The sequence below is a fragment of the Pelobates fuscus genome, chromosome 12 (genome assembly GCF_036172605.1).
Source record: "Pelobates fuscus isolate aPelFus1 chromosome 12, aPelFus1.pri, whole genome shotgun sequence".
Lineage (NCBI taxonomy): Eukaryota > Metazoa > Chordata > Amphibia > Anura > Pelobatidae > Pelobates > Pelobates fuscus.
Window position 1 is genome coordinate 10,008,999 of NC_086328.1, and position 52,217 is coordinate 10,061,215.

General features: G+C 41.7%; 1 protein-coding gene across 1 annotated transcript; it reads left to right on the forward strand.

Moving 5' to 3' along the window:
• Positions 1-21,300: 21,300 nt before the first annotated feature.
• Positions 21,301-44,316, forward strand: LOC134578330 (hepatocyte nuclear factor 4-beta-like). The gene is made up of 10 exons (XM_063437315.1): positions 21,301-21,649; positions 32,455-32,626; positions 33,370-33,464; positions 37,822-37,928; positions 39,502-39,657; positions 40,076-40,163; positions 40,534-40,686; positions 41,247-41,483; positions 42,545-42,664; positions 43,052-44,316. The coding sequence occupies exons 1-10, from the start codon at positions 21,535-21,537 to the stop codon at positions 43,180-43,182; spliced, it is 1,374 nt and encodes a 457-aa protein (XP_063293385.1). The 5' UTR covers positions 21,301-21,534; the 3' UTR covers positions 43,183-44,316.
• Positions 44,317-52,217: the final 7,901 nt, after the last annotated feature.

The following is a 52,217-nucleotide window of genomic DNA, read 5'->3' on the forward strand; positions in this document are numbered from 1 at the left end:
TAAAGGTAATTCATGTGTTCAGCATCCCCTGGTGAACATACTGTCTCTTAAAACACATCACACACATTCGGAATACCAGACAGACCTTTTAACAGGCATTCCTGGATATTTCATGGCAGGATGGTTAACTCTGCTCTGTTACTATGCTGCCATGGATATATACAGAAAAAGAAAATTATGGCTAAAATATTTCTAGTATAAGCAAGTATAACTGAACTTCAGGCAAACTGATAGCAGCTGCAGCATGACTGCTATCTGTTTTTTAAACAGTTCAAAACATCCTACATGATGATTGGATCTGTTATTTGTGGATTAACTGCTTACCCCATAACCATCGGCTGGTCAAGGTTTTAGGTGATAAAAAATACCCCAATGACCAGAATAAGATGCTCCTTATTGGAGTGACTCAAACCGTTGCGGGCTGGGTCTGGCTGCAAGTAGATCCATTAGACAGTGATTCTCCAGCGAGTTTTGAAAGGTTTTATCTTTTGAGGGTTTATATTATGTATTTTAATGCATTAGCAATTTAAAATGAAGGAGTCAGGGAAACCATTTTTCCTTGTGAGTGCAAGATACAAAAGACTTGACATGCCTGATAGTAACAATAAGAAATCAGACTGATTTATAACGACCATGTCGAAAGTGCATATAAAACATTTTACAGTCACATTTTTTAGTTCAACATTGTAACAAAGAAAACAAAACAGAAATCTGTCCAGCCTAACCACGTCACGAGTAATACTCAGTCTGTATAGCACAACAGTGTCCGTCTGGTATTATAAAAGTAAAAGCTATTTCCCTCTGTGGGTATTTAAAAAAAAATAAATAAAAAAAATTTAACTGACGTTTTGGTTTTGGTCCGTAAACAGCAAAAATAGAATCTGCCCTGATGGCTACCAAGCACAGCTATTGGGGTACTTATAAAAGGGTGGAGAGTGATTCCCCAATATAATAGGTGTTAGGTGCAAGTTGTCCATCCCTAAGACATCTGAGTAGCATGCCGTATAATAATCTATTGTCAAAATAAGCAAAGCAATGTAGTAATGTAACTCACTGTGTCGGCGTGGGCACTGCCAAGGCGACAGACTGGTGGTATGGCACCACAACCATGACCTTGTATAACAGTCTCCTGTTACAATAAAGGGTATGCTGGTATTGCACTGAGAAATAAGGAGTACAAAGTGTTGGAGATTTGGACATTAGTAAGTTGATAAGAGAGAGCAAACCGCACTGTGAGTTAGTTGATCATCCAAGAGTGTAAGAAGCCACAATTATAATGGATGAAATGAGAGACTGAATAAAATAACAGAACTAAACTGGTCTGAAACATTTGCTGGTTCGCTGCTTAACCCTGCCACCCTCCAACCGACATCAATGAGTTGCCTGGAATTATAAACACTTGACATCTAACAAGGAATGTTTCTTAAGGGGTCACGACCTGCTACCACCTCCCCTGAGAACTATGCTGTTCTCACCTTGGATCGAAAAGAATGATCCAGAGTAAAAAATATGTGGTCTCCAAGTCAGAAGAAATTTCCTGGCAAGGAGAAGGGAGTCGGTTTTATCACATTGTTTCTCATAAAATTATTTTCAAATAGATGTAAGAGGAGTATAATATCAGACTTTATTAAAATTAGTGTTTTGAGGGCCGGGCCGGAGATTCATGGCGGCTGGATGCACATTGTGTGAGCTCCAAGCTTGATTCTCAAACAAAGCGAAATACCAGATTCCCAGCTCGCCAAAACGCTACACTTTGTCTTGTTCCAGGAGCCGGCTGGGGTGAATCGGAACACTCCCTTTTCTTGCCATAATTGTAAGGTTCCAGCAAGGCTCAGTTGATCTGCCGGACGGGTGAGGTGGCTGCTCTTCCTGTCGATGCAATGCTGCACTATCACAGGAATATTTTGTAGTCCTGCTCCCCTCCTTTGGATTGGTGGGGGTTATCCCGGTACTCATTGGCTTGTTACACGTACCAACGTGGATCTTTTGATACTACACCAGCTCATCCTGTCGATATGGCGGTTGTCTCTTCCTCATGGGACTGAGCTTATACAGCTCGGGGGGGGAATACCAAATCCATGTCGAGCAATCCCTGAGGCAACTGGATGAGCTATTCAACCGCTTTTGGGCTTCCTTGATGGCTCGTCAAGCAACTGTGTATCTTCAGTCTCCGAAGAGAGATTGTAGGAGTGCGGACAAATTGTGCCTGGGCTTTCCTCTTGATCAAGCGCAAGTATCTCCTGTTACTAGCCCGCCCAGGCTGAATGGGCAATACCCCACAGCATCGTCCACTTGGATAGAAGTCCGACCGCAGTGTGCGGTAGTATAACATCAGGGAAAGACTGGGACACTATGAGCCTCTGAATCTGTGGCTCGAAGATGCCGACCTGAGTCTGGGGGGAGACCTGCGTCAAGCCCATTATACTGCTGCTTTGAGCACCCTCAACATATATAACGTGTTTTCCGGACTTTGATATTGGCTAAACAGGTGCTTGTAAACCTGGGAAGTACTCCCATACCTCATATTATGGGTCTCTGCCGTATCTTGCTGACATTATCTTGATTTCTCTAAACCACTTCGGTATTTTCATGGTTGAATTTGCTGTGTACCTTATACGTGTCTTTATTCTTTCTGAAATGCCTAATCACATATTAAGCTTTCAACAACCTAATACTGTATACAAATGACCCAGTGGCTTCTTATGAAAGATCATTTCATGTCTATTTGCCTCTCTCTACCTATTCTCGTGTAAGTTTGTTACTCAGACATGTTTGCTATTTTGTCTATTACTATCATTGTTACAAAATTCTGCTGATATTTCGAATGCCATGCCTATGTTATACTTTGTTTGACATAAGTGTGCTTGCTCTGACCGCTGTGACATTGCAAGCATAATTGTACTTTTCTGCATGGCAAAAATAAAGATGTGTTTTTTTTTTGTTTTTTTTAAATGAGTGTTTTAAATATCCTTTCTTTACAAATTGCACACGTTTATATTTCATTATCTTTCACACTACAAAATAAACGGCTTAAATCTTATGTCTACAATAATTGTAAATATTTAATCAGCAGCATCTCTTTGATGATAATATTGTCGCTGTGAGTCTGCCCACCAACCTTTCCCTGCCTGACATCTGCTGTCAACCTTGGCCATTTTGTTGTCAAAGAGAGATCTGGCTGGGTTTTTTTTTTTTTTTTCTCAGAAACAGAACGATAACACATTTATTTACCTGTGAATTACAAAACACACAGGAATTTGTTTTCATTCTTTTTTTTTTTTTCAAAAAACCTCATTCATTTTTATTTATTTACTTTTACTTCCTGGCATATACATTGAGGAAGCTATGTTGTTTGTCATTGTAGGGTCTACTTAATATAATTCTTTATAATTTTGATCTGATTTTATAGACGTTAAAACTTGCGACTTTCCTAAATGCACTGGTGAATTTACCACCAGTAGACATGCAGGGGAAGCAAACATTTTCTAAATAATTATAAAGTGTGCCTGTAATGACGTGTAGGGAAAACCCCCAGTGCTGAAATACTGAATTACGTTTATTGGTGCCCTGCAGTGTTCGTAACCGCGATGAGTAACTGAGATAATGAACAATATCTTTCATTTTCCACGCCCTGATATGTGTGTGGGAAGGTATTCAATTTATTTAAACCCACTACAACACACCTTGTATTGATTGCATATCAGTCCTTGTAAGAAGTGTCTTGTGAAAATGTTATCACGTTTACAGAATATGAAGGCGTTGTGATATTTGTCTAACTAGCTTGTACTTTTTAGCAGAACTGCAGGTTCATTGAACCAAAGAGGCTGCTTACTCATCTGCTGTACTCGTACTAGCTTCAATACTTGAACTTTTACACAGTAGAAACTCAGAAAAGTATAATTACCCCTTACCCTTTACTAATCAATCGTTCTCACTGTGTGTAAAATATTTTGTCGCCCCCCCCCCCCCCCCCGCAACAAAAATAGTTCTTCTATATCTATCTATTGATGTGGCAATTGTATAGCCTGATACCTGCAAAGTGCAGGTATTTTTTTGTCCTTTAGCCCTGCAGTGGATGTGCGATGGGGCTGTTATAGACAGGAAAGGGCTGGAAGCGTGAGATCTATAAGGGTGTAGATCTCTGTAATGTCTACCTCTCGATCCAGCGCTATATAGTGAGACAGAGTACATACTCCAGAATTCTCTGCACGTACCCTGAACCACTGAATGTCCGGTTTGCAATGAAGTGATAACTGAGGCCTGCACCCATAGGAAGTGCAGAGTACACATGCTAGACCATCAGGGATCCAGGAGCCCCTAGACCACAAGGGGACATGAACCTACTGGACCACCAGGGATCAAGGAAAGCTAAGCTGGAGGGGTGCACTACATACAGCACACACACTACATACATCCAGCACACACTCAGATTTACATGTTGTTATTTATAAAGCACCAACAAATTCTGTAAATGCCATACAGTAGCCAACTCACACAAATAGTACACACCAAACACACATACAGATTACATATAGCCAGTGCCCACCAGACACTCAGTACATTCAGCCAGCGCCCACCAGACACGCAGTACATACAACCAGTGCCCAACAGACACACTACATACAGCCAGCGCCCAACAGACACGCAGTACGTACAGCCAGCGCCCAACAGACACGCAGTACGTACAGCCAGCGCCCAACAGACACGCAGTACGTACAGCCAGTGCCCAACAGACACGCAGTACGTACAGCCAGCCCACGCCAGACACGCAGTACGTACAGCCAGACACGCAGTACGTACAGCCAGACACGCAGTACGTACAGCCAGCCCACGCCAGACACGCAGTACGTACAGCCAGCCCACGCCAGACACGCAGTACGTACAGCCAGCCCACGCCAGACACGCAGTACGTACAGCCAGCCCACGCCAGACACGCAGTACGTACAGCCAGCCCTCACCAGACACGCAGTACGTTCAGCCAGCCCTCACCAGACACGCAGTACGTTCAGCCAGCCCTCACCAGACACGCAGTACGTTCAGCCAGCCCTCACCAGACACGCAGTACGTTCAGCCAACCCACACCAGACACGCAGTACGTTCAGCCAGCCCACACCAGACACGCAGTACGTTCAGCCAGCCCACACCAAACACGCAGTACGTTCAGCCAGCCCACACCAAACACGCAGTACGTTCAGCCAGCCCACACCAGACACGCAGTACGTTCAGCCAGCCCACACTAGACACGCAGTTCTTACAGCCAGCCCACACCAGATACGCAGTAGATACAGCCAGCGCCCATCAGACACGCAGTACATACAGCCAGCCCACACCAGACACGCAGTACTTACAGCCAGCCCACACCAGACACGCAGTACTTACAGCCAGCCCACACCAGACACGCAGTACTTACAGCCAGCCCACACCAGACACGCAGTACGTACAGCCAGCCCACACCAGACACGCAGTACGTACAGCCAGCCCACACCAGACACGCAGTACGTACAGCCAGCCCACACCAGACACGCAGTACGTACAGCCAGCCCACACCAGACACGCAGTACGTACAGCCAGCCCACACCAGACACGCAGTACGTACAGCCAGCCCACACCAGACACGCAGTACGTACAGCCAGCCCACACCAGACACGCAGTACGTACAGCCAGCCCACACCAGACACGCAGTACGTACAGCCAGCCCACACCAGACACGCAGTACGTACAGCCAGCCCACACCAGACACGCAGTACGTACAGCCAGCCCACACCAGACACGCAGTACGTACAGCCAGCCCACACCAGACACGCAGTACGTACAGCCAGCCCACACCAGACACGCAGTACGTACAGCCAGCCCACACCAGACACGCAGTACGTACAGCCAGCCCACACCAGACACGCAGTACGTACAGCCAGCCCACACCAGACACGCAGTACGTGCAGCCAGCCCACACCAGACACGCAGTACGTGCAGCCAGCCCACACCAGACACGCAGTACGTGCAGCCAGCCCACACCAGACACGCAGTACGTGCAGCCAGCCCACACCAGACACGCAGTACGTGCAGCCAGCCCACACCAGACACGCAGTTCTTACAGCCAGCCCACACCAGACACGCAGTTCTTACAGCCAGCCCACACCAGACACGCAGTTCTTACAGCCAGCCCACACCAGACACGCAGTTCTTACAGCCAGCCCACACCAGACACGCAGTTCTTACAGCCAGCCCACACCAGACACGCAGTTCTTACAGCCAGCCCACACCAGACACGCAGTTCTTACAGCCAGCCCACACCAGACACGCAGTTCTTACAGCCAGCCCACACCAGACACGCAGTTCTTACAGCCAGCCCACACCAGACACGCAGTTCTTACAGCCAGCCCACACCAGACACGCAGTTCTTACAGCCAACCCACACCAGACACGCAGTTCTTACAGCCAACCCACACCAGACACGCAGTTCTTACAGCCAGCCCACACCAGACACGCAGTTCTTACAGCCAGCCCACACCAGACACGCAGTTCTTACAGCCAGCCCACACCAGACACGCAGTTCTTACAGCCAGCCCACACCAGACACGCAGTTCTTACAGCCAACCCACACCAGACACGCAGTTCTTACAGCCAACCCACACCAGACACGCAGTTCTTACAGCCAACCCACACCAGACACGCAGTTCTTACAGCCAACCCACACTAGACACGCAGTTCTTACAGACAGAGGACAAAAACTGAGACTCAAAACTCCAAATGAAATCAGAATGGCAAAAATAGCCAATTGTTACTATAGCTGCGAATGTTTCCAGATCCTGTAGTTTTCCACTGGGATTTAATGTGCTAGAATTCAGAGTGATGTTCAGGTCCAAGCAAGGTCCTTTTTGAACATATTTTGTGTCAGAACAAGTGGTTTGGGCTACCACTTTAGTCCCTTGGACAAGTAGATTGTTTATTTAGAATTCCACACATTTAACTGTCTAGACATCTGTTTGTCTAACTATCTTATGTGTATAAATATTTTATTGAGGACCAGTATATGAAAAAACACTGCAGACCCCCTTTTTCCTCAGCACAGATTTTCAGGTTGTGCCAAGATTACTCATTGAGAAGCCTCAGTGGACTATAGTATTCAGCTCCAACAAACAAAAAAGGTCACCTGTACACTATTCCAAACCCTATGTACAATTTAGTAGCAATTTATGGCCATAAAATGTAAACTCCTCTACAAACATCGATGGAAACATCTTAAATTAGTCTGAACTGGCTGCTTTCAGCGCTACTAAAACATTCAGAATGAGAATGAAATTGATTTTTTTGTATTTAACAAAACAAAATGCACACATACCAAAAAAAACTACAATTCTGTTAATCCTAATTTTTAGGGTAAGACTCACCTAAGAGGCTTGTCTTGCCATTGGTTGGTTATCTTTAATGTATCGCAATGAAAGACTGTTCGCAATATTCTGGAACTGAATTTAGTTGCATTCGGACAGGGGTTACAGACACCACAAAAGATTGTGCAATGTAAGTTTCTATCCCCACTCTTATTTATCAGTCTACCCTTGTTACTTTTTTTAAATTCTCAGTTTAAACCCGTCACCTTTGTCCCTTTTTCAGTATCCTTGTACCTTTTCCTTCTTACCAGGTAATCGTACATCTGTATTTAAATTCTCAATCAATAGGGGGCTGACAAAGAGCCTTCGCTTGAGCAGAACTGTGTCCAACATTCTGGACGTGACCATTATTTTATATATCTTTAATTTAATAGAAGAGACACTTTAAATACTAATTTGTGGCATTCATCTGTATGTGTAATAATAATATAGTATATAATTGTTAAATTATGGTTTTTTTGGGGGGGTTTTTTTGGTTTTTTTTTAAACGGTTGTGATTAAATGTATTTTCAAGTGAAATGCGTCCATTTTCTGATGTCATATTTCAGTGCTTACCGCAGACTGTCACATGACTTTCCTAATCAGATGATGGTACTGGCTGATGCTGGCATTATTGGAAGATGCAGGGCAAAGTCCAAGGTAGGAATATAAATTCTTGATTTATTATCTGATTGTTTCATTTGTGCAGCATTTTCAAAGTGCAATTTTATAACTCAATTTGTTAATAAATTATTTTTTTATTAGAAACCATTGCGTTATTTGCTGATTTAGCTGTAATTCAGAGCTCCTGGGGGCTTCTGACACATACATACAATTTGAATATATTTTATGTTTCATCGGCATGCAAAGTATGCGACACTGTGTGTCCAATGCCTCTGAAGGAGAAGCATTTCATTCAGTTGGACAAAAGTGGTTGAATTGATGACTTGATTGGATGAGGGACTTTATCCATTTTCAAATAAAGGTTTTATGGTGTTGCTTAAATATTTTTAATCAACCCAAAAAGGTCCCAATTGTTTTAATATAAACCCACCCAGTATAACTAATGGTAATCTAACCTAGACAGTGCATCTAACGTGTGTGGGAGCCTGGAGTGTCCCTTTAATAATATAAACCCACCCAGTATAACTAACTAAATCCTAACCTACACAGTGCACCTAACGTGTGTGGGAGCCTGGAGTGTCCCTTTAATAATATAAACCAACCCAGGGGCGGGGCCTAACAGCCAAGATGGCCGGAGGTGTTCTTGGAGAGCTCCTGCATAACTGAGCAAAAAAAATCCCGACTACTCCAACCAATATAGCTGCACAAATGACCCCAAGAAAGGTGCAGGAACATACAAGGAACAAAGGGATGCTCAGCCAGCTCCACTACACGATGCAAACACTCTTACCGAACACGAGGCCTACAAAGCAGCGGGACCCGAGGCCTGGAGGAGGCGGCCGAGAACTGCACGAAAACAAGCGTTTTTAACAAAAAATTGTGCAAATGTAAAAAAACACGAATATGTCTGCATGAACCTGCCTGTACCTGCTGTCGTGGCTACACGGGCCTGCATGTAAAATCTTTTGCACCAAAAATATTTCAAATATTTAATGATATATTGAGTTCCGATAATAAACCAACCCAGTATAACTAACTGTAACGTAACCTACACAGTACACCTAACGTGTGGGAGCCTGGAGTATCCCTTTAAAGCCCCATTTAGTATTAGAAATAAGTGAATAATGATAAACTGACTGATTCAGTATTTAAGTGACTGGAGTGCCATGCCCATTACATGATTTATATCACACTGCACATCCTTAAGAAAATTTGTAGACTGGAAAATTAAGGAGGGAAATAATCTTTTTAACTTAAAATAAATAACCTTTTAATGGCATTTGTAATAGGGCTGTGTGCGTCATTGACGTTCATGCTACATACGTTTTACTTAATGTCTCCTTCACAAAATACATTGGTTTAAGAAAAGGCAGTTACTTGAGTGGTCACCTGCAAGAATCCACACTCTGAAGTGATCTTTTCACCAGCATTTCTTGGGTGAACGGTCGCTGTTTTGCAGATATGTATTTGTATGTGTAAAAGTAGAAATCGTCGGGGGCGTGGCCTGACCGCAGAACCGAGAGGACGCTAGCCTCAGCGGCTCCTGCTGAACGAAGGAGAAAAAGCAGTATTTTGGGCACAAAACGGCAATTATCCGACACAGGAAGGCCAGCAAGTAACAGATGGTGTCATTTTGTTCACCTCTGTTTCATCAAAGTGTAATTCCAAGCAGTGTTCGCCTGAAATCCTTATGAGGCCTATGAGCATGGCAGGCGCAGGAAAGACGGCTGCTCTCCTGCTGCCGAGACTCTGAATTTGAGCCCGCGTTCCCCCTCCCCCCCCCCCCCCCCCCCATATGAACAGGTGGGGGTTATCCCCCACATGATGCACGAACAAAGCAGTGAAAAAGCTACCGTACCACGGAGACCCAAGCCAACTACCAGCAAGACTTACAAAATGGCAGAGACCTTGCACACCGCCAGCCCACGCAGTGCATGGACTGAAACGGAGCTCCGGCTGAACAAAATCTTTGCCTACTTTTGGGAGAAATGGGAGGCTCGCATGCAACCCCCAGGGCCAGTGACTCTTCCCAATGATCTGCCACAGAAACCGGCACAGGTGGCCCAGCAGAGAGAAGCAGAAACCACGCCTAACTATACACCTGCGAAAGGCCAGCACCTGCAAGGGGCTCTCTTGAGGCCATACTTGAGGAGCCTGGCAGAGAGCAGCTACAGACCGAGACCAGCTAAATGGAGAGGTGGGAGAATGCGGACAGCACCTTGACGGCGCAGACGCCACTTTAAGACATGCCAACCCCCTTCTGGACCACAGTCCACACAGGGACATATCCCCAAGCACGGCTCCCAACCCCGGGTACTTGATACTCAGCGGAGATGCCGGCCACAAGCAGAAGAGTCCCGAGATCCCGTCCAGACCGCTGGAAGCAGACAGAAGAGTGAGGAACAAGTGCTGGACTGTACCAGAAACTGGGGTTGGTGGGGTAGCTGTGAGGGGAACCAGTATCTTATTATGCCTCTGGGCAGGATGCACGGCTCAGTGGGCATAGGATGAACACGCCCTTAAACATAGGGCCTTACTCTCCTTAGGCCTATTGGCCCATATAGGGTAGTGTGTCTATCCCGGCACCCCCTTTTCAGTGATTTTTTTTTTTTTTTTCTTTTATATATTCTTTATTTTTGCTATGCTTGAGATAACATACGCATGTCAGCAATGCCACAACAGCATTTGCATACATTTTAAAAACAAGTATTCATTAACAGCTGTATGACATTCAGATGTAAAGCACACTTTTTTGTTTTTTTGTTTTAAAGTCGATGAAACCTGTTAAATACATGCTGGGTATTTACATCCGACATCAATCAATTGGTACGTTACGGCATTCTTAAAGCATATTAAACTGCTGCGCTTTGATATCAGGTTAACCCTAGATTATCTGTGATGTATCTGAAATCTAGCTGGCGGCTCGCTCATGTGCCAGTGTGTGTTTCAAAGGTTGATAACAGAGATGGCATTAGTGTGATGTATAAGTATTAAAGGTGCAGTACATAGTTGAACATAGTGTGGAACAGGCTTAGGTACTGTTGTGCTGTGTAATGCTGGCTGGTAGTTTGAATGCATGTCTATTGTGTGTGACAAGATTTGTACAGTAAGCTATACCCAAAGGCTTAGTAAATAAACATGCTGAGGCTAAACAACAGTCTACAGATAAAATATCACCCTGGCTGATCGAAAGTTCATGAGCTGGCACACGCTCCTAAGACCATCGACATGGCGGGCTCGATGCCTGATCTGCTGTGACAGGGTGTTAGTGTCTTTCAAGGCTGGGGCTCTGGCGATGTCTCTCCAGGCGCGTCTCTGGGCTCCTCGCTGACTTTCTGTGGGCTGCTTCCTTGTCTGGTTAGGTTTACCTCTTTTGGGCATCAGGAGGTAAGTGTACTCCGGGATTGGCGTGCGGGCGTTGCTTATTCTGGTTTGCTGCTGGGAATCATTGCTTGGCCCTCTTTGGGGCTGCCGCTCTGCAGGGAGTGCGTAGGGCAAGAGTGTGGTCGGCCCTGCTGTGAGAGTGCCTCGATCGGCGGCGGGATCATTAGTTACAGGTAGGGGTGATCGTTGAGCGGGGTCCCGGTCTGTTAGTGCAGCAGCCGCTGTGGGTCTGATTAGGCCGCTGCCGCTGCCCTCCTTTAGCTTGGCTCGTTGCGTGGGCGGGTATGATATCGCCGGTTGGGCTGCGATGAAGGGAAGGAAGGCCCCGAACTCCTCTGACCCCATGGGCCCGTGTCTGGATGCTCTGAGCTCCGCTGTAGAGCATTCCCCTCTGCTGACTCCGGCGCACATGGCGTCCGCCATCTTGTGTAGTGCGGTCGGGCCCTTGAGCGTGGCGGTGGTGTCTTTTGGCTCTGGCTGCCTAGCCTCTGGGTGAGGACCGGGATCACCCCCACCGGTCCATGGGGGGGGGGACAGGGCCGGGTCCCTCCGGATTTGGGCCTCTGGTCGGTGACCGTCAGGCAGGATAGTGGGGCAGCGGCCGTCCACCCCTCTCACCCCCGGCACAGGCCCCAACTTGATCGTCGAAGGCCTCACCTCCAGGCGACTGCAGCTCGGTGAGCCAGCCTCATCCTGGATCCAGTGTCCCCGTAGTACAGACAACCAGTGCTGTTGATCGGTATTCAGGTCGTTTTACATAGTTTATAGGCTTAAACGTGTGTGAATTGCAGGAGCTGATCTGGTCTGCGACCATCCAGCTCGGCGGTCCTGCCCTGCCCCCCAGTGATTTCTGTTTTGAGCATTAAACTCTTTCTGTTCTTAGTCTTTTCTACTACGGCACCACTTAGTGGCATTACTATAGTTAATATCATCCTGGTGACACTCATAGGCGCTGCACCTTTAATTAACTGACCAACAGTTATGTATAAATAGGGGCATACATTTTCGGGATGGAAATATAATTTTGCCTCTTTATAAATCGCTGGTAAGACCACACCTTGAATATGCTGTGCAATTTTGGGCACCTGTTCTAAAGAAAGATGGCACTAGAAAAAGTGCAGAGACGAGCTACAAAATTGATAAAAGGAATGGAGCATTTTAGTTACGAATAAAGGTTAAAAAAATGTAATCTCTTTAGTTTGGAAAAACGGCGCCTGAGAGGGGATAGGATAACATTATACAAATATATTCGGGGCCAGTACAAACCTTTATCTGGAAATCTATTCATAAACAGGACTATACATAGGACACAAGGTCACACATTTAGGCTAGAATAAAGGAGATTTCATCTAAGGCAAAGAAAAGTTTTTTTTACCGTAAGAGCAATAAGGATGTGGGATTCTCTGCCTGAAGAGGTGATTTTGTCAGTCATTACAGATGTTTAAACTGCAATTGGATAAATACTTACAAAAACATAACATACAGGAATATAATTTCTAATTAGTGAGGTAATAGCTGCTTGATCCAAGGAGACATCTGACTGCTATCTTGGGGTCAAGAAGGATTTTTTTTCCAAGTTTGTTGCAAAATTGGGAGCACTTCAGACTGTTTTTTGCCTTCTTTTGGATCAACAGCAAAAACACATGTGAGGAAGGCAGAACTTGATGGACGCAAGTCTCTTTTCAGCTATGTAACTATGTAACACGCATCCAGTGCGTTTGAGCCTCCTGTCACCCTATCTCTGGATACCTTTTGCACTGTGTCGCAGCCTGATGTATTTTCTATGCGTCTCATGTTCTAATCGAAAAGAAATGTGCAATCTCTTCGCTTGCCATATACATGTTTCATATTACATGACAATGTACTGCTTATTAATGCTGTTGTGGCAATATAAGCTCGCTTAATTTTTTATTTTTATTTTTTAAAGTAGAAATCGGCACCTCTTTATCCACCAATTATTATTAGCATTGTGTGCCCTGGCAATGATCGGACTAAACTGGATAATGAGGTAATTTGGTAAATCTTTTATATAAATTTAAAGGAAAATGTTCATGAAAATGTTAATTTTCAATGTTTTATAACAGAAGTGGCATTTCCCCTTTAACAAACTAAGGAATGCACTGTTTACATCTGTATAAAACACTTCATCCAACCAAACATGAATCAACATAGCATATACAGCGTAATTAGCTATTTCTTTTCATATAACTTTTTATTATTTTGCAAAATATGGGGTACAGAAGAGAAGGGAGAGGTACGGGGGTATCAATCACCGCATGTCATACAATATATGAACTCGTTATACAGAAGTTTTAATACAATCTATGGATTGATATACAATATGGGTTAATACAGTGGAGTAGTAATAGGGTAATCCAAGATATACAAAGGGAAAGAAGGGTAGAAGGGTAAGCAGGGGTAATCAAGGGCGAGTCATTGCCACTACATCTCTTTGGCAAGGTTATATACATTGGTGGTAATCTGACAAGATATTTGCAGGAACTGTCACTCCCAACTCCCTGGACAGTACGTCGGTTCAAATTGTGTGGTGTGGTCATTCCTGTCGACAGTTGGGGTCTGTCGGTATTGTCACATACGTTGCGTCTGAGCACTCTGTAGGGGTTTTTATTTGGTCAGTACTCTAGTATATAGTGTCTGCCATGGTTTCCATGTGGTTTTGAACTGTTGTGTTTCTACACTCTGGTGCATCGTCATGCTTTCATAGATCTGATACTGTTGGATCTTGTCCCACAACTGAGACTTGGATGGGCAGGCCTGTGATTTCCAGTTTATCGCTAGAAGGTTCCTAGCAGCTAGTAGTATGAGAGCGCTTATTTGCTTGTGTTCCTTAGGAATCTTGGTGGGGAACATGAGCAGGAGGTACGTTTGAGGATTCGGTGTTAGGCTCCCAATGCCCAGCGATTCCAACAGTCTCCGGACTTCAGTCCAGAGGGGCTGAATCACTGGGCATGTCCACCATATGTGGAAAAATGAGCCAATCTCCTTGGAGCACCTCCAGCACGTTGGCAGTACAGCAGGGTAAATTTTGTGTAGCCGTAGTGGCGTCATATACCATCTATACAGCAGTTTTCTATGTGCTTCAATGTGTGTGTAGCATCTAGTGAGTTTAGAGAGACCATTGAGAGCTTGTACCCAATCTTCGTTGGATAAGTTGAGGGAGCAATCTTCCTCCCATTTCTGTTTACACGGGGGGGTTTGTTGAGGGACCACGCCTTCCCACATTTTATAGCAGAGGGAGATAGTCTTGGGTTTGCCTGGTGCGGCCCAACATCTCTCTATGATTCCCTCAGCTGAGAGGATTTTCTCTTGGGTATTGTCGTGCTTATGTACATGAGTCAGTATGGTACCTTTGAGCCTGAGGAATGTGAATAATTCCTCCGGTGGCAGGTGCCATTTGGTCTGTATGTCAGTGAACTGCATGACCTCCCTGCCCTTCATCAACTGCTGTATGTTGGTGATACCTGCTTTAATCCACCTAGACAGAGGTAGGTGCGGTGTTGTGGCTCCTAAAGCTGATAGTGGAGCTCTGTTGTGGTACAAGGTTTTACATCCTAGCGAGGACATGAACGTGTCCCAGATGTTGAGTGTGAGAGTAGTGGTGGGGAACAGGACCAGTCCAGGGGTCCTCAAGTGTTTGGATGTCCACAGGGTGTCAATCATGTTCCCTCCCTGAACCTGTTTGTTCTCCATATCTACCCACCTCAACTCTTCTTTGGGGGAATGTAGTAGGATCCCGGCTGTTAGCGCTGACGCCTTGTAGTATTGGGCAATATTCGGTAACACCACACCCCCTTGTTTGACTTGGGTGTACAGGAGTTTGTTAGGGATTCTAGGCCTTTTATTGTCCCAGATAAAGGCATTACATGTGCTCTGTAAGGTCTTGAGGAGGGGTTGTGCTATCTTTAGGGGAAGCATGCGAAAGATGTATAGGATTTTGGGCAATATGGTCATTTTGAAGGCGTTAATCCTTCCCAGCCAGGAGATATGTGTATGTTTCCATTTCAGTGTCTCCGTTTTGCACATGTGGGGGAGAGGCGAAAAGTTTAAGCGGGCAGTTTTGTCAATAGATGGTGCAATTTTAATCCCTAAATATGTAAGTGATGATGACCTCCAATCAAATTGATGCCGACTTTTTAGAGCTGCTATGCGGCCTGAGGACAGGTTAACTGGTAATGCTTGGGTCTTGTCCTGGTTCAATATATAGTGGGAAACCAGGCCAAAATCTCTGAGGGTATGTACGAGGTGGGGCAGGGATCGCTCCGGGTCTGCCAATGTTACGAGAACATCATCGGCGAACAACGCCAATTTATGTTCCTGGCCTAATACATGTATTCCTGTGATGTTTTGGTGACTGCGGATCTTTTGAGCCAAAGGCTCTAGTGACAGTATATACAGGAGAGGAGACAGAGGGCAGCCCTGACGTGTCCCATTGGTGATATGGAATTCGTTCGAGATGAAGCCTCCATTTGAAACTTTGGCGGCCGGCGTGCTATACAGTGCACTGATATTTGATCATCTCTGGTGGGAACCTATAGGCCTCCAAGACCCTTGACATATATGTCCAATTAAGGCGATCGAAGGCCTTCTCCGCGTCCAGCGCAAGGAGAAGGCCCTCGGTGTTGTTCCTATCCATACATGCCAACGTGTTAAGAATGCGTCGGGTGTTGTCCGAGCCTTGCCCGCCGCGGACAAGCCCCGACTGGTCATTATGCACCAGTTGTTTGAGGAAGGGAGCTATTCTATTGCTAATTATCTTGGCGTATATTTTGGCGTCGCCATTCAGTAACGATATGGGTCTGAAATTTTTGCACTGTGTTGGTGGTTTCCCGGGTTTGGGGAGTGTGGAGATGTGGGCCAGGAGAATTTCTGCTGGTAAGGCTCCCCGGCTACCACTCTGCCTATATAGGTTTAGCAGGTGAGGCGAGAGGACAGCTGCAAACAGCTTATAGTAGGTATTTGTGAGCACATCAGGTCCTGGTGATTTGCCTGTGGGCAACACCTTAATCACTGCCGAGATTTCGTCCAGTGATATGGGCTGTTGCAAGGACTGTATTGCGGTTGGAGTTAGAGAGGGTAGGTTCAGGTCCGATAGAAAGCTGTCTATGTCCGTGTTTGTCGGGACTACAGTCGTTCCGTCATGTTGGAGGTTATACAGTTTACCATAGTACTTTGCGAAGGCATTAACTATCCCCTCTGGGTCAATGATTTTATGGCTGTTGCCATCTTGGAGGTAGGCAATCCTGGAGGCGACAGTTCTCTGTTTCAGTTGTGCTGCCAATTTAGCTCCCGCCCTATTCCCTGCTGCGAAGAATTTGTGTTTGGATTTTTGTAAAAGGTAGGTAGTTTTAGCCAGTTGAGATTGGAGAGCTAATAATTGTCTCTGTAGTGTACTATTGGGCGAGTGTTTGTTCTCGTGAGTGAGAGTTTTTTAATCTCTTTGACGATAGTCAAATATTATGCTTGGTGAGTTCTCTTGGCGTGGCTAGCTTGCTTGATAAAGCTGCCCCTAATGAACGCTTTGTGAGCTAGCCAGACGTAGTCTGGGTTAATGTCTTGCCGATCATTGTCTGCAAAATAGTTCTGTAGGTCTGATGTTACTTGTTCGACTATATGTGGTTGTGTTAGCAATTTGTTGTCTAGCCTCCAAGACGATTGGCCGGTATTAGGGAATCTCTCTGTGAGTGTTAGTGTGATAGGTCTGACCACGTAATGTCTCCGATTTCTGTGTCAAGTATTTTTGTAAGGGAGGTGGTCCTAATCAAGAACCTGTCTATCCTGGAGTAACTGTTGTGCACCGCTGTATAGCAGGTGTAATCAGTTTCAGCAGGGTGCGTGATTCTCCAGGGGTCCACGAAATCATGTGTCGCTAAGACATCTCGAATGTTACGCGACTGTGTGAGCCGCCTCTTCGAGGTGGCCGTTGCTACTGTTTTCGAGGCAGATGAATCTTTAGAGCTATCTAGAAGGAAATTGGTGTCGCCTCCAAGTATTACCTCCCCAAAACTATACAAATTCAACAATGCAAACACTCTGCACATAAACTCCTCTTGGTTGTCGTTAGGCCCATATATGTTTATTAAGGTGAAGGGGTTGTTGTTTAGGTGGCATTGTATGATCAGGTATCTACCTTTTTTGTCAGTGATTTTTCGGATCAATTCAAAGGTGACTTGTTTGCTAATTAAAATGGACACTCCTCTCTTTTTCGTGGAGTAGCAGGAGTGGTGGTCTATAGGAAACCAGGGGGAATTAAATCTGGGACTAGATCCCCATTTAAAATGGGTTTCTTGGAAGAAAGCGACTTGCGCCTACTGGTTTTTGGCCTCTAATAATGCCAGTCTCCTCTTATTGGGTGTGTTTAACCCTTTTACGTTAAGAGAAAGTACCTTGAGGGACATGTCACCAGCAGCAACTTGAGTACCGACTTATAAAACGTGGTCTCGTCTCGTTGTCTATCTTTGTCTTTTTTCAGTGCTTTCGGGATTTGTAGAAGGCTCGGGGGGGGGGGGGGGGAGGATTAGGTAGCACTATATTACAGAAAAGCGTAAACTATATACAAACCCGATAGCCGGGCGGCTTAGTGCAGAAATCTGCTGACGGGTAGTAAAGTGGCTTAGTAACTAAGCCTGTTGGGGTACCGTGGGCGCTGTCGGTGTGTTACCTATGGGGTGTGCACACGTGGGGAAATACTGTAATAAAGATAATCCAAATTAGTGGATGTGCTCCACTGGTAACACTCTGCACCGGTATGATTAATAACGTAAAGAAAGCGAAACATTCAATATTATAACAGTATATAACTAATAGATGGAACAATCATATGGTCAGCCGCCTCGTGTGGACTCTCGGCTGTACGACACCATGAAAGTGAAGACAGTTATGAGGGTGCACAGGGGGGGTTACGTGGGAAGTCTCTGTTAGCGTATACATATCTGCGGGTGATCAGCGATGGGCAGGAACGGTTCGGCCCGATGTGTCGTCGGGTTGTGGGTGTATTTCTGGCATGTTCATGTTGTGCCAAGGAAGCGAGTTGTAGCCCTTTGTTTGCTTTCGGGGTCGTGACGTCGTCGGGGATCTTGGGTTGCCCGGTGGTGGTACAGGAATGTTCCATTCTTTGAGCAGTCTCGCGCCGTCACGTGGTGTGGAGATTATCTTGTCGACTCCATTCCTCTTAAGTAATAATTTCGTAGGGAATCCCCATTTGTATGGGATATTGGCAGACCGTAAAGCTAAGGTTATGGGCGCAAATGCCCTTCTCTTGAACTGCTGAAAGATCAATAAATAACTTGATGTCGGTAAACGGTTTAGGCAGGGGTGTGTGTGTTCTGGAGGCTTGCATGAGTCGGTCCTTCACTGTAAAGTAGTGGACTCTTGTGATTACATCCCTCGGTGTGGAGGGAGGCAGGTGTTTTGGCTTAGGCAATCTGTGAGTGCGGTCTAGCCGGAGGTCTGAAGCCTCTAACTCTGGGATGAGTGCTTTAAACATATCCTGTACAAAGTTAGTTAGGTCTTGTGGGCCTACCTCTTCAGGCACCCCCCGCAATCTTATGTTGTTTCTTCTGTCTCTATCCTCATTGTCCGCTATTTTCCCCTCCAGGTATTGTACCTTTTGCTGCAGTGCAGTGTGTGCTTCTGCTAGTTCGTTGTGGGCTTCCCTCAGCCCTTCTGTCGCCTCCTCCAAATTCACCGTCCTATCTCCCAGGGCCTGGATGTCCGCCCTGATGTCCGCCGCCATTTTAGAAAAATCTCAGCGGAGGTTGGACTGCAGTGATTGCAGCATGCAGCTCACGGAGGCATCCGTGGCCGGTTGGGTACAGGGGGGGTCTGGGGGTTCGTGACTCTCACCCAGGTCGCGGTCTGAAGCTGTGGGGCTCTGTTCTTCGGCGCCATCTTGGCTATCACTACGACCCATCGTGAGGTGCGAGTGAAGAGTCCTTTGCGTTAGTTTTTTCGCCGATTTAGTGGCCATGACTTCCCCTGTGCTCTCCTCAGCGTTTCAGTCGTGGTTCTGGTGGTGTATCGCTGTGTTACACGCTGTGTAAGTCCACGGATGGCGGAGCTCACAGATTATGCGTCTGCTTCTATGCGGAGTTAGGCCACGCCCCCCCGTAATTAGCTATTTTAATAAATTCTTACATTGTTTGCATCCTTCCGCGCTGTATGTACACTTCATTCCCTCCTCCCGGTGTGTATTATTCAGTTTACATACTCTCCTTCCATAAACTTTTATTTTCTCTGTCCTCACCATACCAACTTCAACTTAATGAAGCCATTTGTGTTTATCTCCTGCTCTGTAAATTGAACTTTAGGTTAGTTACTATCTGATTAAAAGTGAAACCATTTTGCTTTCATGCAGGCGGTGTCAGTCACAGCCAGGGGAGGTATGGCTAGGGCTGCATAATTAGAAACATGTGATTTTAACTCTTAAATGACAGAGGCATGATCTATACACCAAAACTGCTTCATTAAGCTACAATTGTTTTGGTGACTATAGTGTCCCTTTAATTTCCAGCCGGCATGCGTTACACCCTGTCTCCCCCGGGTGCATATTTAATGTAAATCCCAATTAATCTCAGACTTCCACTTTGTGCGTTTCTTTACAACCTCAGTTGGCACCTAAGTGATGGGTGAAGTGTAATCAACTCTATCTGACACTACTTAAAATACTCAAATTGCTTTCTCCTTAACTTCCTCTGAAAGCTGGGTGGAATAGGGTGTTGAGAAAGGTGGCACATTTGGTTGACATATAAGGAGGAAGAATTTTTCAAGATTTAAAGCAGGCTTATAATTTATCTTCTAGGGAATTATTTACATACTTAAGGATTCAAAATGTAATTCTTTAATTGAAATTACAATAGGTGAACACAGTCACAATCAATTAGTTAGGGAAAAAAATGCTTATTTTACAAAACAGGCGGGTGAAACCGATATCTATCTGCTATAGCAGTCTGCAAGTAGCATTGAACCCCTTGAATTTGCAATGTATGGTACAGTGGGGAAAAAGAATTACAGCGCACCTTCCCCCTTTTTTTAAAGGCTCGCTGAAGTTTTTCTGTTCAATATGTTAGATCAACAGGTCTGTGGTCCAGGTAAGACTGTAGTCATGCATATCATAACAGATGCTATTACTGCGATAGCGCAGGCCTGGGCAGTAGTGGAACCCCCCAGATCTCCACCAGGTTCTGAGCCGTTTAAAATGCACTAGGATATATGAGGAAATTTATTTTAGTAACATGCAGAAAGAAAAGTCCTGCGCTCAACTCCCATCACTACTGGGCGGCTGCAATGACTACAGTACTCATCAGCCCCAATACATAGTAAAAACCAATGAAAAACATGTTACTTGCGCTCTCTCCTTTATCCCTATGTATTTTTTAAAACAAATGGAGGTCTTTTAGTTACCTCCAATGGCCATGAGAGGATGAGCCCACCTGCCACATCAAGGCAGACCCCCCTAGGTGGGTCCTAACTCTAACCATTCACCTTGCTTCCTTGAGCCTCTGGCAAAAATCTCTAATGAGACAGAAAGGGGTATTTTTTATATACACCTCTATACATTATTAACCCTTAATATGGAACACATGGGATGGGCGGCTGCATTGTAACAAGGCTGAGTAATACAAAAATTGGATACAAATGCAGAAAGAAAAGTCCTGCGCTCAACTCCCATCACTACTGGGCGGCTGCAATGACTACAGTACAGTACCCCTTAAAATTCTGAGTGACTGTGTAAGACTTTCATTGACACCAGTTGTGCATTTGTTTGGCATTTACAATACACGGCTTGTCCTATCACAGCAGCCAGCACCTATGGAAGAGATTCCCATTTTCTTTTAATGGTGTTTACACACAGATTGCGTTGAGCATTGTTGTGCTGGGTGAGGATGGATCTGAGCTAGTTTAGTCAGTGCCTTATCTGCATCATATAACCATAATATGACACGTATTCCTAGTAGGTGGATAGGGCTTTCACAGCAGGTAAGGCAGAGCTGCGTCTGTCATTCCCCCCTGCAGCTCCGCTTGCTATGACAATCATTGATTTTTAGCCATTTGCAGTAACCGGCTTTCCCCTCTAAACGGGAAACTACTGAGGTGATTGACAGTTAGGCTGTTTGCTTTGACCTGGCCTTGTTGACTAATAATGAAGCTTTGCGAAGCCATGATGGATATGGAAATGCCAGACTACACAGAAACCCTGGACTCCTCATACACCATGCTGGAATTTGACAATATTCGGGTTTTACCAACTAGTGCCGGTAAGTTAGCCATGCTTGTCAATAGCAGGAATAGCTGTGTACATACATAGTGCTATCGGCCACTTCTGTTTTAACAGGTATTCAGTATGAGACTACCTTCTGTGGCCGCCATGTCTCTTGCGATGCTGTAAGAATTATTTCATTTCATTTCTACTAGTTAATTCATGCACCGTGGAGTGTAATAATTATGTCAATAGTATATTAGGAGACAGCTTTTGTCGAGATTTAATTTTTTTTCAGTTAAGTGTTGGTGATATTGTTTCATGCATAGTTCTAACTGGACTCATTAAAACGATTATTTAGAATGTATTGGGCTAAGTGCTAAGTTTTATCTGTCCATAATAATGAATATCTGTCAACATGTATTGGATTGATGGACAGTGGGTACTGTGATAAGAATCTTTATCCTCATTTCACTTCCCGCAGTGTGTGTGTGTGTGATCTATTGTTTAATGATTATAATGTGTAGAATATGAAATTGTAAGAAGCTTTAAATCTGAGTATAATGTCACGTTACAATTGGCTCAAATGATATGAACATTTATAAATCCACTATCACGGCATGTATCCTCCTCCTTTTATATTAGTATTTCATACAGACTAGGATACGCTGTTTCACATAGTTTTGTTTATATTCGTATGAGTAGGTAGTATGTATGTGTGCATTTGGCTGGGTGCACAAAAATCACTGCCCAAAACCAATGTGATTTTATTTTGTGCACAGCAGGGAGCTCACAGCATGGTAACGGTTGGCTCACATATTTTGTTTTGAATGTATTACTGGTGTGGCAGTACTAGAGGTCTGTGCAGCGCCCAACTTTACTATACGGTCATCCATTTTGTTTTGTACATCGATTAAAATTACTTTTTTTTTATTTTATTATTTAATTTTTTTGATAAAGAAAAACACATTTGTTAGATTTTTTTATTTTTTATTAAAAATAACAACAGAATGCAGTTGCAATATTTTATTAGACTCCTGTTTACATAAAATGTGTCCACAATATACCGATACACTTGCAGTTATTGATGAATCGCTTTTGAACTCTGTAATTGTATAACTGTAAATAATCGTCAATGAGTTTTTCTTGCTCACAATACCTGCAGCATGTTGCTGTCGTTTTTCTTGTAAATATCTCTAGGATAACATAGCAGTTATCTATATTTCTAAAGATCTGCAGTGTGGTTAGTTGATAAGCCACTCTGGCATTCAATCCATTGTTTGCGTCAATTTATCACATTGTCCCAGATTTTCCCTTAATAGTTGTGGCCCAGATTTTCCTCCTCCTATTATAGACACAGAGTTAATTATAATTGTACATTAAATGCTACAAGTGAAACCCAACACATTACTTCTTCTTGTTTACTTGTTGTTTTGTTTTATGACAGATGTAACATTGTTTGTGTAAATTCTACAAATTCGGGTTTTGTTTTAGGCATTTATTTACACTGCTGATAATGCTATTTCTATGCTTTCCTAAAATCAGATAATTTCAATAAACATATATATATATATATATATATATATATGTGTGTGTGTATGTGTTTAACACTGCTGCTAGAGTAGATTGACGTTGTGGCAGGCTTATGCAAAATATATGATCACATAATGTAACTAAACCCCCATTATTTTTTGCCTAGGTGAGGTGTTTTTAAATAAAACTATTACAATCTGTGAGATTTGAAATCATTGTTTAGTGAATAAGTGAGTGCGCTGGATTGTGTATTTTGTATGTTGTATATATTGACCCTAGCAGCACCCTATAACGTGTGCATGTTCAGGTGAGTGCAACCCTCTCGGTTTAATTTATATATACTTTGTGAAATATATTTATATTCCACAAACTTGGCTTTTCAAGTTATTGTGCTGCAGTTTAGGAATTCTAAATGATAGTCTATTACAGTCATCAAATTAAAACCGATAAAAGAGATGCGAGGATTGTTTTTGGAGCCGATATCAATAGATTTCTGACAGTAGAACAAATGTTTACCTCCTATATCTTTTAAAACGGGCTTTTTGAGACCGTTTTTGTTTGTACCTTATAGAAAATCTTGAATTTTTTTTGTCCTGCTTTCTTTTATTGAGGCATTTGTTTATGGTGGTACAGAATGAAAAGAGGGAGAAAGTCAAAAATACGTACATAGTAAGGTCATCATAACAATGCTAACTTCCCTTCGATATGCAATCGTTTTTGTTGTGATTCAACAATCATACAATTTTGTTTTGGGGACGCAGTTTAAAGTACAGATGCCTTTATAATTTCTCTCTTTTTTTAGAATACTTTTTGTCACTTACACATATCAATTATACAAAATATACATATTATCGTGGGCAAAGAGCCAACTAAAGCAAGGAAGTGCCAAAATAAAACTTTAATAAGAAGTGCGTGTAACCTAGTTAGCCGAATCCACATTATAATATACTGTGACTAGCTGTTGTGTGACCTATTATTAAAGAATTTTAATAAGTTTAGAGTTTAGAGAATTTTAGAGTCTAAAAGCTAGCAGGGAATCGTGGGAAATGTAGTCCAGAAACAGTTTATGGTGTCAAGGTTAGCCATCACTGATAATCCATGTAATTCAGATAGATGCTGGATAATGTGACAGACTCGGAAATGTATTATCCCAAAAAGTCATCATTTATGTTTACATGATGTGTAATAATTGGATAAAAACCATGTGGCAGTATCAGCTATCTTTTCAAGCATTGGCCCATTACACTACAGAAACACTTAAAGCAATGACAGACAAAGTGCATTGCGTTTCCGTGTTAGCCCTTCAATGTAGAGTATTTGTATGTCCTTTGAATTTATATTTGCTGGAGACATGACAATGTATCGTATGTACACTGAATGCCCATTAGTGACGAGGTACATGGTCCCCATAATGTCACGGCTTCTAAATTCCCTATATCCAAACAAGCTGTTGATGGGATACGATATGGTTTTATTTTTAATGGATGTGAGGGATTTTATCCCCTATTATCGGGTCAGATTGTAGAATTATTGGTTCATTGAAAAGGTTAAAGCAGGTATCTCTTCTCTGTACACAGATTCAGGGTCTGCTGAAATGGGTGATCTCCTGTGCCTGATCCACTGATACCAGGGTCAGGTTACTTATAATATTTGCTTTATTGTTAATCAGTTACTTACTAACTTGGTGCAATGCTGTTTGGAAAATAGTTTGTTTGTCTTGAGTAATTACCCCGTTTTACAACTTTGATACACAAATATGTATCACACTAAGGAAACACAGATTTATCGGAGGTCTTGCTAAAGACATAACGTGTGTATGTATGTAAACACATCTTATAATCTGGTTCATAGAAAATGCACAAGTCAAGGATTTAGTGCAGTTAGGAACACACAGACTTGTTTGCTATTCCCAAAACATTTGCATAGGAATCTGGAATACGACTTGCCCACCATTACCGAATTAGTTTTATTGGCTTGTGAGCCACCCATGTTATTAGGCATTATTGTACGCTGAATATCACTGGCTGGTACACCATTCTTGTTTTAAAGTCCGTTGTTCCTGGATACATTAAAACAGCGTTTCCCAATTGGTAGGGTTCTGCGGAACACAAATTGGGGTTCCGTCAAAAAATGTAAAAACAAAATGGCCGCGGGCGACCAGGGAGCTCTGATCTCCCTGCTCAGCTCCCTCGCGCACACAGCAGTGATGCCGAAATATGATGTCGCTCCGGCATCACTAAGAGGCGCGCAAGGGAGATCAGAGCTCCCTCGCTGCCCGCCTCCACCGCTCACCTGTCTGGCCGCCCGCCCGCCAAGCTGCAGCAAGCCCCACTGGACCACAGGGACTTCATGCCAGCTGCCCCACTGGACCCCAGGGACTCCATGCCAGCACTCCTAAAGGTAGGGGGGTTGGGTGGAGTAAAATGTTAAAACAAATAAATTGTATGTGTGTCTGTTAGGGAGTTTGTATGTGTTTGTGTGTTTGTCATTGAGAGCAAATGTGTGCTTGTCAGTGAGAATTTCTGTTCTTGTCAATGAGAGTGTATATGGGTTTTTATGTGTGTCGGCAAAAGAGTATTCGTGTCTGTCAAATAGTGTGTGTTTGTCAGTGAGAGTGTATGTGTGTCTGTCAAAGAGTGTGTGTATGTGCCAGTATGTATCAGTGTATTAGAAGGGCCTGTGTGTATCCTGTCACTGTGTATATGTGGGTGCAAGTGTGTGTATGTCGCTGTGTGTATCTAAGTTTGTGTATCTGTGTATATATATATAAAATATACACACACAAACACAGATATACACACTGGCACATACAAACACAGATAGATACATACATACACACTTTGTGTCAAGGTGTGTGTATCTGTGTGCCACTATGTTGATACACTATGTCAAAGGGTTCCACGGGAAAAATTAATTGGGAACCCCTGCATTAAAGGTACACTCCAGGCACCCAGACCACTTCTGCCCATTGGAGTGGTCTGGGTCCCAGCTCCCACCACCCTTAACCCAGCAAGTGTAATTATTGCAGTTTTTATAAACTGCAATAATTACCTTGCAGGGTTAAGTCCTCCTCTAGTGGCGGTCTATCAGACAGCCACTAGAGGGACTTGCGTGTTCTTAGAACATAAAAAGTGTTTTAAATGACGCTGGACGTCCTCACACTATGTGTGAGGACCTCCAGTGTCGCCTGAATCCCTGTAGGAAAACATTGAATAATGCTTTCCTATGGGGTGGTCTAATGCGCGCGCGGCCATTGCCACACAGCGCATTAGGTCTACCCCGCCGGCTGACATCGGCAAGGGAGGAGCGTGGGCGGAGCCTGATCCTGCGCCCAGGGACATCGGCGCTGGATTCAGGTAAGTCACTGAAGGGGTTTTAACGGATTTGTTTTCCTGGCACTGGAAAGTCCCTTTAAAACATGGCCTTTAATAATTTGTTATTTTAAAAACATTGACAAATGTGAAAATAGCCAACCTTGCTGTGTTGAAAAGGATGGCAGTGAGCTAAATGTATAGATATTATTTTACAGTTTGGATAGGAAAAATAAACCTAGTGAATAGGTTACTGCCGTACGTAGGGATTATAATACAGCCTGGGAGTCCAGGCTAGGGAGCTACTGATAGCACAGTCCTTTCAAAGCAGAACAAAAAAACAAAAACATGCAGGGTGTTATGCTAAGGTGTCAAAACAGTAACACCATCTAATGCCGTTCATATATAGCGTATACATACAAACCCTTCCTCAATGTAAAAATGAGAATGGGCTTCTTTGGATATGTTATGTAAATGTCATTAAATGGTGATCTTCGTATTACCCCCTGCGCATTAGTAGAGTAATGGGGGTTCTGTCTCCAGGGTAACTCCTATGACTTAAAGCCAGGTTTCATTGTGACCGCAGTATATTATTGTTTTACTTTGACCTGCAGGCTGGTAGTTATAACAACCCTTATGGTGTGTAGTGGTGATGGTGCTTGTTTAGTTACCATTATTTTACCATATTCTCTTTGGGTGGCAAAAAACAATACGCTGCAGTGGTGATGGTGCTTAGTTCCCTATAGATATTCCTTGGTAAGAATAATTTTATTAGCGGAGATGTACAAAGACACTTACTAACCTTTTAGTACTACATTTCCCATGATGCTAAGATAGGGTAATGTCCGAACATGATTGTAATTCTCCTGTTCTATGTTAATTGTATAACGAATCTGCAATTTTATTAGATAATCTATGCTGAAGTTTATAAGATTCTCTCACTGGAGTGAAAATATAAACAGGTCAGAGATGTTGCTCCATAAATACCACTTCGTTAGTGCTCTATAGAGGTTCTTTGTACAAGGCATTGCTCAGAATGTTTGCTTCTAACTCAAGCCTGGCAGCTATGAAAAGACGAGTTGTAATGAAAGTTTGTATCTTGGAATATATCGAACACAGTATCGCCCTGCAAGATCTGGGTTTTACTTATTTATTTTGGTTGTTTCTCGATGTGCTCAGTGTTTGACTGCTCATTTAAAGGGTAACAGTTGCTGACAGTGAATGGTAGAGTGTTTGCTCAGTTGGTAATGAATGTGCAGGTCACCTTGATAACTCCTCACTAGGATAAATGAGAACTGCATCTTTTAGTTTGTCAGAAGCCATATTTGTTTTCAGTAAGGAGAAGATTGGATGGGAAAGGCCTCGTTCTGACTCATGAGCCGCTGTAATTGAATCTGACGTGATCTTTGGTTCCATTAGTCATATTTATGATTATTGCAGGCTAATAAACCATAAAACCTGGATGGATGGTAGAGCGTGAAATCAGCAGAACTGAGTCACTTGTGTAGTGAGTACTGCACTTTATCATCACAGTGATAGAAATCGTCTTATCGACGGATCTTCCACCTTAGATCATGGTGGATACATTTCTCTGATCTGATAATATAGTGTGTTAGGTTTGCTTTACTCCGTCGCTATATATTGTATTTTATATAATACAGCAGTTTGAATTATTTAATAATAAAATAAATCATTTCTCTGGTCTGATAACATAGTTCATGTTGTTAAACACCCAAGGTTTGGTTTATTCAGTTACTATATATCGGATCTTATATCATACTGCAGTTTGAGTTGGTTAATAAAATAATAAATCATTTCTGATACTTTTGGAGATTCTTCATTGTTTGGAATGTATGTATTTGCCCCAGACGCAGTTCTCTAAAAAAAATTGCATTTCCCCATCTCTCCCAGAATGCCATGCAGGGTGCATAAATCAGTACAGGGGGCACTATTCTTTGGTAGATTTATTTTTTATTTTAATCTATTTATTGCAGAGATTTTTTTTTTTTTTTTTTTTTGCACAAGGCAATACATACACATACATTAAAGTATACAATTTAAAATTCTATGAATCAAGAAGAAAGAAAGCATACAAACTGCCTGCCTACAGGCCAATCTGTGATTGTATGTGGGTGCGTGTGTCTGGGATTGTATGTGGGTGTCTGTAACTGTGTATTGTGTGTGTGTGTTTATACTTGTGTATGTGTTTAGTAAATAACTCCCTAATTTGGTATCTTTAAATATGGCAATCCCGCATAAGGATAACAAATAAGGGAGTTAAATACTGAATGGGGGAAAAAGATGATTACAGCTAGATGATTAAATATATGTTGTCTAGGCGTAAGACAATGCCTGCACCGGATCGTAACTATCCAAAAATCATGGTGAATGATAGTCGATGACATTAAATAAGTAGGTTAAACTTATTAAAGATTCTTCCAAGGGTGACAATATATTTTCCCAAGCTGAAATTAAATACCTCTATCCATATTGTATTGATAATTAAGCTGGTTTTGTTATAGGACCATGAAGGTACATCTTGTTGAAGCCAATATCTTGATATTGCAATTTCTGTAGCCACCATCATCTGAATTATTAAATATATTTTCTGAAAAGTAAATCTCGGTATATTATAAGTGCTACCAGCATATTATCCTCTAGATCTTCCCCCTACTATCTCAGAGAGCTCTTTTTAATTCTTTATTTATTTCAAGGTCAGACACCACAATGAAATCTACAATACAATAGAAATGTAGGCATTACAACGAACACATATCAACATTAGTATGAGGCAAGTATGTGTGTAGACTCATAAAACCAACTTTAAGCACGTTTAGCGGAAGGTTGCTTGTTGACTGTGAAAGTCTATACATCAATGGTGTCCCACCAGGCTTTTTAAATGAGATAAAACCAAGGAACCTGACTGACTATAGTATACATGTTACTCATACAAGATGCCTAGATTCATCGACCTATACGATGCCCTAGTAGGATAGCAATGTCAGTGGACCAGCCTATCGTACAGAATCGCCAGAGTTGCATTGCCATTCTAGCCGTGTTTAACCTGCCGCATCCTGTGTCTTATCACAGCTGGTGTAAGGCTTTAGCAAGCGGATTGGTCGAGGTTTAGATGTCAGTCAGACTTAGAGAAAAATATAGTAATAGACAGAAAAGGTTTACGTTAAACCTTTGAGTTAAAAAGAGAAAAAAAGAGAGAGAAGGGACGGAGGAGAAAAAAAGGATGGGGAGGAAAAGGGCGGGAATGGGGGGGGGGGGGGGAGTGTTACAGAGAATCTCCAATGATGGTACTAGCTAGTCTAGGCGGCCTAGTCGCTGTGTAACCGCATATTTTAACGGGTATCATAGCCCCTATGGGGCAGGCTGTACCCTGTAAACCTCCTGGCGGGATCCTTAAAGTCCCACCATAGGAGATTAGTTTGAGTGGTTTTGTCGATCTCAGTAGCTTGTTAAAGAGACGGGGGTATTGGGGGAATGAGCCCATCCCACCCATCTCCTAATCGCCCACTCCGCTATCTATCCACGGGCCCCAGACCTTTTCAAATTTCTTAATAGTACCCCTGACCCGAGCGGTTAACTTATCCATGATAAGTGTATTTTTGATTTTTTTGTATCACCATATTGAGTGGGGGAGTCTCTCTCTGTAGCCATACCTGAGCTAAGGCCCTCCTGGCCGCCAAGTTCACTTTGTGTATTAGATTCTGGTCCATTCTGGACCAGTCATCCATAGATCTGGCCAGAAGGAATACCCAGGGGTCTAGCTTGACCTCTCTATCAAAGATATCCAGCAATAATTCCGCGACCTGTTTCCAATATTTTTGTGCCTCTGGACAATCCCACCACATGTGTGTATAGGTCCCTTTTTGGCCACATCCTCTCCAACACAAAGCAGTCAAGCCAAATAATTTTTTAATCTCAACTAAGTAAATATCTCCTTTGAGAGCAGGTCGAAGCTCGTCTGTAGCTGTGGGAAATAACTAATTCTGTGTCCCTCCATTAGGTCCACTATCCTCCATGTGAGTTAGTCCAATTCTGTAATTGTAGGTCTATTAAGTTGTGCTTGGTAGTACTGATAAAACTATACATAGATCTTTTGTCCAGCAATTTGTTTTTTTTCCTATATCTCAGCTAGTTATCATAAAAATCTCTTAGATGTGGAGTTTCTATCGTAGACAAAAAACTGTTAGCTGTTCTACCATCCTTCCACCATACCAGACAATTTAGGCTAGGCATGTCCAACCAGCGGCCCACAGGCACCACTAGTAATGCACTCCAGGCAGAGAGGGAGGCAGGGAGCCCTTTACATACTGTACAGTTCCCTCGCACACCCTGCAGTGAGCCAGCAGCCAGGATATGACATCATCCCAGCATCAGCATCACTAGTGGGCATGCGTGGGACCTGTGCAGCAAGAGCACAGAGATGTAAGCCCAGCAGCAACCACTAGCCACCAGGGATCGAGGATCCACACCAGCCTTCCCAGAGCAAGGTATGGAGGCTGGGTGGACCTCTTAAGTACCTTATGTGTATCAGTGAGACTTTTGTCAGTGATTGTGTGTATGTCGGTGATTGTGTGTGTGTGTGTGTGTGTGTATGTTTTAGGAGCTAGCTCCCTAATTTGGTATCCTTAAATATGGCAATCCCAAATAAGGATAACAAATAAGGGAGTTATCTAGCATTGAAATATCAAAATTAAGAAAAGGGCTTCTAAAGTTTTACTACTTGTATACATTAACTATAGTATATATGTGTGTGTGATAGATGTGAGGGCCGAGACAATTCTTCTAAGCTCAAGGCGGCCCAGGGAAGCCAAAAGTTTGGACCCTCACGATCCAGACAAAACTTTAAGATTAGATTAGGATTAAAAAATATTTATTCTTCCTAACCAGGAAATTACAATGCTTTTCCAGTCTTTCAGCAATGTATTGCTAGTCTCTTTAAATTAAATTTCAACATTTTGTTTAACCATCATATCTCTTATATTTGGGAGTATGTGAATTCCAAGATATATGAAGCCTTGAGTCCACACAAATGGATATTCACATGATAGTCGATTAATCTACTTTCGATCCAAACTAATGGGCATAATGTGAGATTTTCCTATATTTAATTTATAATTAGAGACTTATATATTTGCTATATATTTTGCAGATTTCAAACACAGATTTCTGTAGGCTGCCATTACAATGACCTGCTGCTTGATAAGACAGCTTTTTTAAGCCTTTAAGCATGAATTGATCCATCCATGAAATGCACATTTCCACCATTGTGGGCTCCACATCATGACTGGATCTGCTTCTATGATGACATTTCTTTGACAGCAACATGTGTTATTAAACATGCGAGAGATGAAAAACCTATTAAGACACTCAAATGTGTGTAAGGGGGGTTCTAATTTATTTGCCTTATATGAAATCTGTACAGCAGCATATTTTAGAACTTACATAAAGAAACACTAGACAAATGTTTATTCCCAACACTACTAATTACTGCCTCTGTATGAAAAAGTAGGTCTAACTTACCTTTCCTCCTGTGCCGTGGTGCCATCTCCATGGCCAGTGCCACCTCCTTGGCTAAGATCATCAAGGCTACAGATCTCAGCCAATCCAATGCTTTCCTGTAGTAAAGCATTGGGAGGCTAGTGCGCATGCGCAGCAAAACTCCACGCTATGTCTGTCAAGGGGTCTCCATGAGACCATCTGATTAAAATAGCCAAGTTTTGATTGACTATTTCTGCGGAAGCGGCTCTAATGGCTGTCAGTGTGACACTCACTAGAGGCATTTTAATCGTGCACTGTAAATGTTTCCATTCCTGCAGTACTGCAATGTTTTCACTTGCGGTATTAGAACTGCAAGCATATGGTACCCAGACCACTTCATTGAGATCTGGGTGATTTTACAGTGACACAATAGTGGGTGTGTGCGCATACATGTGCATATGGAGGTTCTATGTTTTGTAGTAAATACTAGCATTCTGTTTTTTGTTTTTGTTTTTATCCCCAGAGATTATTTCTGTAGAAGCGGCCAGTGCTGGTTTGCTTGGCAATGGCTTAAATGCTTTGTGTGCCATTTGTGGAGATCGAGCAACAGGAAAACACTACGGAGCGTCGAGCTGTGATGGCTGTAAAGGGTTCTTCCGTAGAAGCGTTCGCAAGAATCACGTGTACACATGCCGGTAAAGTGACCTCAGGTTTACCATACACCCTGCTGTACAACAAACTGCTTAGAAAACGTGCCATCCATGTTTACGGATCATTTTATTTAGCGTGCTAGGAAATATTGTGAGTAAAATGTACCAGTAACATCTTCCAGACAGTTATTATTTAAGAAGGAACTAGCTACCACTCCACACCTTATTACTCACTCATCTGGAGAAGCAGATTTTGTGATTTAGTCCTTTTGTTGTTAAATAGTATTTCTTGTCACTGGATACGGACTTGGAAATTTTGTCCCTCTTCCTTTATATAATGTGCTACTAATATTATATTCCAGGGTTCCCTGCTCCTTTTGTATTGTGTGTCTATTATATTGAAGATCAATAGATGTGACTGCATGTCCCTCTCAGTCACTCCACTTAGGGCTTCTAAACAGTTTTATATTAAACTAGGATACAGAACCAGTGGACACCGAGCAGTAGACACTGAGCCGCAATGGTTATGTTGCTCAAAGTGTCCTTGTAAACTAGAATGTACTTTTTTTTGTACAGTCTTCCGTCTTCCTTAATTATTGTCTTTATCAGCAGTTCTTTATGAGTAACACATCATTATATCTGATATTCTATGTTAACCGCACGGCACCAGCACATTCCTTCCCATAACCAATCCTTCTTCTCCCACTTAGCTGTGGTTAAGTAACAATCCAACAATTCTACTTCCATATAAAACTTATTTCTCTTATTTTTAATCTTTCTTTCCAAAGGTTCAACAGACAGTGCATTGTAGACAAAGACAAGAGAAACCAGTGTCGCTACTGTCGCCTGCGGAAGTGTTTCCGGGCAGGGATGAAGAAAGAAGGTTGGTCGAACATGTAAACATCCCCCCCCCCCCCCCATAATGTGGTAAACTCAATCCAGTGTGTATAGACCGGTAACCCGATGCTTGCTATGGCCTCCGCCATCCTGAGTCATGTATTAAGTTGGCTTGGAGAAGGTTCCTTGTGGTGGTAGCCAAGAAATGAGCCAGAAGCAGGCAAGGGGCTGAGAGTCGTGGATCCCTTTGCCTACAAGCTCTAAAGGAAAATTCATAATGCCAGATCAAACATAATTCTAAAAATACATCACTTTAAAAGTGGAACAGCCTATTTGGAGCCAGGCTGACTATAGGGAGAGACATTGTGGGACTTTGAGCCAGGAAACTAGTCAAGAACAGGCATTATGTCCCATCCAGAACTCCCACTACCCCTACTCATGATTAGTGTTTAGCATTGTAGAGGTTCCAGGAAATGTCGATTAGCACACTAAGGGCTGTGGCGGGGACAGCTTGTGTGATTAGGACTTTAACAAGCTGCTGAACATGGGATTAAAAAGATAATAAAGGAAAATAAGATGGGATCTCACAGTGTTGCACATTTCCCCCTAGTACTAGATGTATGCTGTTACAAAACCACACAAGAACCACTTGCAGCTTTTCTCCGCGTGCTTGTCCTCTGAGTGTTAATACCTGAAGGGAAGTGTGCTGGTCTCTATTTGGTTTATGTAGAATGCCGTACAAGAACACACAGCTTTTTAAACAAAACTCCTCTTTTTAAGGAGATCAGGATATTTTCTGGTTGAGACTGGTGTCTGTGTATATGGAACAAACTGTTGTTTTTCTAAGAATACATTTAGTTAGTTTAGTTTTTATTCACTAATCACATACCCCTATGGTTCTTATCTGATGGCATTTAGGATTTATAGCTCTCAGATGATGCTTAGGGTTAAAAATGGAAATACACTATCTTGACAATTAAGCATGCCCTGGTTGTCCGTTTCCTTTAGCGGGAGTCTGGAATGTTAGATACTGTCCCTTTTATAAGAAAAGTTCAAATAGTGTTAACAGTCAGTGCTGTGTCAACCTAGGGGGTGAATGAACCTTTAACCTTGATTTTTGATGTTTTTTGTTGTCTGTAAGCCATCAAGTGATGGTTTGCGTGATCTCACTGGAGTTCTTTGTCAATGCTCACCTCTAGTTCAGCTGGTTGAGCGATAAGACGGCCCAATGGCATTTTTAGGAACCTGAAGTGTTTCGTCAAAGCTTGCTGTGTATATTTATATAAAGGAAAGTTTTAAGTCTAAATATATGTATTGTTTTTTCTGCATGATATTTTTGTTGCAAACCTGCTGGCAATATCACATTATGGTTTTTACATTTCTTTTTAAAATGCTTGACTTTCTCATTTTTTATGTATATAACAGTAGGTGTTTTAGTTCCACCAAAGCTCACCATAGTGCTAGCGATATTTTGGAACATTTGTAAGAAAACAATTCACTGAAATCTCCATGTGAAAGAAATAAGCCTGGTTTGAGGGATAAAGCCTCGTGATGCCTGTTTTTGCAGTGTGTTGTGTGCCAGGTCACATTGCTGAGCGTTATGATATAGAACATCTGCTTGAGCCCCCGAGACCTGTCCAAACGCTCCATTTACTGCCTTCTCTTCAGGCATTAGACTGTTTGTGATGGAAACCGTTGACATTAAAGTAATTTGAGAGCGCTACCCCTGACATGACTGGAAATGAAACAGGCAATTTAATTACCCCCATAACTGTCCTAGTTATACAGTGATTTATATGTGTTGTTGGCGATTGCTGTGGAAGAATTTGCAGAAGGAATATTATTGTGGAATCCGGGCACAGTAAGGATTAGGAGTGTGTAATTGGCACAGGGCATGTCTGCTTGGGGTCACTCAAGTTTCTGAGCAATGGATATTAACAATACTAAGCAATAGTTACTTTATAAAACCTTGCCAGTGCCACTCTGCTAAGACTGTCAGTTGGACATTATTGGCACAACTAACCCCTCTGCAGGCTAGATTAAATACACAATGATAATATGCCAAGTGCAAGATTTTAACATTGTAAAATGGGTTTTGCTCACTAGATGATGGTGGTGTGGGTTTTGTTTTTCCCTGTATTTTTGCACAGCATTGCAGAATGGGATAGATTTACCTATCCTTTATTTTACAGGTGCAATAAATATCTCAAGAGAGCCAAATCCAATGATAGATAATGTTTAACAGACTGGCTGTGTGGGGTTCTGCTACTTCAAAGAATGTGAGCGGGTAAAAATAGACATCAATAGCTCTAACCATTAAGAGCCTCTCGTACTCGAAGATTAAACGTAATCCTAATTACACTAGAGTGAAATGTGGCAGGGTATATCGCAATACTCTCAGATAATCTGATTAATTGGATGCTTATACTTAGAATTTAAGATGTAAGAAATTATCAGGAAAGTAATTAGCTTGGATCACTTCTTTAGAATTGTGCAAGTGTATCCACATATATTGATTTAAAAAAAATTTTTTAAGCCTGTATAAACTATGCCAATGATGTCCTAGTACTGAAACTGCAGTAAAGAGCGATCTCTGTTCTTTATAAATGTAACATGAATTATTTGGCACAAGTGCCTATTATAACCTTGATAGTTATAGCTTTATGTCCCTGTATGTTTAAAGGGACACTATAGTCACCAGAACAACAACATTTTATTGTATTTGTTCTGGTGAGCAGAATCATTCCCTTTTAAGCTTTTTGCAGTAAACACAGTTTTTTTTTTCAGAGAAAATGCAGTGTCTACATTATAGCCAAGGGATCCCTCCACTGATCACTCCTCAGATGGCCACTAGAGGTACTTCCCGGGGCAGTGCAATGTGCAGCACTGTCTTTCAGTGTCTCCACCCTCTGCATGGAGACACTGCACTTTCCTCTGAGAGATGCATTGATTCAATGTATCTCTATGAGGAGATGCTGATTGGCCAGGGCTGTGTTTGACTTGTGCTGGGTCTTCCCATGATCTGCCTCCTTGACAGCCTCAGCCAATCCTATGTGAAAGCATTGTGATTGGCTCATATCACCACTTCTGATGATATCGGCCAAGTAGACAGATCAAGGGCACAGCCAGCAGCAGCAGACTTGAATAAAAGTAATATTTTACTCTATTTAGGGGCGCAGGAGAACTAGATTATGTTAACACAATAGGGTCTGGAATACATGTTTGTGTTCTTTTAAAGGGACACTATAGTCACCTGAACAACTTTAGCTTAATGAAGCTGTTTTGGTGTATAGAACATGCCCCCGCAGCCTCACTGCTCAATCCTCTGCCATTTAGGAGTTAAATCCCTTTGTTTATGAACCCTAGTCACACCTCCCTGCATGTGACTTGCACAGCCTTCCATAAACACTTCCTGTAAAGAGAGCCCTATTTAGGCTTTCTTTATTGCAAGTTCTGTTTAATTAAGATTTTCTTATCCCCTGCTATGGTAATAGCTTGCTAGACCCTGCAAGAGCCTCCTGTATGTGATTAAAGTTCAATTTAGAGATTGAGATACAATTATTTAAGGTAAATTACATCTGTTTGAAAAGTGAAACCAGTTTTTTTTTCATGCAGGCTCTGTCAATCATAGCCAGGGGAGGTGTGGCTAGGGCTGCATAAACAGAAACAAAGTGATTTAACTCCTAAATGACAGTGAATTGAGCAGTGAAATTTTATGGGAATGATCTATACACTAAAACTGCTTTATTTAGCTAAAGTAATTTAGGTGACTATAGTGTTCCTGTAGTGTTATTGTACAGTGGAACCCAAACATTTTCTGATGGGCTCTCCTTCCTTTACCCAGCTCCGCTCTTCCTATTCCTGGACAATGTACGGTGCAGGGAGACAAGTTTCATAATGGCTCATGCATTAAGGTCTCCGTACTCTGAGCTCTGATTTTTTTTGTTTTTTTCAGACGATGGTAAAAGTTCCAATGTGTGGGGTGGTGGGATCCATCCAATAGGCAAAATGTCCAGTCGTATAAATCTCCTCCAAGTCTACACATTCAGGCCCTGTGCAGGCTCCGATTTCACTTAGATCAGTGGTCCATCCAGTTCTCTCTCTTTGGAGTCAGAGTTGGGGCTCACCACGTTGCAGCACTCTCTTCATGAACTCGGGCACCTAGTAGACCTGACTTGCAGTTGCTGTTATAAGTTGGTATTGCTTCCAGGATTCTCATCAGCTAGAAGGGTTTCTGGGTTGTATTATTACATGATCTAAAAGAACATAAAGCAAAAAGAACAAACGTAATTCGTAGCCGTGTTTAGTTGAAGACAATTAACAATGAGCTGAGTACGGAGTGCCCTTAATGGCAGGATGGAGCCAGTGGTGTTTCTGTAACGGGAATATTTTCTTCTTTGCAGCGGTGCAGAATGAACGCGATCGTATCAGTATGCGCAGGAGCAGCTATGAAGAAAATGGTTCCCTATCGATTAGCATTCTGACCCAGGCTGAATCAATGGTACATCAGGTGAGTGATTTCAGTTTTTGTTTGTTTAGTTTTGTTCAGTTGAACAGCTCCAAAGCAGAGCCTTATGGGAAATAAAATGACTTTAAAACTTTTTTTTTTTCCTTTTGCCATTCTGCTAAAGCTAAATGTGAAAATTACAATGCAGCTGCGGTAGCAGACAGTTTATGGTATTTCACGCACACCTGCAGTCATTAACCACCAAAGGTGAATTTAGATCCTGGACGTATGAGGCATCGAACAATCAATATGGGGAACTCACTGTATACTGGAAGATATAGCCATGCTTTCTATAAAATGATCAAACCATAGGCAGGAGGTGGGGAAACCATAGACCCTCTGCCTAGGGTTACAAGAGACGTTCCACTACTGGCCATTGTTTTCCTGTTATTGAGCAGTATATTCATGGCAGGAAAGGAGGAATTGGACAAGGTTTCCAAGACATGCTCAGTATATGAATACTGTATGCTCGTGTATCTCTTGTTTAGAGCTGTCGGAAGATTACGCTCTCTGTTACCTCCACTTTTGTTAGGATTACAGTCAAACGCTAAAGGTATGTACAGTGTCCTGATAGAGTTTGGCTGTTTTAATGACGGAAGGACTGGGTATGTTTCTGTTAATGGATATAGCTAAAGAAGGCATAAAGTCCAAATATAAATATTTATACCCTGCCAGGGTGGCTGGTGTTAATAGCTAGTTTCACTGTACAAACAATGGCCTTTAATGCCGATCAAACATTGCACAGGGTATACGACAAGACAGGGCATCGGGGTGGTAGGCATTGGGCAGGGCATCTTGTTGGTAAGCAATGCACCGGGACTGGGACAGAGCTGGTATCTGGCTGGTAGGCAACATGCAGGGAATCAGAAAGGGTAGAGCATCTGGCTGGTAGGCATCAGACAGGGGATCATACTATGCTGGAGAAGGTAAAATCCATTAAACATTGGCATGCAAATTGTGTCCTACAAGCATTTAAACCTCACAGATGCCATCAAGTTTACTTTCCAGCCCGTTTGTGACAATCTGTAGTTGACGGGGTTGTCCAGTAATCTGTGCAGTATCAGGACTCCTGGCACAGGCTGAGTGCTTCAGACTTCAGAGAGGTCTGCTTCAAACATAGAACATTTGCTGTTGTGCCTTTTCCTATCTGATTTAAATCCAGTTTGTAGTTCTCATCGCCACCTTGTGGCTGCCAAACGAATTACACGGTTTACAATTAACTACATTTCATTAGTGGCAAATACAAATTTATTTAAAAAAAAAAAAACACTTTACTTGTTTATGCATCAGTCTTTCGGCAGCGTGCATGTGCTCTGCACTAATAGGAAATGAGAAATTATCGATACAGATAGCTCTCAGGGGATTCATCACTCAGATAGTATTCTGCTCTTGCAAATGGAAAAGGCTAGCATTAAACAAATCATGCAGCTGTCTGGTTAAGTGCAGGACAAGGTTACACATCGTTTTACTGTTTTCTGTCCCTTATTTTTGTTAATTGATATTTGCTTTATTGCCGATGGCCTCAGAATACTTCTGTTTGACACTGCTGACTGTAATCTAAACTTTCTTTATCCAGTTCACTTCGCTTAGTCCACTTCATGGAGCTGACATTGCAATGAAGAAAATAGCCACCATCAGTGATGTGTGTGAGTCGATGAAGCAGCAGCTCCTCCTGCTGGTAGAATGGGCAAAATACATCCCAGCCTTCTGTGAACTTCTCCTGGACGATCAGGTAAACTCAGGTGTTGCTGGGGAGAGTTAGTGAAGTCACAGCTCCTTAACTCCTTAAAGACACATGACATGTCATGATTCCCTTTTATTCCAGAAGTTTGGTCCTTAAGGGGTTAAACTCTCGGTGGTGAATGTAGAGAATGTCACAATCCTTCTTCAATGTAGATGTTACGGTTATTGTAAACTGTCTCTGTGAATTTGATAAAGAAAAATGCCCCATTTTGGATTAATAATAGCCCAGTTAAATTTGTTGTAATCTGATAATACAGCACCTTGCTCAACCCTACAGGGACCCAAACAGATGGGTGCGTTCTGCAACACACAGCCAGCCAAATGCACTATTTTACTGGGAGAAGAAACATTAGTCTTGTAGTAAAATTTTCACACAGTGGGTGCATTTACCTCTATACTCTTCACAGGTTGCCCTGCTGCGGGCACATGCCGGGGCCCATCTCCTCCTGGGAGTTGCCAAACGCTCTCTGCCTTACAAAGATTTTCTGTTACTGGGTAAGATACGATATGACCCTGCATATTACGGGCCCGAAGCAGTGTATACAGTTATATATCTAGACTGTATAGGGTTAATTTACTAAACATCCCATTACAGTCCATATAAAATTGAATTGCAAAATGTAGGCAAAAAAATCAACAAGCTTTATAAGAAAAAGCGTTATCTACATTTTGTAAGTCTGTACAGTTCAGCGTTTAGTGAATATACCCCTTGCTAGCATTGCCATACTGAGTCTAGACCTGCAGCAATGTGTGGTGCTCGAGGAGAGAAGGCCGTTACAGAGAGAGACGAGCACGAATGTGTCTGTGGCGGAGGGACATACCACGTGGAAATTAATGAAATACACGGGGTTTCCTTGTCTTGCAGGTAATGATTTTATTATCCCCATGCATTGCCCAGAACTTGAAATTGCTCGTGTTGCCACCAGGATTTTGGATGAGTTGGTGAAACCTTTGTGCGATATTCAGATAGATGACAATGAATATGCCTGCCTGAAAGCCATTATATTCTTCGATCCCGGTAAGTACGAGTTTGTGTGTCTGTAATATATATAATAAATAACTGCTATGCAAATGAATGGTCATCGAAGCCAGTTACGGGGTGATTCTGGCGTCCATATTGTTTATAACCTAGGATATTCAGCCAGACCTTGAAGAGATATTTAAATCTCAGTGTGATGCGGCATGCGCACAGCTGGAATGGTGGTTAATTCAGACAGCCAGGGGATTTGGGGTATTATTACATGTTTAGCAATCTAACTCTCCAGCTGCTTTTTGCAAATCTTAATTATCCTTAAAGTTAATTTTGCTCTCTAGTCATGTGAGATTTACATCCTACTGTGATCCGAGGCTGTCACCGTGTTAAAAAGAAAATTAGAGTTTATCCATTTGGAACAACTTTGTCATTTAACATAGTGATTAATGCAAGATATCAGAGTATGGCCTACAAGTTTAGTCCGAGTAAATAATCTGCCATCACCTGTTTTTTATTTCTTTTAAATCCCACCTGTTCAGCAACTCTCAGACCCATCTATTTATTACTCTATGCAGTGACCGACGCCATCTTTTTATTTATCCTAGATTGTAAAGGCCTGAGTGAGCAGTCCAAAGTAAAGAACATGCGGTTCCAGGTTCAGGTAAATCTGGAGGATTATATTAACGACAGGCAGTACGATTCCAGAGGAAGGTTCAGCGACATCCTTCTCCTCCTGCCGCCTCTTCAGAGCATCACTTGGCAGATGATCGAGCAAGTTCAATTCGCTAAACTCTTTGGCGTTGCCAGGGTTGATAGTTTACTGCAGGAAATGCTTTTGGGAGGTACAATCATCTGTCAAACTATGCAGTTACTCTTACTTTTTATAACACTGCACTGCCCATTACGCTTTCCCTCTCTGCATGCCTGATTATTGAATTTCATTTTAATTATTACTTCCTTTTACTTTTTCCAAGTGTTACCTTGTTTGGTGTAATGTCTGACGGCGTAATGTCTGTCTTTAGAATCGAATATCCTCCTATGTGTAATACTTTAAGACTTAATGCTGGTGGGAATCTGTTGCTCTGTATTTTGTGGATTTGAAAGACACGTATTCGATTTATCTAGTAACAGTACTGACGTGTTTTAGTAGGGGGCCGATTCCTTCGTACTGTTTGCTGCTTTGTGATCCACTGATTCATATCATCATGCTGGTGAATTTTCATCGTATTTCCATAACTACTTTCCCAGCTTGCAAAGCAAAGATTGGGTGGCCCAGCTCAACTTGTATATAAGGGTGTTAAGGGACTTTGTGACAGCACTACCCTGCTGGTTTTAGCAGTCATATTGTGAAATTCGAAAATGTCCAACACTGTAATATTCGAGTAATCCCTTTATTATTAATCGAAACACCAAGCGACATTTCACCAGAGGAGCTTCATCGAGATAAGTTAGTCATTGAAATGTTGCTTGGTATCTGGGGTTCTAAATAAAGTACCCAGGACTCAGATCACCTCCAAGGATTCCAGAATTGTGAGTATTTCTGCTGTTCCTAGTATCTATTATACACAGATGAATACAAGGTCTTGGCTTTTAGAGTCAATTTGCAGGACTGACTTCTAGAACCATTCTGGGATATTTTGATGGCTTTTATTGCCAAGCTGGAAGAAGTGTAAAATATAGGCCAAAAATATTGTATAGAAATTTAGTAATTTGCGTTTTACTTCCTTACAGTTGGTTTAGTGTTTGCGGTTTTCTTTTCCTGCACCTTCTGGAGCAGAGTAGGAACGATGTATGGCTTATTCTCTGACTGTCAGAGCTTGAGCCCTGATGTAATTACAGAATTATGACATAAAATCTTGCTTCCAATGAGAATGAGTTATACACTGAACGGTTTCTGTTGTAGGATCTGCAATGGAAGGACAGTATATGCATTCAGGAAACTCCAGCTTGAGCCTTGAATTAATACCAGGACACACCATTCACCCCATCAACCTTCACTCTGTTATACATTCCGTTTCATCCTGTAAGTACTAAAATCTACTCGCCCCTTAATATGTCCAGTCCTGGAAAATCATGTTACATATGGGCTTATTCACTAAACCTTGAATTGTATGATTTTTGCTAAGATAGACAATCTTTGACTAGTGGATTAGGAGACTTTTTCCAAAATGACTATGGTGTTTTATTACTAAATGCCAAATTGCCATGAATTGAACATTGCAACGTGTAGAGAACGGTGTCATCTTGTAAGTAATCATATTATCAGACTACGCCGATAAAGCCAACGTTGTCTAACAAAGAGCAAAGTCAGTTGGACAGCACTACCATGACTTGTCTCATGGGTTCACAGAATTGTTCTATTGACATGCCTTGCGTGGTAGATCAGTTGTTAAAGTATCTCTTCTGTTAGCTTCTCCAGAAACGGCTCTTCCGTCACCTCCTGTCAGCTCCAGCAATGAAGAATATAAGTTTAATGCTGCCACAGGACCCTCCATGCCACTGCTGCCCCGCACAGTCATTGCTAAAAAGGAGGTATTATAGACAATGTTTTTGGCTTGAAAGAATGGAAAACTCGAACTCTTATTGCACGATTGCAGCTCTGTGACACAGAGGATCATTTGTACTTATACCAGACGTGTGTGACAAAACTCAGGGGGAAAAAAAATCACTAAAAGAATCTAAAACATTCCTTCTGCCAAAACTCCCTATACATCTTCCCACCTTTCAGTGTTAAATCATGCAAGCTTGTAATTGGTAAATGTGTGAGTGATAAGGCCATCTTCAGGTATGCAGTGCTAGAGATCTCACCAACCGTTACATCCCTGCCTGAGGAAACCACTTCAAAGAACTACTAACAATCCAGTGTTCTACAATATCCAGCATGGTTATTGCATTGTATAATGGACTGGATGTTACGGGGATCACAAGCCAGAAACCATTTCATACTTTCTGGACCCTGTGTTTTATTTCTTTTGTATCAGACAGCAGTGGTCATGAGGCCGTAATGTGACATTTGTTTATTCTAGTTTTTGCTTCTTATAAAGATTAGAATGTTTAGACCTTTGTACTGTTAATCTTTTAGGTCAAACACACATCTCCCATTTCAGTAATTAATGAAAACACAAACAATTGGTTTACCCTGTCAAAAACCAATATAAATATGGGATTTCAATCATTTAAATCATGTAACTGACCCACAGCTTCACTGGTGGACTCCATGTCTTGTAGCCTGGAGTATTACCATGTCCAAACCTGTGCATGTTCAGGTGTATAGATTATGACCCTGTAGTCTAACTACTAAATGACAGAATTGAGCAGTGAAACTGTTTTGTTTATGGAGCCCTAGTCACACCTCTCATGGCTGTGAACGATGCAGCCAACATATAAGAAAGAAAAATAGTTGTTTTGGATCGATCTTACTTTTATTGAACTTTAATCACACACAGGTGGTTCCTGCAGGACCTTGGAGGCTATTAACAGAACCAGAGCCAAGAAAGTCTAAATTAGACTGTGCTATAAAGGAATTGTAAACATTAGATTACTCTTTACAGGAAGTGTTTAGGAAGGCTGTGTAAGTCACATGCAGGGAGGTGTGGCTAGGGCTGCATAAATACAGTGATTTAACTCTTAAATAACAGAGATTGCAGGGGAATGACCCATACACCAAAACAGCTTCATTAAGCTAAGGTTATTTTGGTGCCCATAGTATCACTGAAGCCTGCAGGCCCTGGCACACTTAACATAATGCTTGCTGAGGACAATATTTCATCATTGTCATTATTTCTCTATGTGGGGTTATGTAGAAATAGTTCTAGGGCCAGTTTCTAATAGTGTAGTGGTCACCATGGAAACCAATGCACAGATTTACTCTTTATACATAATTAGTTGTATTCTATTAATTTGTAGCAATTCTGCACGAAAGGTTCGTTTTTACAACTTTTAAGTAAAGGCACAAATGTTAAAATTCCTCATACATTCGCATTTGTTGACTCATTGTAAAATGTAATTTACTCCCGCCGCTTGTTCATTGCTGTATGAAGGTAAAAAACATTGTTCTCATCAAATCTTACCGTGAATCTGCCCATGGCTTCAAATAAAGCACAACAAAACCATGCATGCGTGTCATTTCACATATTAATACTTTGCAATTATTTAAAAAAATATGTTTGTAAGAAAGTGAACCCCTTGTTTATATATGTTAACACCTGCATGTAGCCTAATGAAGAATGAACGAACAACAATGCGTGTTAAGTAAATCCCAAACAATTATCATTCTGCAAATTTATTTTACATATAAAATTACAATTTAACAAGGGTGTAAAAATCGAATTCCAGTTCGCACGCTTGCTAATCACACCGTGATATTCAGAATACAAATAATAGCAGTCCTTACGGTTTGGTTGTAGGGCACCAGGGCTGTTATCTAGAGCAGCTTCTACTAATAACTGATCGGCCATCACTTCTCCCTCAATCCTGTGCCTGAGCAGCACCAAATCCAAACTCTGGTAATCTCGTGGCTGTCATAAGATTCAATTCACTCACTTTCCTCCAAAGGGAATTTTCAAAGCTTTTCACCACGGCAGTTATAACCTATCCTGCCATTATGCATTGCCTGATTGTGAAAGAGATGGAGGGCAGTTAACATCTACGACATGAAGGGAATACTAACGTGATGGATCACACTCAGAATACGTAAAGGTCTCCTGATGTACATGCTTAATGTCAATACTAAGGATTGGAATCAGTCCTCGGCTTGGCACAGGTTGGAGAACAATAATCTCTGCCCTGATATTGCCTCATCATTGGATTATAGCTGACTGGAGAAGTCATGTTATTGGGAATACAAGCTCTGCAAACTACTCACAGCAATCTGTTCACTGAATCAGATTGTTGGGAATTGAAATCTAAATGGTTATAGGTTCACTTTGAGAACTTGGACAATAAATCCAAACCATTTTATCTTAAATGCGCCATTCCAGTTTCAGTTCACTACAAGTATTAGTTGAGCGATATACCCCACAGTATCCGAAACTTACATTCGGGGGGTGAAATCAGAAGATTTATTAATAGGTAGCTTTCTTACAAGTTGGTGCAGTTTGAATTCAGCAGGGGGACTGGGTACACCGTACTGTTAAACTGACATAATGTAAAGGTTTTGGTGCAGTACTTAGAATGACCCTTCAATGTATTGTATAGATAAAGCTCCTAAAATTAATATTCAAAAATATAGACTGCTGTTCCTGCAAGATTTTACATAGCTCTGCTCTTTAAAGGCAATATCTATACAATGTTATAAGCCCCAACCCCGTTGTGCTTTTGTACAAAGGAAACATGGTTTAACCCCTTAACGACGAGTGACGGACGAGGTCCGTCACTCAGGGGAATGCGTTAATGACGAGTGACGGACCTCGTCCGTCACCCGTTAAAATTAACCCCAGATCGCCGCAATCGCGGCGATCGCGGGGTTAATGGTGCTCCGGTCTGCCTCTGCATTAGAGGCAGACCGGGAGCACCGGATCGGGCTGTCAGAGTACATGTGCCCGCTCTGACAGCATGCCAGAGCGGGCACATGTGCTGTGTATACTCACCTCCGCCTCCCTGCACTTCCTGGTTCTGTGTGAAGTGCAGGGAGACGGATCTTCAGTGATCCTGCCCCCTGGTGGAAAGAAAATATAGTAAAATTAAAATCCCACCCCCCTTTACCCATTTTAATAAAAAATTAACCCCTTCCCTGCCAATTGATCACTGACTACAGTGATCAATTGGCAGGGATTACATTTTACTAAGATCTGATTTTTTTTTAACCCCTGAGGGTTAATTCTTTTTTTTTTTTAACCCTCAGGGGTTCAATTTATTTTATTAATTAATTTAAATATTTTAAAATTATAAATTTAGCTAGCTGGGGAGGGTGGAAGTTAGTGGGGAATTGGGGGATTTAGTATTACGCTAACTAGGGGTTAACGTTAAAAAAAGTTTAAAAATACGCTTTAAAAAGTTAAAAAATTAAGTTAAAAAAAAAGTTTTAATAACATTTAAGTAAAAAATTTAAAAAAATAAACCCTTTACCCAGTCCAAATAAAAATTAACCCCTTCCCTGCCAGTCGATCACTGCCTACAGTGATCAAAATACAGATCACAGTATTATACTGTTCTAATTTTTTTTTTAACCCCTGACGATTAACTTTTATTTATTTTTTAACCCTCAGGGGTTAAATTTATTTAATTAACTAATTTAAATATTGTATAATTAAATATTTTGCTAGCTGGGGTGGGTGGGAGTTATGGGAAAATGGGGAATTTACTGTTAGTGCTGCTTACTGCTAGTTAGGGGTTAACGTAAAAAAAAAAAGCTTAGAAAAATGTTAAATCTGTAAAAAAAAGTTTTACGAAAGTTTAGGAAACTTAAAAAAAATGAATAATCAAAACAAAAGTTTAAAAAATAGTTTTAAAAAGTAAAAAAAGTTTTAAAAAGTAAAAAAATACATTTAATAACGCTCATTACCACTACACCTGGTACAAGCTAGCGGAAAAATGATCCCACGCTAAGGTTCAAAATATGCCTTTTGAAATACCCTGGGATGTCTTCTTTAAGAAATGGTATGGCTTTATGGGGTATTTGGTTTATATAGCCTGGTAAAATACTCTAAAATGGGACATGGGCACAGCGTAAAAATTCAAAATTTGAAAAAAAAATGGAATGGCTCTGTCCCAAATGTGCCCCTCCGATGTCCACATATACCTGGCAAAGGTACATACGGGGGTATTTTTGTACTCAGCAGACATAGCTGAGCAACATATGAAGTATTATACAGTGGTAGTACACATAAGGTTTGCAAAATATACTGTGCAAACTCACTTTGTGTGTCAAAAAGGCAGAAAAAACGCTTATTACCACTACACCTGGTACAAGCTAGCGGAAAAATGATCCCACGCTAAGGTTCAAAATATGCCTTTTGAAATACCCTGGGGTGTCTACTTTAAGAAATGGTAGGCCTTTGTGGGGTAGTTTGAATTTAAAACCTGCAAAGATGCTTGGAAATTGCACATAGGCCCGGCGTCAAAATTCAAAGTTCGGTCAAAACTGATATGGCTTGGTCTCCTATATGGCACTGTAGCTTCACAAAAAAGTGCCATAGACATACAATGGGGGTGTCCTTTTACTCAGAAGACTTAGCTGAGCATAATTTGGGGGGTTTGAACTTAGTGGCACACATGAAATATACAAAATGCCCAGCAAAAATGCAATCCGTATGTAAAAAATGCACAAAATTATTTTTTACCACATACTTTGGCATGTAATGGTAAAAAAAATGGGGGCATGTTAAGGCACAATATGCACCTTATGAGATACCCTGGAGTGTCTTCTTTTACAAATGGTAGGCCTTTGTGGGGTGTTTTGAACAGTAAAACTGTTATAATACCCCAAATGGAAGCATAGGCTCATTAAATCCGTCTCTCAAAATTCTACTGTGAATACTGAAAAGGACAGGTCTCCTGTATGGCACTGTAGCTTCACGAAATAGTGCCATAGACATACAATGGGGGTGTCCTTTTACTCAGAAGACTTAGCTGAGCATAATTTGGGGGGTTTGAACTTAGTGGCACACATGAAATATACAAAATGCCCAGCAAAAATGCAATCCGTATGTAAAATATGCACAAAATTATTTTTTACCACATACTTTGGCATGTAATGGTAAAAAAATGGGGGCATGTTAAGGCACAATATGCATCTTACGAGATACCCTGGAGTGTCTACTTTTACAAATGGTAGGCCTTTGTGGGGTTTTTTTGAACAGTCAAACTACTATAATACCCCAAATGGAAGCATAGGCTCATTAAATCCGTCTCTCAAAATTCTACTGTGAATACTGAAAAGGACAGGTCTCCTATATGGCACTGTAGCTTCACGAAATAGTGCCAAAGACATACAATGGGGGTACCGTTGTACTCAGCAGAAGTAACTGAACACATAATAAAACTTTGTACAGGAATAGCACACACCAAATTTACAAAATACACATGAGAAGTTCTTTGTTATAAGTTTGTGTGCGAAAACCCCCAAAAAACACAATTTTACTCCAATATTTAGCAGAGGTTGGCGGTAAAATGGCTACGTAGAAAGTGTCAAAACAACCTTAGGTAAATAGCCTGTGGTGTCTACTTTATATAAATATATACTTTTGTGTGGCAATTTTGTTTTCTTTTATGGCTATTAGGCTTACAAGACAAACATACCAAATTCTAAAATCGCTCCACATAAAAAGTTTATTTTACTCCTTGTGCTTTGTGACCTGTAACTACCAAAAAAAACTGAAAATCCCAGACACATTATATATTCTGTAATTCAGAACAACTAAATGAATTTATTTTTAATTACTTTCCTTAACCTGCACTAATTATGTACACATTATTATTGCAAAAACTGTAAAAAAAAACACACAAAAATTCATTTTTTTGCATATTTCTGTATTTTTTTATAATAAATAAGCATTTATATATACATGTGTTACATCAAATTAAAGCCCTTTCTGTCCTTTAAAAAACGGTATATAATATGTGTCGGTGCAATAAATTAGTAAAATGCAAATTGCAGTTGAACGCAAATAGCAAAAAATGCCGTTGTCATTAAGTGAAAGACAAGCTTCTGAAGCTCTGTCCTTAAGGGGTTAAATGCACAATATTACATTTTTTAAAATTTTATTTTAAATCTTCAGAAATTCTAAACAATTTCAATGTGCCTAAAGTACTTTGCTATGAAACGCTGTATAACCCCTTAAGGACACGTGACATGTCATGATTTCCTTTTATTCCAGAAGTTTGTTCCTTAAGGGGTTAAATTCCTTACTGACAATTCTGGACTAAACACAACTTTAAAAACCTTTCAGTGTAACATTGCAAAATGTTTTATGCAGTATAATTCATTTAGCAAAGTGGCTTAATTCATTACAGTTGAATTAAAAACTCAAAATGCTGAATTTATGGTAAAAGAAAGAAAGAACCAAGCTGTGACTATCTAGCAAATATATTGAGAAATGTATCGGTTACAGGCCTCCCCTCCTCTTCTGCAACAATGTCTATAGATCCATTTATACAATTAAAGGATCACTACAAACATGTATTCCTGAATCTATAGTGTTAAAACCATCATCTAGCCCCCCTGGGCCCCTCACGCCTCCATAAATATAGCAAAATCTTACTGTATTCAAGCCTGAAGCTGTAACTCTGCATGCTGTTTGCCTCAAAACAAGCAGTCTGCTGACATCATTAGAAGTGGCAGCCTGATCCAATCACAATGCTTCCCTATAGGATTGGCTGAGACTGACAAGGAGGCAGATAAGGGGCAGGGCCAGCATAATTCAAACACAGCCCTGGCCAATCAGCATCTACTCGTAGAGATGAATTGAATCAATCAATCTCTGAGGAAAGTTCAGTGTCTGCATGCAGAGGGAGGAGACACTGCTGAATGTTTGGATGCATTTTAGGCAGCCATGACCCAGGAAGGATCTCTAACAGCCATCTGAGCAGTGGCCAGTGAAGTTATCACTAGGCTGTAATGTAAACACTGCATTTTCTCTGAAAAGACAGTGTTTACAGCAAAAAGCCTGATGGTAATGATTCTATTCACCAGAACAAATGCAATAAGCTGTAGTTATTCTGGTGACTATAGTGTCCCTTTAACTAATCAAACACACATTTAGGCAGCTTCTGCCAGCAAAAACACAACTAGCTGTAGCGGTTTTGGTTCTTGGAGTGTTTCTTTACTGTACAGTGCACTTAAATTTCAACACCTTCAGAATTCTAAACCAAAATGGAATTCGATCATTTCAAATTTAGTCAAAATAGAGTAGAAAAATTTGCTACGCTGACCCTAAATTTAAAATTCACTTTACCAAATCACCCTGCATATATTTATTACACCAATATCTATTTAGATACTGCTAAGGGGTTACTTACCTTCTCTCCAGGGTTTCAGCACTGCCGTCACCCAGTCCCAGCTTGTTCCTACCACTTTGTAACGTGCTTGGTTCTGCCTGGGGAAACCTCTCCAAATACAGCAATCCTCCCTAATACCACCGACAGACATCATCTCTCGGTTCCTTATTGCACCCAGCAAGAATGAGACACTTGCCGGAGATAGCACTGTGACAGAGCCGTAGAACCACCTAAAGAGGTCTCTCCTGCGAATAGATTCATGGCCATGCCATATTCTGTGTCCTCAATCTTTGATAGTTAAAATAACTGCATCGTCCTGTCTATTTCATTCATCACAAAGGAGAGAGGGGTGCAGGCTAGTTCCTGCCATAAATCTGTAATTAGTGACACCAGCAAATCTTCCAATTCTCTGTGCTGTTTGAAGTGAGATGGAGCAGGTGGAGCAGGTGGAGCGGTTATTCAGAAAATACATATGTAGAAGGGAATTGTTTCAAACCAATCCTGAGTAGTATGTTTCATTAGCTCATATTTCACATATGTATTCGTGATGCGTGGAAAATACAATTAAATAGGGAATTAAAGTTCGGTCATTAAAAAAGGAAAAAATAAAAGCAAGCTATAGGCAATTTCCAACGTTTTATTCAATGGTGTGAATTCCAGAGAAGTAACAGCTCTCCTTTATAGGGAAAACTCTACAAGAACCTTTAAGATTTACATGATGCAATGCATGTTTAGTTTCTCCTCTCTAGAGCCGTACAAACTAGAAGATTGACTTTTCATGGAGCCATACAACTTCACATTAGATTGCATTTTTATTTTTAAACTACTTAGTGAGAAATGAGCCAGCACCTGCTCTGTACAGAAATCATTCAATATTTTAATAAGTTTGTTTTGGAATTATCGTAATCGTCATTAAAAAGACGTTATACTAAATAATGGATTTGTAGAGAGAGTGCAGGATGACACACTGCCATAAAATGATGGATAACCACCACAGAGGACACCAAGCTACAGGTCAATCTGATTTTAAACTGCATTCTTTCTTTTCAAAGAGATTACCGTCTCCTAACATAAAATAAAATACACAGTTTTTAGAATGGTGATTTATGGCTAAACACAGTGTTATAGAATGTTTAACCTCATTAACACCAGATCCTTGTAGACCAGGATCCCTGGATTTCATTTATTATAGATGTGGAAACATTTGCGGTGTGTTCAGAAAAAAATGTGGTAATTCCCATGAATACAGGCACAATCCATTTGAGATTACTCCACGCTCCCTTTACAAATGGCGGCGGCATATTGAGAAATCTCCCACTGCCGTCCCTTTAAACTGTTTGTTGGAGAAACTCCGTTATGAATTGCACGTGAAATGTTACAGCAATAACTCACATGATACTGCAACATCCTGCTATTACCAACATAAACCTATAGAACTAACTGACAAAGGGCAGCAGCACACAATTACTATTCAGTTAACACTTACCCTCCAGTCGCTGTGAAGGCCTCCCTGAATGGAAGCTTGGTGACATACCTTCTACCATAATCATGCCTGGTCCAGCATCGGTGGATGAAACCTTACACGTAGTAATGCATTTAGGTTCTGGGGATGGGTAGACAAGACATCTCTTCTAAAATTA

Coding starts and splice junctions, on each gene's coding strand:
- LOC134578330 (XM_063437315.1), top strand. CDS start 21,535: ATGAAGCTTTGCGAAGCCATGATGGATATGGAAATGCCAGACTACACA. Junction 32,627..33,369: donor AATCACGTGTACACATGCCG/GTAAAGTGACCT, acceptor TTCTTTCCAAAG/GTTCAACAGACAGTGCATTG. Junction 37,929..39,501: donor CTGAATCAATGGTACATCAG/GTGAGTGATTTC, acceptor TTCTTTATCCAG/TTCACTTCGCTTAGTCCACT.